The sequence below is a fragment of the Somniosus microcephalus genome, chromosome 4, assembly GCF_052327205.1.
Source record: "Somniosus microcephalus isolate GS21.2 chromosome 4, FLI_Smic_1.0, whole genome shotgun sequence".
NCBI lineage: Eukaryota > Metazoa > Chordata > Chondrichthyes > Squaliformes > Somniosidae > Somniosus > Somniosus microcephalus.
Genome location: NC_140990.1, coordinates 57124681 through 57183597, shown reverse-complemented (window position 1 = coordinate 57183597; position 58917 = coordinate 57124681). Strand labels below are relative to the sequence as shown.

The 58917-nt window shown below is 50.5% G+C and overlaps 1 protein-coding gene and 1 pseudogene across 1 annotated transcript; both read left to right on the top strand.

Moving 5' to 3' along the window:
• Positions 1-4817: 4817 nt before the first annotated feature.
• On the top strand, positions 4818-36985 carry LOC147118964 (uncharacterized; annotated as a pseudogene).
• A 2565-nt stretch (positions 36986-39550) lies between these two features.
• LOC147118963 (uncharacterized) lies at positions 39551-52212 on the top strand. The gene is made up of 4 exons (XM_085984728.1): positions 39551-39688; positions 41984-43633; positions 48925-49749; positions 51358-52212. The coding sequence occupies exons 2-4, from the start codon at positions 42489-42491 to the stop codon at positions 51953-51955; spliced, it is 2568 nt and encodes an 855-aa protein (XP_085840854.1). The 5' UTR covers positions 39551-39688; positions 41984-42488; the 3' UTR covers positions 51956-52212.
• Positions 52213-58917: the final 6705 nt, after the last annotated feature.

Here is a 58917-nt window from a genome sequence, read left to right as displayed (position 1 = left end):
GGAAGTGCTGGGAAATCCCCAGCGAATCAGGGAGCGTCTGTAAATGGAGGTGAAATGGTGACTGGTCAGGGAGCATCTATAAATGAAGGAGAAATGGAGACTGGTCAGGGAGCGTCTGTAAATGGAGGAGAAATGGAGACTGGTCAGGGAGCGTCTAAATGAAGGAGAATTGGTGACTGGTCAGGGAGCATCTGTAAATAGAGGAGAAATGTAGACTGATCAAGGAGTGTCTGTAAATGGAGGAGAACTGGTGAGTGGTCAGGGAGCGTCTGTAAATGAAGGAGAAATGGAGACTGGTCAGGGAGTGTCTGTAAATGAAGGAGAAATGGTGAGTGGTCAGGGAGCATCTGTAAATGAAGCCGAAATGTAGACTGGTCAGGGAGTGTCTGTAAATGAAGCCGAAATTATGACGCATTAGGAGCGTGTAAAGAAGTAGAAATAGTAAACAGTTAGGAGGACATAGATGGACTGGTGGAATGGGCAGACACATGGCTGATGTAATGCAGTGCAGCGAAGTGTAAAGTAATGCATTTTGGAAGGTCGAAAGAGGAGATGCAATATAAACTAAATGGTACAATTTTAAATCGGGTGCAGGAACAGAAAGACCTGGGATTGTATGTGCATGAAACATTGAAGATGGCAGGACAAGTTAATTGTTAAAATAGCAGACAGGATCCTTGGCTTTATTAACAGAAGCACAGAGTACAAAGCAAGGAAGTTATGCTGAACCTTTATAAATCTCTGGTTCGTGTATTGTGTCCAATTCTGGGCACCACACTTTAGACAAGACCTCAAGGCCTTGGAGAGGGTGCAGAGGAGATTTACTCAGATGGTGCCAGGGATGAGGGGGGTCAGTTATCTGGAGAGACTGGAGAAGCTGAGATTGTTCTCCTTCAGGCAGAGAAGGTTAAGGGGAGATTTAATAGGGGTGTTCAGAATTATGAGGGGTTTTCATAGAGTCGATAGGATAGTAGATGTTTCCACTGGCAGGAGGGTCGGTAATCAGAGGACACAGAATTAAAATAATTGGGCAAAAAGCCAGGGGGGAGGTGGGGAGAGACTTTTTTAAATCAGTGACTTGTTGTGATCTGGAATGCACTGCCTGAAAGGCTGGTGGAAGCAGATTCAATAGTAACTTTTTAAAGGGAATTGGATAAGTACTTCCCAAGGAATATTTTCCAGTCTATGGGAAAGAGCCGGGGAGTAGGACTAATTGAATGGCTCTTTCAGAGAGCAGCACAGGGGTGATGGATGAATTGCCTCCTCCTGTGCAGTATGATTCTGTGAAATGGTGATGGTCAGAGAGAGTCTGTAGAAGAAGGTGAAATGGAGAGTGTTCACGGACAGCCCAGCACCAAAACAGGGAGATATTACAGATGGATAGGGAGGGCCGGAGTGTTGGAAAGAGCGGGAGAGATCACAGACACCCAGCCAGTGACAGCACCTTCAGGGGAGGAGAGGGAGGGGAACCAGTGAATGTAGAACTGAACCCAGCCAGAGTCAGCAACTTCAGGGAAGGAGAGGGAGGGGAACCAGTGAGTGTAGAACTGAACCCAGCCAGAGTCAGCAACTGCAGGGAAGGAGAGGGAGGGGAACCAGTGAGTGTAGAACTGAACCCAGCCAGAGTCAGCACCTTCAGGGGAGGAGAGAGAGGGGAACCAGTGAATGTAGAACTGAACCCAGCCAGAGTCAGCACCTTCAGGGGAGGAGAGGGAGGGGAACCAGTGAATGTAGAACTGAACCCAGCCAGAGTCAGCATCTTCAGGGGTGGAGAGGGAGGGGAAGCAGCAAATGTAGAACTGAATCCAGCCAGAGTCAGCACCTTCAGGGGAGGAGAGAGAGGGGAACCAGTGAGTGTAGAACTGAACCCAGCCAGAGTCAGCACCTTCAGGGGAAGAGAGGGAGGGGAACCAATGAATGTAGAACTGAACCCAGCCAGAGTCACCACCTTCAGGGGAGGAGAGGGAGGAGAACCAGTGAGTGTAGAACTGAACCCAGCCAGAGTCAGCACCTTCAGGGGAGGAGAGGGAGGGGAACCAGTGAGTGTAGAACTGAACCCAGCCAGAGTCAGCACCTTCAGGGGAGGAGAGGGAGGGGAACCAGTGAGTGTAGAACTGAACCCAGCCAGAGTCAGTACCTTCAGGGGAGGAGAGGGAGGGGAACCAGTGAGTGTAGAACTGAACCCAGCCAGAGTCAGCAGCTTCAGGGGGGGGGAGGGAGGGGAACTAGTGAGTGTAGAACTGAACCCAGCCAGAGTCAGCACCTTCAGGAAAGGAGAGAGAGGGGGACCAGTGAGTGTAGAACTGAACCCAGCCAGAGTTAGTACCTTCAGGGGAGCAGAGGGAGGGGAACCAGTGAGTGTAGAACTGAACCCAGCCAGAGTCAGCACCTTCAGGGGAGGAGAGGGAGGGGAACCAGTGAGTGTAGAACTGAACCTAGCCAGAGTCACCATCTTCAGGGGAGGAGAGAGAGGGGGACCAGTGAGTGCAGAACTGAACCCAGCCAGAGTCAGTACCTTCAGGGGAGCAGAGGGAGGGGAACCAGTGAGTGTAGAACTGAACCCAGCCAGAGTCAGCACCTTCAGGGGAGGAGAGGGTGGGGAACCAGTGAGTGTAGAACTGAACCCAGCCAGAGTCAGCACATTCAGGGGAGGAGAGGGAGGGGAACCAGTGTGTGTAGAACTGAACCCAGCCAGAGACAGCACCTTCAGGGGAGGAGAGGGAGGGGAACCAGTGAGTGTAGAACTGAATCCAGCCAGAGTCAGCACCTTCAGGGGAGGAGAGAGAGGGGAACCAGTGAATGTAGAACTGAACCCAGCCAGAGTCAGCACCTTCAGGGGAGGAGAGGGTGGGGAACCAGTGAGTCTAGAACTGAACCCAGCCAGAGTCAGCACCTTCAGGGGAGGAGAGGGAGGGGAATCGGTGAGTGTAGAACTGAACCCAGCCAGAGTCAGCACCTTCAGGGGAGGAGAACCAGTGACTGTAGAACTGAACCCAGCCAGAGTCAGCACCTTCAGGGGAGAAGAGGGAGGGGAACCAGTGAGTGTAGAACTGAACCCAGCCAGATTCAGCACCTTCAGGGGAGGAGATGGAGGGGAACCAGTGAGTGTGGAACTGAACCCAGCCAGAGTCAGCACCTTCAGGGGAGGAGAGGGAGGAGAACCAGTGAGTGTAGAACTGAACCCAGCCAGAGTCAGTACCTTCAGGGGAGCAGAGGGTGGGGAACCAGTGAGTGTAGAACTGAACCCAGCCAGAGTCAGTACCTTCAGGGGAGCAGAGGGAGGGGAACCAGTGGGTGCAGAACTGACCCCAGCCAGAGTCGGCACCTTCAGGGGAGGAGAGGGAGGGGAACCAGTGAATGTAGAACTGAATCCAGCCAGAGTCAGTACCTTCAGGGGAGCAGAGGGAGGGGAACCAGTGAGTGTAGAACTGAACCCAGCCAGAGTCAGCACCTTCAGGGGAGGAGAGGGAGGGGAACCAGTGAATGTAGAACTGAATCCAGCCAGAGTCAGCACCTTCAGGGGAGGAGAGAGAGGGGAACCAGTGAGTGTAGAACTGACCCCAGCCAGAGTCGGCACCTTCAGGGGAGGAGAGGGAGGGGAACCAGTGAATGTAGAACTGAACCCAGCCAGAGTCAGCACCTTCAGGGGAGGAGAGGGAGGGGAACCAGTGAATGTAGAACTGAATCCAGCCAGAGTCAGCACCTTCAGGGGAGGAGAGAGAGGGGAACCAGTGAGTGTAGAACTGACCCCAGCCAGAGTCGGCACCTTCAGGGGAGGAGAGGGAGGGGAACCAGTGAGTGTAGAACTGAACCCAGCCAGAGTCAGCAGCTTCAGGGGAGGAGAGGGAGGGGAACCAGTGAATGTAGAACTGAACCCAGCCAGAGTCAGCACCTTCAGGGGAGGAGAGGGAGGGGAACCAGTGAATGTAGAACTGAACCCAGCCAGAGTCAGCACCTTCAGGGGAGGAGAGGGTGGGGAACCAGTGAGTCTAGAACTGAACCCTGCCAGAGTCAGCACCTTCAGGGGAGGAGAGGGAGGGGAACCAGTGAATGTAGAACTGAACCCAGCCAGAGTCAGCACCTTCAGGGGAGGAGAGGGTGGGGAACCAGTGAGTCTAGAACTGAACCCAGCCAGAGTCAGCACCTTCAGGGGAGGAGAGGGAGGGGAACCAGTGAGTGTAGAACTGAACCCAGCCAGAGTCAGCACCTTCAGGGGAGGAGAACCAGTGACTGTAGAACTGAACCCAGCCAGAGTCAGCACCTTCAGGGGAGGAGAGGGAGGGGAACCAGTGAGTGTAGAACTGAACCCAGCCAGAGTCAGCACCTTCAGGGGAGGAGAGGGAGAGGAACCAGTGAGTGTAGAACTGAACCGAGCCAGAGTCAGCACCTTCAGGGGAGGAGAGGGAGGGGAACCAGTCAGTGTAGAATTGAACCCAGCCGGAGTCAGCACCTAGAATTGTCTGTTCTGATTTTCTATCCTTGCTTTGCAGTGATGACTTTTTTAAACTCCTTTTACAGGCTGTAAGACCGCAAACTCAAACCAAACATCACATCAAGATCTGACAGAGTCACATCATTCATCAGGACCTGAATATCATCGGCCTTTGAATGTGGAAGGAGAAATGTTTGTTCTGTCTGTGGGAAAAGATGTGAAACATCAGTGTGACTGGAAAAGCACTGAGACACCCATTCCCGAGTGAGTGTTCCAGTGCACTGACTGTGGAAAGAGCTTTAACCAGTTACACAGCCTGAATAAACATCGCACCAGCGGGGAGAAACCGTACACATGTTCTATGTGTGGACGAGGCTTCAACTGACCATCCAACCTGGAGCGACACAAGGACACCTGCACCACGGAGAAACCCTGGAAATGTGGGGGCTGTGGGAAGGGATTTAATTACCCGTCCCAGCTGGAAACTCATCAACGCAGTCACACTGGGGAGAGACCGTTCAGTTGTTCTCACTGCCTGAAGACATTCAAAGAATCATCAAACGTGCTGAAACACCAGCAAATTCACACTGGGGAGAGGCCATTCACCTGCTCATTGTGTGGGAAGGGATTTTCTCAGTCCAACCACCGGCTGACACACCAGTGAGTTCACAGTGATGAGAGACTGTTCAGGTGCTCTCACTGTGCAAAGACATTTGCCCTCTCATCCAACCTACTGAAACACCAACGAGTTTACACCAGGGTGAGGTCGTTTACCTGCTCCGTATGTGGGAAAGAATTCACTCGTTCATCTAACATGCTGACACACCAGCGAGCTCACACCATCGAGAGGTTATTCTCCTGCTCCGTATGTGGGAAAGAATTTACTCATTCATCCAACATGCTGACACACAAGCGAGTTCACACTGGGGAGAGGTTGTTCACTTGCTCTGTGTGTGGGAAAGGATTTGCTCATTCTTCCCATCTGCAGACACACCAGCGAGTTCACACTGAGGAGAAGCCGTTCACCTGCTCTGTGTGTGGGATGAGATTCACTCAGTCATCCAACTTCCAGACACACCAACTTGTTCACACTAATAAGAAACCTTTTAAATGTTCTGAGTGTGAGAAGACCTTTAAAAGCACAAAGGATCTGCTGATACACCAGCGAATTCACACTGGAGAGAAGGCCGTTCACCTGCCCCGAGTGTGCAAAGGGATTCACTAATTTATCCAACCTGCGGACACACCAGCGAGTTCACACTGGAGAGAGGCCGTTCACCTTCTCCGTGTGTGGGAAGGGATTCACTCAGTCGTCCAACCTGCAGACACACCAGCGAATTCACAAGTGACTGCAGGGGTTGGATTCTGTTCTTATTGCTGCTGTTAATCACATCCAGGACTGAACCATGTTCATTCTGACAGTTGGGGTTTGTTTCAGCTGATGTTAGTAACCCCTATAACTGGGCTGGAGTTTAATCTGTATCAGTGTCAAATAAATGAGCTTTGTTTCACACACACGCAGTGTGTCGGGTCCTTGATATCTCGACAATAAGATGAGCTGATTGAGGACTTGTTACAAACTGAGTGGAATCGATCTGAGAACTGAGATTCCACAACTTGTTAAAAGATGGATCTACAAGATGTCCAAGTCTGACAGGACAGAAAATTCTATTATATCACAGGGTCCACTTCAACCATCCAGGGCAGTGAGCCCCTGTAACATTGGATTTTAACCTATGGGAAATATTCTGATAATCTGTTATTGTCACGGGGCAAAGCAGACTTGTTACTTTAACATCAGTTTAATCAAACTCAATAGACAATCCGATCTCCAAAGGGAAACGTCTCCTTAAAGCTGACGGTGTCGGCAGTTCTGCAGCTCATTTCTCACTGTGAGCGTGTCAGAATGAAAAGCTTTAACAACAGCCGATGTTTCACAAAGGGAGACCTCACCAGACCAAAGGCCATTGGTGGAGTTTAATGGGCTGTTTGTGTCACTGGGCTACAGGAGGCCATTTTTAACAGAAGGAAAATTGGTCACAGCAAACAGAGAGTTTAACAAACTGTCCCTGGTCCACTCGAACCCCCACCTTCTCTCTCTCTCACTATTTATGGGCACTGCTGCAGTAATTGCTCCTCTGACCTTTCCTCTCTTGACCCTCCTACACTCCTAATACATGGCCCGACACAATCTCCCTCCCCCGACATCCTCACTGTGCTGGAATCCACACCAGTCTCCCCATCTGCTCCTTGTTCTCTCCCTGGATCCTAAAACTACTGAACTCACTCTTCCCCTCCTGAAGTCTACAGGCTCTAAAACTGAAGCTTGGTGTCCCTCAGTCCCGACTCCTTGATTTACCTCCCCTTCTCTCCTCCTCTTTCCCCCTTGGTTGTGTTCCACACTCTGGGCTTTGGGCCTTCCCCGGGGATTCTCAGTATGAACAGGTGGGATGTGTTTGGAGACAGGGTGTCCCGGCTCTCCACCTTTAAAGGGACAAGGAGATGACCAGCTGGGCTGAATGGCCCTGCTTTATGATATCACTGCAGTGCCTAGCAACCAGCCTCCCTGGGCCCTGCTCATTATGGGCTGGGTTTAGCTCAGTGCTGTTACAGGAAGGGAAACAGGAACAGGATTCACCCCGTGTGGAGCCCAGGATTAATGGGGAGAGGTACAGGATCAATTTATACCTTATTGAGTGAGAAATGTCATTGTCCAGACACTCCCTGTCCCTCGGTATCTGTGTCGGGGAGCGGCTGATGGGTTTACTCTGTATCTGACCCGTGCTGTACCCGACTGGAGAGTGTTTGATGCTGACACTATGGGCTCAGCTCCACGAGCACAACATTTAACCCAAAGATGATCTGATAAACCCATCAGCTTCTCCCCTGGACACAGGTCCTGAGGGACAGGGAGTGTCTCTGATATTTTAGCCTGTGTTATTGATCAAGTTTAAACACCTCAGTCACATCTCCTCTCACCCTGCTTTGTTCTAATGAGAAGTGCCCCAGTTTCTCTCGTCTCTCCTCCTGGGAAAGAGAAGTTCGCCTCAGTTAGAAACTCAAACAGGGGCTTCACTGCAGACAGGTCATCATGAGGAAACATTTCTTTACCCAGCGAGTTACTATGATCTGAAATGCACTACCTGAAAGGGTGGAGGAAGCAGATTCAAGAGTAACTTTCAAAAGGGAATTGGATAAATATTTGAAGGGAAAACATTTACCGGGATATGGGGAAAGAGCAACGGAGTGGGACTAATTGGATAGCTCTCATAAGAGTTGGCACAAGCATGGTGGGCCAAATGGCCGCCTTTTGTGCTGTATCATTCTCTGATTCTCTGAGAAGTAAATCCGTGGTATAACCTCAGTGAATTTATTCTGCAGCCTCTCTGTGGTCCCGACATCCTTCCTAATGTAAGATGCCCAAAACTTATTCTAACTGCAGCCGAACCGATGGTTTTGTTTTCTACGCCGCATTTATAAAAAACCTCGGGTAACATTTTTAAACCACTTTATAAACTTGTCCTCCAACTTTTAAAGATTTGTGTATCTGATCTCCCTGTAGATTTTAGAGATATTAACATAACATGTTTAAAATATATTGACATCAAATGTCTGATATAATGTGTATTATGGGAAAGAGAAGTTTAGTCTGAGTTAGAAACTCAAACAGGCATTTCACTGCAGACAGGTCGCCATGGCAACACTGATAAGACATACCATTCACTGAATTGACTGGTTGGAATCTGTAATCAGATCAGGGGAAAGAACAGGTTTTGTCTGTTATTAACCACAATATAAGCTTAGAATCATAGAATGGTTACAGCACAGAAGGAGGCCATTTGGCTTGTCGAGCCCGTGCCAGCTCTCTCACGAACCCTTTCCCCGTAACCCTGCAAATTTCTTTACTTTAGGTACTTATCCAATTCCCTTTTGAAAGCCGTGATTCAATCTGCCTCCACCACCCTTTCAGGCAGTGCATTCCAGATCCTAAACACTCGCTGCGTAAAAAAGTTTTTCCTCATGTCGCTTTTGGTTCTTCCGCCAATCACCTTAAATCTGTGTCCTCTGATTCTCGACCCTTCCGCCAATGGGAACAGTTTCTTTCTATCTACTCTGTCCAGAACCCTCATGATTTTGAACAGCTCTATCAAATCTCCTCTCAACCTTCTCTGCTCTAGGGAGAACAACCCCAGCTTCTCCAGTCTATCCACGTAACTGAAAGCCCTCATCCCTGGAACCATTATTGTAAATATTTTCTGCACCCTCTCTAAGGCCTTTACATCCTTCCTAAAGTGCGGGGCCCAGAATTGGACACAATACTCCAGTTGAGGCTGAACCAGTGTTTTATGAAGGTTCATCATAACTTCCTTGCTTTTGGACTCTGTGCCTTCCATGCTTTTGTTGCCTCTTGTTGCTGGCTCCAGGCACTGGAGCGGTTCCTGTGTGTTCAGCTCTCAGCTGCAGTCAGTACCTGGGCCGGGCTCAGCACTTTACCCAGCACATCTCTGTCCACGTTGTCATACTTGACACGGAGGGGCTGCGCAGGCTTCTCATCCACCTCGGTCAGGGCGAGAGGTCCCGACCACTCATACAAGTCTACGGGCATGTTACGGCCGCACTGCGGACAGCCCAGGCTAAGGCTGTGTGAGCTGGAGCCACGTGAGCTACACTGGAGAAGGTTGAGATTCCAGAAATAGTGGGGAACCAAGGGGCTAATGAGAGTGAGCAACTTAAAGTAATTAATATCAGTCGAGAAAAAGTACTTGAGAAACAAATTGGACTAAAAGCCGACAAATCCCCTGGACCTGACGGCCTACATCCTAGGGTTCTAAAAGAGGTGGCTGCAGGGATAGTGGATGCATTGGTCGTGATCTTCCAAAATTCCCTAGGTTCTGGAATGGTCCTCGTGAAATGGAAGTTCGCAAATGTAACACCGATATTCAAGAAAGGAAGGAGAGAGAAAACAGGGATCAACAGGCCAGTTAGCCTGACATCAGTCCTCGGGGAAAATGCTGGAATCCATTATTAAGGAAGTGGAACAGGGCACTTAGTGTAGTGTATGTACCTTTAAGGGGAGAACTACTTTTTACAGCTCCTGTATACTGTAGTACCGGCAGTGACCACACCTGTATATAAACCCTGAGTAGGGATTTTTACTGTTAGTTTAAGAGTAACCCTCATCCAGTAAACACCTGTTGATTGTTCCTCTGCAGTCTCTGTCTATTTCTTGAAGGACACCATACATCAAGATTCACGGATTTAACATTGGCGACAAGTCGATTCGAACCTACCTGCAACTCTGCAGAGGAAGGCCGATTCCAGAGGCACGGGCGTCGACCATCTGGCGGAGACTCCAGCGAGGCGGGCTGGCAACAGGTACGGTGCAGACCCTTCCCGCACAGCGGCGGCTAGAGCCGACCGACAGCACAGGAAAAGGCCGAGCAGCGTCGACGGGAGCAGAGAGAGGGGGTAAAGCGCACAGGGCGCAGCCGGGGTTCAGGACCGAGCGGCGTCAACGAGAGAGGTGCACAGGAAAACGCACAGAGCGGGGTTCAAGGGCTGAGCAGCGTCCGCGGGGGAAGAAAGGAAAGTGCGGGAGACGCCATTTGAGCTGCAGCGGAGAAGAAGGGAGAGTGCGGGAGATGCCATTTTTGAGCCGCAGTGGAGAAGAAGGTAGAGTGCGGGAGATGCCATTTTGAGCCACAGCGGAGAAGAAGGGAGAGCGCGGGAGATGCCATTTTTAGCCAGTCTAACCACACCCAGGGATGCTGAAGAGTGGCAGTGTCACAGCGTTCGACAATGAAGTCGAAGATTGGGCGACATATGTAGAACGCATAGAAGTGTACAGCAAGGCGAATTAAGTGCCAGATGCCAGGAAAGCACTGGTATTGTTCAATTCCATGGGTGCAAAAACGTCTGGCTTACTGCAAAACCTAGTAATCCCAGAGAAGCCAGTGGAAAAGGATTTTGAAAGCATAGTGGCAATCCTACAGGACCGCTTAAACCCCACATGACTGCTGATAGCAGAAAGATTTAAGTTTCACAAAAGGAACCAGCATAAAGATGAAAGTAATGCTGAGTATTTAACGGAATTGTGCAAGCTATCGAAACACTGCCAGTTTGGAGCGGGACTAGCAGATACTTTAAGGGACAAGTTTGTGTGTGGGCTTCAAAGTGAAAGAAGCCGTTTCTGGGTTCCATCAGAAAAGGATCTTACGCTGGACAAGGCTTTCGGCATAGCAGCATCGCACGAAGCAGCCGCACGGGGCGCTGCAGAGATACAACGGAGACCGCAAGAATATGGCACAAATAAAATGTCATATGGAGCAGTGAAGTGTTATCCCTGCGGCAGAACAACACACGACCATAAGGATTGTTGGTTCAAGGACCAAGTGTGCAGACAGTGTGGAAAAGTAGGACACATAGCAAGAGTCTGCAGGTCGGGAAAGGAAACCAGCAGCAAGAAATCTCCACAGGAGAAGTACAAAAAGGTACATAAGGTGACGGAGAGTAGTTCAGACGAACAGAAAAGTGATACAGACTCCGGAAGCAAGGAGCTGGGTTGTCTGAAACTACATAATGTAATCAAAATGGAGGATCACCAAACTATCTGGGTCACGCTCAAGATAGACGGAGTCCAAGTGAAAATGGAATCGGACACAGGATCAGCCCCACCAGTCATAAACCGAAGGGACTACAAGTGGCTATTCTCACATATACCCTTGAGAGATACAGAGATTGTCTTGAAGACGTTCATGGGGCAAAAAGTCTACCCCAAAGGAAAAATAAGGGTGAAAGTTATATATAACGGCAAGGAAACACCAAAAATGGACCTATATGTATTGCCAGATGGAGGACCACCACTACTAGGACTTGAATGGACCCGGAAGATACAGCTAGATTGGCATTCCATACAAGCACTGACTGTAGATGCCAAAAAGGATGACGACGTCTCACCTGGACGACTGTCAAAAATGCTAACTGACACACAAGAAGTGCTCCAGGAGGGACTCGGAACACTAAAAGGCATAACAGCGATGATCAAAATAGAGGAAAATGCAAGCCCAAAGTTTTTTAAGGCCAGACCGGTGCCTTATGCGATCCACCCAGCCGTCGAAGCAGAGCTGGAAGGTTTGGAACATTCTGGAGTACTGTCCAAAGTGGACTGGAGCAAGTGGGCTACACCCATCGTTCCTGTAATGAAGAGGTCATTGAGTAATACGCCTGGGGAACCAAAGAAGGTTCACATCTGTGGGGACTTTAAGGTGACAGTGAACCCAGTCCTTCACACGGTACAATATCCGCTTCCAGCGGATTGAAGATAATTTCGCCTCGCTATCTGGAGGAAAACGCTTCACTAAGATTGACCTGGCCCAGGCGTACCTGCAAATGGAGGTAGAAGAAGCCTCGAAACAGTACCTCACGATCAACACTCATAAAGGTCTCTACCAATACAACTGGCTGGTGTTTGGGGTAGCATCAGTTCCGGCTATTTGGCAAAGGGCAATGGATCAAGTCCTGCAAGGGATTCCAGGGACCCAGTGTTATTTGGACGACATCCTGGTCACGGGCGAAAATGACAGTGATCACCTCGCCAACCTGGAGCAGGTGCTCACTAGATTGAAGGAATATGGGCTCCGAGCTAATCGCCACAAATGCGAGTTTTTCCAGAAGCAGATCTCGTATTGTGGCCACATTATTGATGAAGAGGGGTTACATAAGTCCCCTGAAAAGATTGAGGCAGTAGTCAAGGCTCCAGCACCAGAAAAAGTGTCACAACTGAGGTCGTTCCTCGGGCTGGTGAACTACTACCATAAGTTCTTGCCAAAATTGTCTACAGTACTACACCCACTGAACACCCTACTGCAAACGGGGGCACCATGGAAGTGGAATGACGAATGTAAACGAGCTTTCCAGAAGTGCAAAGAATTGATCACATCAAAAGAGGTGTTGGCTCATTTCAACCCAGCACTACCAATTCGGTTGGCGTGTGATGCATCACCCTATGGTATTGGAGCGGTGCTGTCGCACAAATTCCCGGACGGCTCGGAGAGGCCAGTAGCCTTTGCGTCTCGGTCACTAACCTCAGCCGAGCGTAACTATGCCCAGATTGACAGGGAGGCCCTCAGCCTAGTGTGGGGAGTGAAAAAGTTCAACCACTATCTGCACGGGCAGAAGTTCACCTTGCTGACTGACCACCAACCACTTGTCTCCATCTTTAATCCAAAGAAGGGCATTCCGGTGATGACTGTGCAACGGCTACAAAGATGGTCCCTTTTTCTAGGGGCAAAGCAATATGAAATAGAGTATAAGGGCACGAAACAGCATGGAAACGCTGATGGGCTATCACGCCTGCCACTGCCTATGGCGGAGGAAGCATCAGCAGTGGACCCTGTCGAAATATTTTATTCGACTATAATTGAACGCTTGCCAGTAACTAACGCGGATATAGAGAAGGAGACCCGAAATGACCCGACACTGTCCCAGGTATATGACTTGACGGTGAAGGGATGGCCAACACATGGCGACTCACTGTTGCCAGCATTCTCATCCAGAAGAGAACAGCTGTCAGTATGCCAGGGGACCTTGATGTGTGGATCCCGAGTGGTAATTCCACTCAAGTTAAGGGAGAGAGTGCTCAATGTGCTTCACGAAGGCCATCTGGAAGGGGTGAAAATGAAAAGCCTTGCTAGGGCTTATGTGTGGTGGCCGGGGATCGATCAGCAAATCGAGGACCTGACAAAGAGCTGCTCAGGATGCCAGAAGGTCCAAAATGCACCACCACATGCCCCTCTACACCCATGGGAGTGGCCCTCCTCTCCATGGCAATGGGTGCATATTGATTTTGTTGGTCCATTCATGGACTCAATGTTTTTAATAGCTGTGGATGCGCACTCAAAATGGCCTGAGGTGATCAAAATGTCCTCCACCACCACGGAGAAAACGATTGCAGTCCTACGGACCATATTTGCCAGGAATGGCTTGCCAGAGCAGATTTGCTCTGATAACGGACCACAGTTTGTGTCCGAAGAGTTTCGGGAATTTATGAAAAGGAATATGGTAAGGCATTACACATCCGCCCCGTAACATCCAGCCACAAATGGATTGGCTGAGCGGTTCGTACAAACCTTTAAAAAGGCAGTAAGGGCCATGTGCGATGACGACATTCCACTGCAGCATAAGGTGGACAATTTCCTGTTAGCCTACAAAAATGCGACACATGCAGTCACCAACCAGACCCCGGCCATGATGTTCTTTAACCGAAGGTTGAGATCTTGTCTGGATTTGCTCAGACCAAATGTACGAAGAGATGTTGAGAATAAGCAATTCCAGCACATCAATGAGAAGCCGACAAGGAGCTTCAATGTAGGGCAACCAGTCTTGGCCCGCGACTACCGAACAGAGAAATGGCAACCAGGAACGATATGCACACGGCAGGGGCCACTAATGTACGCAGTGGATGTTGGGGAGAACATTGTGAGATGCCATGTCGACCAGATCCTAGAGTCACAGGAACGAGTCAACCCCATGTTTCGCGTACCTGGTGATGAACCCGATATACAGGTCGCATCTACCCCAGAAACAGTAGCATCAGAAGCTGATGAACCAACCGACGACAGGGGGCCAGAATCGCCTCCGCACCAAGAGCAAGACACTCAGGAAAGACGCTATCCAGAAAGGATCAGGAAGCCGCCCCAACGACTGAATTTATAAATCGACTATTTTCAGTTAATGGCATGTTAGAAGTGTTAATTGTTAAATGAATGTTATGGTACTGTTAATATTAAAGGGGAGGAATTGTAGTGTATGTACCTTTAAGGGGAGAACTACTTTTTACAGCTCCTGTATACTGTAGTACCGGCAGTGACCACACCTGTATATAAACCCTGAATAGGGATCTGTACTGTTAGTATAAGAGTAACCCTCATCCAGTAAACACCTGTTGATTGTCCCTCTGCAGTCTCTGTCTATTTATTGAAGGACACAACATCAAGATTCACGGATTTAACACATGGAAAATGATAATATGATTAGGCAGAGTTAACATGGTTTTATGAAAGGAAAATTGTGTTTGACAAATTTATTGGAGTTTTTTGTGAATGTAACTAGCAGAGTAGATAAAGGGGAACCAGGGGATGGAGTTGGATTTCCAATAGGCATTCGGTAAGGTACTACATAAAAGGTTGTTACACATGGGGTTGGAGGTAATGTGTTATCATGGAGCGAGGAATGGTTAACGGACAGAAAACTGAGAGTAGGGAGAAATGGGTCATTTTCCTGTTGGCAGGCTGTAACTAGTGGGGTACCGCAAGGATCAGTGTTGGGGCCTCAGCTATTTACAATCTATATTAATGACCTAGATGAAGGGACCGAGTGTAATGTATCCAAGTTTGCTGCTGATACAAAGCTAGGTGGGACAGTGAGCTGTGAGGAGAACACAGAGTCTGCAAAGGGATATAGACAGACTAGTGAGTGGGCAGTAAGGTGGCAGATGGAGTATAATGTAGGGAAATGTGAGGTTATTCATTTTGGTAGGAAGAATAGGAAAACAGAATATTGTTAAGGTGAGAAACTATTAAATGTTGGACCTGAAACATTAACTCTGTTTCTCTCTCCACAGATGCTGCCTGGCCTGCTGAGTTTTTCCAGCGTTTTCTGTTGTTATTTCAGATTCCCAGCATCTGCAGTATTTTGCTATTGTATTAAATGTTGGTGTTTAGAGAGATTTAGGTGTCCTCGTACAAGAAACTCAGAGAGTGTAGCCAGTTACTGCAGCAAGAACACATTCAACTCAAATGATACCAACATTAAACTGTGGTTTCACCAGCTGGCCAAGCTGGTGACAGGTACTGCGCTAATCCTTCCTGAGCGTCAGGCTGGAGCTCCAGCGGCGGGCTCTACAGCTGAGACAGGCAGCGAAATCAGAGGCAAGAAATAACGGACTGGGAGGGTGCACTCGAGAGACGGCCGGCGCGGCAAGCAGGTCAGCGTCTAGACCTCCGTCGGGAACGAGTCTCCAACAGTGAATAAACAGCGTTGTTATCGGTAGCAGCGGCGGGAAAGCGCGGGAAGCGCCATATCTTTTCTGAAATGCCTAAATCTGGTAATATTGAGGCTTTTGATGGCGAAATAGAAGATTGGACCACATACGTGGAAAGAGTAGAGGTTTATTGCACTGCAAATGGAATAACAGATTGAAAAAAAAGCTTCAGTACTTCTGAACTTAATGGGCGTGAAGACATACGGGCTGTTACGAAATTTAATCACTCCAGCCAAACCAAAGGACAAGACTTTTAAAGAAATTGTTGATACCCTGCAGGAGCATTTAAACCCAACACCGCTGCTGATAGCGGAACGATTCAAGTTCTTCAAGAGAAATCAACACAAGAATGAAAGTAACACTGATTACCTAACCGAATTAAGAAAGCTATCAAAGTACTGCCAATTCGGAGCAGGACTATTGGATTATCTTCGAGGCAAATTTGTTTGCGGTCTCTTAAGTGAAGGAACACAAAAAAGACTGCTTTCTGAAAAAGATTTAACATTGGACAAAGCTTTCAGTATGGCTGTATCATACGAAGCAGCAGCAAAAGGAGCTGCAGAGATACAACAAGAGACACAGGACTTCGGCACCCATAAAATGACACAGGAGTTCGGAAGATGTTATCGCTGCGGCAGATCCACCCATAACCAGAGGGACTGCTGGTTCAAGGTCAAAGCATGCAGGCAATGTGGTAAGATTGGACACATTGCACGGGTGTGCCAATCTGGACAAAATAAATCCACTGACAGAAAACAAAGAATCAATAAAGAAAAGTACAGGAAGGTACAAATGATGGCGGACAGTAGCTCCGAAGACCAGAATAGCGATAGCGACTCCGGAAACGAGACTAAGCTGTCTCAAATTACATAATGTACTTGCCAAAGAGGATTACCAAACCATTTGGGTTACCCTCACAATAGCAGGGTCCCCAGTTAAAATGGAGCTAGATACAGGATCAGCTCTAACCGTAATAAATCGACGAGATTACGAGAGGCTATTTTCGCATATACCTCTAAAAGACACATCCATTATCTTAAAAACATATACGGGGCAGAAAGTCTACCCCAAAGGAAAAATAAGGGTGCCTGTGGTATACAATGGCAAAGAAATACAAAAGTTGTATTTATACATTCTACAAGATGGTGGTCCACCGTTGTTGGGATGTGAATGGATAAGGAAGATAAGTTTAGACTGGCACTCCATTCAGGCACTGACGGTGACCAGTAAGGAAAAAAACAATGATGACATCATACCTGAACGATTAAAAGACATCTTGGCCAACGCCAAAGAAGTGTTTCAAGAGAAACTAGGAACCTTGAAAGGCATCACCGCCTCAATAAAAGTGGAAGATACAGCAATTCCAAAAATTTTTAAGGCAAGACCGGTGCCATACGCAATACGTCCGGCAGTCGAGGCAGAGCTGAAGAATTTGGAAAAGGCAGGCGTATTATCCAAAATAGATTGGAGTGAATGGGCAACACCCATCGTTCCAGTCATGAAAAAAACATTGAAAAATAACTCTGAGGAACAGAAAAAAATTCGCATCTCTGGGGACTTTAAGGTGACTGTAAACCCGGTCCTTCACACGGTACAGTATCCTCTTCCAAGGATAGAAGATATTTTCGCCTCACTATCCGGAGGGAAACGTTTCACAAAAATTGACTTGGCACAGGCATATCTACAGATGGAGGTTGAGGAGACCTCTAAAAAGTATCTCACAATAAACACACACAAAGGCCTGTACCAGTACAATCGACTGGTTTTTGGAATAGCATCAGCTCCAGCTATCTGGCAAAGAGCTATGGAGCAAGTCCTGCAAGGGATTCCGGGGACTCAATGCTACCTAGACGACATCCTTATAACAGGAGAAAATGACAACGAACACCTTACCAATTTGGAGCAGGTGCTCACTAGGCTGAAAGAACGGGGCCTACGAGCAAATCGCCCCAAGTGCGAATTTTTCCAAAATCAGATATCATATTGTGGCCACATAATTAATAAGGAAGGGTTGCATAAGTCACCTGAAAAAATTGAAGCAGTTATAAAAGCCCCAGCACCTGAAAATGTTTCACAATTAAGGTCATTCCTGGGATTAATAAATTACTATCATAAATTTTTACCGAACTTATCAACTATTCTACACCCTCTTAATGATCTTCTACAGACAGGAGTGATTTGGAAATGGAACGAAGACTGTAAACGTGCCTTCCATAAATGTAAAGACTTAATCACATCCGAGAAAATTTTGGCTCATTACAACCCATCACTACCAATCAGACTGGCGTGCGATGCATCCCCTTACGGCATAGGAGCGGTATTGTCCCATAGATTCCCTGATGGCTCGGAACGGCCGATAGCTTTTGCGTCACGCTCATTGAACTCAGCTGAGCGTAACTATGCCCAGATAGACAGGGAAGCACTCAGCCTGGTATGGGGAGTGAAGAAATTCAACCATTACCTACACGGACAAAAATTTACCTTGCTGACTGACCATCAACCCCTCATCTCCATATTCAACCCTAAAAAAGGTGTCCCCATTATGACGGCACAAAGACTACAGAGGTGGTCCCTTTTTCTAGGGGCACACCAATACAACATTGAATACAAAGGGTCAAAACAGCATGGGAATGCTGACGGTTTATCACGCCTACTGTTGCCAACCATAGAAGAGGCACCTACAGTAGGCCCAGTAGAGATATTCCACTCTACCATAGTGGAATGTCTACCGGTGACAAATTCTGCCATTGAAAGGGAGACAAGAAATGACCCTACTCTCTCACGGGTCTACGATTTAACAGTGAAGGGATGGCCAGCACATGGCGAACCACTGTTGCCAGCATTCTCGCAAAGAAGAGAACAGCTGTCAGTGTGCCGAGGAACCTTGATGTGTGGATCCAGAGTGGTGATTCCACCCAAACTCCAGGATAAAGTGCTAAAGGAGCTTCACGAGGGGCATCTGGGTGGAGTGAAAATGAAGAACCTAGCTAGGGCGTTTGTATGGTGGCCAGGTATCGATGGAGACATCGAAGACATGACCAAGAGCTGCCTAGGATGCCAGAAGGTCCAAAATGCTCCGCCACAGGCCCCTCTACATCCATGGGAGTGGCCCTCATCTCCCTGGCAAAGGGTGCACATCGACTTTGCTGGTCCATTTATGGACTCAATGTTCTTAATCGCAGTTGATGCACACTCCAAGTGGCCGGAGGTAATAAAGATGTCCTCCACCACCACGGAAAAAACCATCACAGTATTAAGGACCATATTTGCCAGGAATGGGCTGCCGGAGCAGATATGTTCTGATAATGGACCGCAATTTGTGTCCGAAGAATTCAGAAAGTTCTTAAAGAACAATGGGGTAAAGCACTACACGTCCGCCCCATACCATCCCGCCACCAATGGATTGGCTGAAAGGTTTGTCCAGACCTTCAAGAAGGCCATCAAGGCCATGGGTAATGAAGACATAAAACTTCAGCACAAGGTGGATAACTTCTTATTTGCATATAGGAATGCAACGCATATGGTTACTAACCAAACTCCCGCCATGATGTTCTACAATAGAAACCTAAGATGCCGGCTGGATTTGGTCAAGCCCAACATCCGAAGGGACGTGGAGAACCGGCAGTTTCAGGGCATGAATGAAAGGCCAACTAGGGCCTTCCAGATAGGCCAACCGGTTTTGGCCCGGGACTACCGTACCGAGAAATGGCAGCCTGGAACTATCTGCACACGATTAGGACCACTGATGTATACCGTGGACATCGGAGACAGCATAATAAGGCGCCATGCTGACCAAATCATCAAGTCATCCAAAAAGGGACAACCTACACCACCACTCTATACATCTAACGATGAAGTAGAGATACCCATATCTACCTCCGATCCGGTGATACTGGAGCCCGATGAACCCGACACTGGCCTTCAAGCCGAATCAGCCTTGCCAGAAGAACCTACTACACCACCAGAAACTACTACACCCCCGAGGCGTTATCCGGACCGAGTCAGGAAGCCTCCTGAGAGACTAACTTATAATTAATTAATACAGCAATGTATATTATTTTGCATATAACATGTAATTAATAATTACTTAAAATATGATGTACTAGTTAGCTAGAAGGGGAGGAATTGTGGTGTATGTGCCTTTAAGAGCCCCAGGTGTGCGTAATGCCGGTAATTGCCACTTGGGCTATATAAGCCTGCGTATTGTGTATATCCTTTAGAAACCCCCCCCAGACTTGCTTAGTAAATACCTATGAACCAACTCCTGTCTTCAGTGTCTTTATCTACACACGGACACTACAGTAACGAGAAAGGATTAATTAGCAATCTTGCTGTACGAGGCCCCTTGCATCAGAACGATCATATGATGATTGAATTCTTCATTAAGATGGAGAATGAAGTAGTTGACTCAGAAACTAGGGTCCTCAATTTAAATAAAGGAAACTACGATGGTCTGAGGAGCGAGTTGGGTAGGATTGATTGGGGAATGGCACTCAAAGGGTTGACGGTGGATAGGCAATGGCAAACATTCAAAGACCGAATGGATGAACTACAGAAGTTGTTCATCTCAGTTTGGCATAAAAATAAAACAAAAAAGGTGACTCAACCGTGGCTAACAAGGGAAATTAGGGATAGCATAAGATCCAAGGAGAGGACATACAAATTGGCCAGAAAAAGCAATAATCCTGAGGATTGGGAGCAGTTTAGGATTCATCAAAGGAGGGCTAAGGGATTAATTAAGAAGGTAAAATAGAATATGAGCGTAAGCTTTCAGGGAACATAAAAACTGACTGTAAAAGCTTTTATAGATATGTAAAGAGAAAAAAATTGGTGAAGTCAAGCGTAGGTCCCTTGCAGTCAGAATCGGGGGAATTTATAATGGGGAGCAAAGAAATGGCAGACCAACTAAATACATATTTTGGTTCTGTCTTCACAAAGGAGGACACAAATAACCTCCCAGAAATACCGCAGAACATAGGGTCTGATGAAAGGGTGGAACTGAAAGAAATCAGTATTTGTAGGGAAATGGTGTTAGGAAAATTGATGGGACTGAAGGCCGATAAATCCCCACGGCCTGATAATCTACATCCCAGGGTACTTAAGGAAGTGGCCCTAGAAATAGTAGATGCATTGCTGGTCATCTTTCAGAACTCAATGGACTCTGGAACAGTACCCATGGATTGGAGGGTAGCTAATGTTACCCCACTATTCAAAAAAGGTGGCAGAGAAAAAGCGGGGAATTATAGACCGGTAAGCCTGACATCGGTAGTGGGGAAAATGCTAGAGTCCATTATAAAAGATGTAATAGCAGAGCACTTGGAAAGCAGTGACAGGATCAGACAAAGTCAACATGGATTTACAAAAGGTAAATCATGCTTGACTAATCTACTGGAATTTTTTGAGGATGTAACTGGTAAAATAGATAAGGGAGAACCAGTGGATGTGGTGTACTTGGACTTTCAGAAGGCTTTCGATAAGGTCCCGCATAAGGGGTTAGGGTGCAATAGGGGGCAAGGTATTGACTTGGATAGAGAACTGGTTGGCGGACAGAAAGCAAAGAGTTGGAATAAACGGGTCATTTTCCGAGTGGCAGCCAGTGACTAGTGGGGTACTGCAAGGATCGGTCCTAGGACCCCAGCTGTTCACAATATATATTAATGATCTGGATGAGGGAATTGGATGTAATATCTCCAAATTTGCAGGCGACACAAAGCTGGGTGGGAGGGTATGCTGTGAGGAGGATGTCATGAAACTCCAGTACGATTTGGACAGGTTGGGTGATTGGGCAGAAACATGGCAAATGCACTATAATATGGATAAATGTGAGGTTATCCACTTTGGTGGCAAAAACAGGAAGGCAGATTATTATTTGAATGGCAATAGATTGGGAGAAGGGGAAGTGCAAAGAGATCTGGGTGTTCTTGTGCACCAGTCGCTGAAGGTAAGCATGCAGGTGCAGCAGGCGGTTAAGGCGGCAAATGGTATGTTGGCCTTCGTAGCAAGAGGGTTCGAGTACAGGAACAAGGATGTCTTGCTACAGCTGTACAGGGCCTTGGTGAGACCGCATCTTGAGTATTGTGCGCAGTTTTGGTCACCTTACCTGAGGAAGGACGTTCTTGCCATGGAGGGAGTGCAGCGAGGATTCACCAGGCTGATACCTGGGATGGCAGGAATGACGTACGAGGAGAGATTGTGTCAATTGGGCTTATACTCACTGGAGTTATAGAGTCATAGAGTTATACAGCACAGAAGAGGCCCTTCGGCCCATCGTGTCTGCGCCGTCCATCAAGCCCTGTCCAATCTAATCCCATTTTCCAGCATTTGGTCATTAGCCTTGTATGCAATGGCATTTCAAGTGCTCATCCAAATGCTTCTTGAATGTTGTGAGGGTTCCTGCCTCTACCACCCTTTCAGGCAGTGAGTTCCAGACTCCAACCACCCTCTCGGTGAAAAAGTTCCTCCTCAAATCCCCTCTAAACCTCCTGCCCCTTACCTTGAATCTATGCCTGCTTGTTATTGACCCCCCTACTAAGGGGAAAAGTTCCTCTTTATCTACCCTATCTATGCCCCTCATCATTTAGTACACCTCAATCAGGTCCCCCCTCAGCCTTCTTTGCTCCAAGGAAAACAACCCCAGCCTGTTTAGTCTTTCTTCATAGCTGAGGCGCTCCATCCCAGGTAACATCCTGGTGAATCTTCTCTGCACCCTCTCCAAAGCAATCACATCCTTCCTAAAGTGAGGCGACCAGAACTGCACACAGTACTCCAGCTGTGGCCTTACCAGCGTTTTGTACATCTCCATCATAACCTCCCTGCTCTTATATTCTGTGCCTCGGCTAATGAAGGCAAGTATCCCATATGCCTTTTTAACCACCTTATCTACCTGATCCGCTGCCTTCAGGGATCTATGTACATGTACACCAAGGTCCCTCTGACCCTCTGTACTTCCTAGGGCCCTACCACTCATTGTGTATTCCCTTGCCTTATTTGTCCGTCCAAAATGCATCACCTCGCACTTTTCAGGGTTTAATTCCATTTGCCACTTTTCCGCCCATCTGACCAACCCATTTATATCGTCCTGTAGCCTGAGGTTTTCCTCCTCGCAATTTACCACCCCACCAATTTTCGTGTCATCTGCGAACTTACTGTTCATACCTTTTACATTCTCATCCAAATCATTTATGTAGATCACAAACAGCTTCCAGTCACAAAAGCAACCTTCGACCATCACCCTCTGCCTCCTGCCACTCAGCCAGTTTAGGATCCAACGTGCCAAGGCACCCTGGATCCCATGGGCTCTTACCTTCTTGACCAGTCTCCTATGCGGGACTTTGTCAAAAGCTTTACTGAAGTCCATGTAAACCACATCCACAGCATTTCCCTCATCCACACACCTAGTCACCCCCTCGAAAAATTCAATCAGATTGGTCAGACATGATTTACCCTTGACAAAGCCATGCTGACTATCCCCGATTAATCCTTGCCTCTCCAAGTGGAGACTAATTTTGTCCCTCAGAATTTTTTCCAATAATTTCCCTACCACAGATGTTAGGCTCACTGGCCTGTAATTCCCTGGTTTATCACTGCTATGCTTCTTGAATAATGGTACTATGTTAGCTGTTCTCCAGTCCTCTGGTACATCCCCTGTGGCCAGAGAGGTTCTGAAAATTTGTGTCAGAGCCCCTGCAATCTCCTCCTTTGCCTCACACAGCAGCCTGGGATACATCTCGTCTGGGCCTGGGGATTTATCCACTTTTTGGCCTGCTAAAACCGCTAGTACCTCCTCTCTCTCGATGCTAATATGTTCAAGGATATCACAGTCCCCTTGCCCGATTTCTATGTCTACATCGTCTTCCTCCATAGTGAACACAGATGCAATAAATTCATTTAAAACCCCGCCGACATCATCCGGCTCCACACACAGATTGCCACTTTGGTCCCGAATGGGCCCTACCCTTTCCCTGGTTATCCTCTTGCCCTTAATATACTTATAAAACATCTTAGGATTTTCCTTTATTTTGCTCGACAGTGTTATTTCATGGCCCCTCCTCGCTCTCCTAATTTCTTTTTTAAGTATGCCCCTGCACTTTTTATACTCCTCTAGGGCTTCCTCCATCTTTAGTCTTTTGTAACTGCCAAAAGCCCCCCTTTAGAAGATTGAATGGGGATCTCATCGAAGCCTATAAAATACTGTCAAGTCCGGACAGACTAGATGCAGAAAGGATGTTTCTGATGGCCGGGGAGTCCAGAACCAGGGGTCATAGTCTAAGGATAAGGGGTAAGCCATTTAGGACTGAAGTGAGGAGGAATTTCTTCACCCAGAGAGTGGTGAACCTGTGGAATTCTCTGCCACAGAGGGCGGTGGAGGCCAGTTCATTAAATATATTCAAGAAAGAGATGGATATATTACTTGAGGCTAAAGGGATCAAGGGATATGGGGAGAAGGCAGGGACAGGGTACTGAATTTAGATGATCAGCCATGATCTCATTGAATGGCGGAGCAGGCTCGAAGGGCCAAATGGCCTACTCCTGCTCCTATCTTCTATGTTTCTATGGAGAGTCTAGAACTAGGGGGCATAGTCTCAGGATAAGGGGTCGGCCATTTAAGACAGAGATGAGGAGGAATTTCTTCACTCAGAGGGTTGTGAATCGTTGGAATTCTCTGGCCCAGAGGGCTGTGGATGTTGAATCTTTGAGTATATTCAAGGCTGAGATAGATAGATTTTTGGACTCTAGGGAAAGCAAGGGATATGGGGATAGGGTGGGAAAGTGGAGTTGAGGGCGAAGGTCAGCCATGATCTTATTGAATGGCGGAGCAGATTTGAGGGGCCGAATGGCCCACTCCGGCTACAAATTCTTATGTTTATGTTAATGTTCTTATACTCCCTACATCTGATGGGCTCTGTGCTGCTCACACTCAATCCTTATTGGTTGCACTGAGCTTTTTTCTCACAGCTGCGCCCTCCAACTATAAATAAGGGCATCGCTGCCAGTCAGTAATAAGAGGTGCCGGGTGGAGGGCTGTGTCAGACCCATCTCCCTTATCCTGTAACAGACCAGGATTCCTGGGGACAGACCCCACAGACCCATCACCCTTATCCTGTAACAGACCAGGTTTCCTGGGGACAGACCCCACAGACCCATCTCCCTTATCCTGTAACAGACCAGGTTTCCTGGGGACAGACCCCACAGAACCATTTCCCTTATCCTGTAACAGACCAGGCTTCCTGGGAACAGACCCATCTCCCTTATCCTGTAACAGACCAGGGTTCCTGGGGACAGACCCCACAGACCCATCTCCCTTATCCTGTAACAGACCAGGGCTCCTGGGGACAGACCCCACAGACCCATCTCCCTTATCCTGTAACAGACCAGGGTTCCTGGGGACAGACCCCACAGACCCATCTCCCTTATCCTGCAAAAGACCAGGGTTCCTGGGGACAGACCCATCTCCCTTATCCTGTAACAGACCAGGGTTCCTGGGGACAGATCCCACAGACACATCTCCCTTATCCTGTAACAGTCCAGGGTTCCTGGGGACAGACCCCTACAGACCCATATCCCTTATCCTGCAACAGACATGGGTTCCTGGGGACAGACCCCACAGACCCATCTCCCTTATCCTGTAACAGACCACGGTTCCTGGGGACAGACCCCACAGACCCATCTCCCTTATCCGGTAACAGTCCAGGGTTCCTGGGGACAGACCCCACAGACACATCTCCCTTATCCTGTAACAGACCAGGGTTCCTGGGGACAACCCCTGCAGACCCATCTCCCTTATCCTGTAACAGACCAGGGTTCCTGGGGACAGATCCCACAGACACATCTCCCTTATCCTGTAACAGACCAGGGTTCCTGGGGACAGACCCATCTCCCTTATCCTGTAACAGACCAGGGTTCCTGGGGACAGACCCCACAGACCCATCTCCCTTATCCTGTAACAGACCAGGGTTCCTGGGGACAGACCCCACAGACCCATCTCCCTTATCCTGTAACAGACCAGGTTTCCTGGGGACAGACCCCACAGACCCATCTCCCTTATCCTGTAACAGACCAGGTTTCCTGGGGACAGACCCCACAGAACCATCTCCCTTATCCTGTAACAGACCAGGTTTCCTGGGGACAGACCCCACAGAACCATCTCCCTTATCCTGTAACAGACCAGGGTTCCTGGGGACAGACCCCACAGACCCATCTCCCTTATCCTGTAACAGACCAGGGCTCCTGGGGACAGACCCCACAGACCCATCTCCCTTATCCTGTAACAGACCAGGGTTCCTGGGGACAGACCCCACAGACCCATCTCCCTTATCCTGCAAAAGACCAGGGTTCCTGGGGACAGACCCATCTCCCTTATCCTGTAACAGACCAGGGTTCCTGGGGACAGATCCCACAGACACATCTCCCTTATCCTGTAACAGTCCAGGGTTCCTGGGGACAGACCCCTACAGACCCATATCCCTTATCCTGCAACAGACATGGGTTCCTGGGGACAGGCCCCACAGACTCATCTCCCTTATCCTGCAAAAGACCAGGGTTCCTGGGGACAGACCCATCTCCCTTATCCTGTAACAGACCAGGGTTCCTGGGGACAGACCCCACAGACCCATCTCCCTTATCCTGTAACAGTCCAGGGTTCCTGGGGACAGACCCATCTCCCTTATCCTGTAACAGACCACGGTTCCTGGGGACAGACCCCACAGACCCATCTCCCTTATCCGGTAACAGTCCAGGATTCCTGGGGACAACCCCTGCAGACCCATCTCCCTTATCCTGCAACAGACCAGGGTTCCTGGGGACAGACCCCACAGACCCATCTCCCTTATCCTGTAACAGACCAGGGTTCCTGGGGACAGACCCCTACAGACCCATCTCCCTTATCCTGTAACAGACCAGGGTTTCTGGGGACAACCCCTGCAGACCCATCTCCCTTATCCTGTAACAGTCCAGGGTTCCTGGGGACAGACCCATCTCCCTTCTCCTGCAACAGACATGGGTTCCTGGGGACAGACCGATCTCCCTTATCGTGTAACAGACCAGGGTTCCTGGGGACAGACCCATCTCCCTTATCCTGTAACAGACCAGGGTTCCTGTGGACAGACCCCTACAGACCCATCTCCCTTATCCTGTAACAGACCACGGTTCCTGGGGACAGACCCCACAGACCCATCTCCCATATCCTGTAACAGACCACGGTTCCTGGGGACAGACCCCTGCAGACCCTTCTCCCTTATCCTGTAACAGACCAGGGTTCCTGGGGACAGACCCATCTCCCTTATCCTGTATCAGACCAGGGTTCCTGGGGACAGACCCATCTCCCTTATCCTGTAACAGACCAGGGTTCCTGGGGACAGATCCCACAGACTCATCTCCCTTATCCTGTAACAGTCCAGGGTTCCTGGGGACAGACCCATCTCACTTATCCTGTAACAGACCACGGTTCCTGGGGACAGACCCCACAGACCCATCTCCCTTATCCGGTAACAGTCCAGGGTTCCTGGGGACAACCCCTGCAGACCCATCTCCCTTATCCTGCAACAGACCAGGGTTCCTGGGGACAGACCCATCGCCCTTATCCTGTAACAGACCAGGGTTCCTGGGGACAGGCCCATCTCCCTTATCCTGTAACAGACCAGGGTTCCTGGGGACAGACCCCTACAGACCCATCTCCCTTATCCTGTAACAGACCAGGGTTCCTAGGGACATACCCTGTAGACCCACCTCCCCACTCAATGGTGATTCAAAGATATTATGTAAACCTTCACTTGAATGGGTCTGATTCGCCGATCCCCACCTGATCAGACAGACTCTGTCTGAAGGAGACTCTCAGATAAAGTCTGTAATGTATATACCTTTAAGGGGAACTATCATTTACAGCTCATGTATACTGCTGTACCGGCAGTGACCACACCTGTATATAGCACTGAGTAGTAATCTGTACAGATCAATTCTACTGTGAGCCACGTTGAGTAAACACCTGTTGTACCGTTTCTCCTGCAGTCTGTGTCTTATTATACACGGACGCAGCATTGGCGATGAGGGAAGTTCGAACCTACCTGCAACTCTGCATCACCTCCCGGGGATTCGTTCCTGGAGATCAGTGGATTGGAGGTCAAGGCCAGAGACTCGGGCGTTGACCACGGGCAACCGCCCAGTCATCCAACAGAGACAGCAAGAATATGGCACAAACGAAATGTCATATGGAACAGAGAAGTGCTATCGCTGCGGCAGAACAACACATGACCAGAATGATTGCTGGTTCAAAGACAAAGTGTGCAGACAGTGTGGATAAGTAGGACGCATAGCACGAGTCTGCAGGTCGGGAAAGAAAACCAGCAATAAGAAACCTACCAAAGGAAAGTACAAGAAGGTACATAAGATGACGAAGAACAGTTCAGGCGAACAAAAGAGTGATAACGACTCCAAAAGCAGGGAACTGAGTTGTCTGAAACTACATAATGTGATCACAACGGAGGATCACCGAACCATTTGGGTCACTCTCAAGATAGCAGGAGTCCAGGTAAAGATGGAATTGGGCACAGGATCAGCCCTAACAGTCATAAACCGACGGGACTACGAGCGGCTATTCTCACACATACCCTTAAGAGACACAAAAATTATTTTGAAGACGTACACGGGGCAAAATGTCTACCCTAAAGGAAAAATAAGGGTGACCATTATATATAACGGTAAGGAAACACCAAAACTAGACCTGTATGTATTGCAAGATGAAGGACCACCATTACTGGGACGTGAATGGATCCGGAAAATACAACTGGATTGGCATTCCATACAGGCACTGACTGTGGCTGACAAAAAGGATGACGACGTCACACCTGGGCGACTGTCAAAGATCCAAACTGATGCGAAAGAAGTGTTCCAGCAAGGACTCGGAACAGTAAAAGGCATGACAGCGACAATTAAAATTGAAGAAAACGCAAGCCCAAAATTTTTTAAGGCCAGACCGGTACCTTATGCGATCTGCCCAGCCGTCGAAGCAGAGCTGGAGAGTCTGGAACGTTCAGGTGTACTGTCCAAGGTAGACTGGAACGAGTGGGCTACACCCATCGTTCCTGTGATGAAAAAGTCATTGAGCAGCACGCCTGGGGAACCAAGGAAGGTTCGCATCTGTGGGGACTTTAAGATAACAGTGAACCCGGTCCTTCACACCGTACAATATCCACTTCCGCAGATTGAAGATATTTTCGCCCCGCTATCTGGAGGGAAACGCTTCACTAAGATTGATCTGGCCCAGGCGTATCTGCAAATGGAGGTAGAAGAAGCATCAAAAAAATACCTCGCAATCAACACCCATAAAGGTCTCTACCAATACAACCGGATGGTATTCAGGGTAGCATCAGCTCCGGCTATTTGGCAGAGGGCAATGGAACAAGTCCTGCAAGGGATCCCAGGGACCCAGTGTTATTTAGACGACATCCTGGTCACGGGCAAAAATGACAGTGATCACCTTGTCAACCTGGAGCAAGTGCTCACTAGATTGCAGGAATATGGGCTCCGAGCTAACCGCCCCAAATGCGAGTTTTTTAGAAAACAGATCTCCTAATGTGGCCACGTTATCGATAAAGAGGGGTTACATAAGTCCCCAGAGAAGATTGAGGCAGTAGTCAAGGCTCCAGCACTGGAAAATGTGTCACAACTGAGGTCGTTCCTCGGGCTGGTAAACGACTACCATAAGTTCTTGCCAAATTTGTCTACAATACTACATCCACTGAACACCCTACTGCAAACTGGGGTGCCATGGAAGTGGAGTGATGAATGTAGACGAGCTTTCCAGAAGAGCAAAACACTAATCACATCGAAAGAGGTATTGGCCCATTACAACCCGGCATTACCAATTCGGCTGGCATGTGATGCGTTACCCTACGGCATTGGAGCGGTGCTGTCGCACAAATTCTCGGACGGCTCAGAGAGGCCAATAGCCTTTGCGTCACGATCACTAACCTCAGCCGAGCGTAACTACGCCCAGATTGACAGGGAGGCCCTCAGCCTAGTGTGGGGAGTGAAAAAGTTCAATCACTATCTGCACGGGCAGAAATTCACCTTGCTGACTGATCACCAGCCTCTTGTCTCCATTTTTAATCCGAAGAAGGGCGTTCTGGTGATGACTGCGCAACGACTACAAAGATGGTCACTTTTTCTAGGGGCGCACCACTATGAGATTGAATATAAGGGCACGAAACAGCATGGAAATGCTGATGGGCTATCACGCCTGCCACTGCCTACTGCGGAGAAAGCACCAGCAGTGGATCCTGTCGAAATATTCCATTCGACTATAGTTGAATACCTACCGGTAACTAACGCTTGTATCGAAAAGGAAACCCGAAATGACCCAACACTGTCTCGGGTATATGATTTGACGGTGAAGGGATGGTCAGCACATGGCAACTCACTGTTGCCAGCATTCTCGACAAGGAGAGAACAGCTGTCAGTGTGCCGGGGGACCTTGATGTGTGGATCCCGAGTGGTAATTCCACCCAAGTTAAGGGATAGAGTGCTCAATGAGCTTCATGAGGTTCATCTGGGAGGGGTAAAAATGAAAAGCCTAGCCAGGGCTTATGTGTGGTGGCCGGGAATCGATAAACAAATCAAGGACCTGACCAAGAGCTGCTCAGGATGCCAGAAAGTCCAAAATGCACCACCACAGGCCCCTCTACACCCATGGGAGTGGCCCTCATCTCCATGGCAACAGGTGCATATTGATTTTGCTGGTCCATTCATAGACTCAATGTTTTTAATAGCCGTGGATGCGCACTCGAAATGGCCTGAGGTCATCAAAATGTCCTCCACCACCACGGAGAAAACTATTGCAGTTCTATGGACCATTTTTGCCAGGAATGGCTTGCCAGAACAGATTTGCTCCGACAACGGACCACAGTTTGTGTCCGAAGAGTTCCAGAGGTTCTTGAAAATGAATGGGGTAAGGCATTACACATCCACCCCGTATCATCCAGCCACAAATGGATTGGCTGAGAGGTTCGTACAAACCTTTAAGGCAATAAAGGCTATGTACAATGACAACATTCCGCTGCAGCACAAGGTGGACAATTTCCTGTTCGCCTACCGGAATGCGACACATGCAGGCACCAACCAGGCCCCAGCCATGATGTTCTTTAACCAAAGGTTAAGGTCTCACCTGGATTTGCTCAGACCAAATGTACGAAGAGATGTTGAGAGTAAGCAATTCCAGCACATCCATGAGAAGCCAACAAGGAGCTTCAATGTAGGGCAACCAGTCTTGGCCCGCGACTACCGAACATAAAAATGGCAGCCAGGAACGATATGCACACGGCAGGGCCCAGTAATGTACACAGTGGACGTTGGGGAGAGCATCGTGAGACGCCATGCTGACCAGATCCTAGAGTCACAGGAACAAGTCAACCCCATGCCTCGCCCATACGTACCTGGTGATGAACCCGACGTACAGGTCGCATCTACCCCAGAAACAGTAGCATCGGAAGCTGGTGAACCAACCGACGACAGGGGGCCAGAATCATCTCCGCACCAAGAGCAAGACACTCGGGAAAGACGCTATCCAGAAAGGATCAGGAAGCCTCCCCAAAGACTGAATATATAAATAGACTATTTTCAGCTAATGTTGCATGTTAAAAGTGTTAATTGTAATTAGTTTGATATTTAATTGTTAAATGAGTGTTATGGTACTGTTAATCTAAAAGGGGAGGAATTGTAATGTATATACCTTTAAGGGGAACTTGAGGCGGATCGCCACCTAAACGGGCGCAATCCACTTTTCCGTCCGTGGACAATAAATCGGGCACCTTGCCTTTAAGAAGCATGCTGCCTTTAAGGCATGACAAAGGAGTGGGCGTCGCCCTGTGTGTACTCAAAAGCGCGGGCGTCGCCCTCCTGTTTTCGGGTTTAGCAGAGAGAGGAGCTGGGGCAGCCATCTCTCAAGAGAATGTAATAAAAGCCATGTGTTCCTCAGATCGGTTCGGCCTCCATTCGTGTTCCGCGGCAGCCTCAACATTGGTGACCCCGACGCTCAGAACGTATTCCGAGCACTGCAATGGCGGACACGAACGCAGTTTCCGTGAAACTGCCGGAGTTTTGGGAAAACCAGCCCGAAGCCTGGTTCCTCCAAGCTGAGTCCCGATTCCGGCTGCGACACATCACCACAGATGGAACGAAGTATGACTGCCTCGTCGCATCACTCGGTAGCTCCACAGTCACGAAGGTCTGGATAGCACTGCAGAACTCACCAGAGGAGGGCAAGTATGCACATCTTAAGGCCGCGCTCCTTAAAAAATTTACGACCTCGACATACCAGCGAAACTGCCGCCTCCTCGACCTTCCAGGCCTCGGTGACGCCTCACCATCAGACCTCCTCTCCCACATGCTCTCACTCACCGACGAGAGCCCACCCGGGTCCCTCTTCCGCAAGCTGTTCATCCGCCAGCTACCTCCCAGCATCCGCCCAGCGATCGTGGCGTCTGGCCTCACGGACCTAGAAGCCCTGGCCGACGAGGCCAACAAGCTGCTGTCCGCTCACTCCAGCCGCGACGTCGCTCCGGACCTGGCAGCCACAGCCTGGGCACGCCCCTCACCGGGCATGCCACGGGGCCCACAGGGCCTTCGCGCCCCACAAACCCGGGCTACTGTTACTAACACGCACAGTTCAGCGCCAGGGCACACCTCCCTGCTCCTTCAAGTCCGCCCCCGTACCAGCCCCCGCGATGGCCGTGGGCCACGCGGGCTCCCTGCTGTACGTCACGGATGACAAAACCGGCCGCCGGTTCCTGTGCGACACTGGAGCTCAGCACAGCATCATCCCGGCCTCCGCCCTCGACATCCAAAAGGGGGAACGAGGACAGGCGCTGGCTGCCTCTAACGGCTCGGACATCCGGACGTACGGCACCCGCACAGTCACCCTCGACCTTGCTGGTCGCCGCTACCGATGGGAGTTCATCACTGCCAAGGTACTCTCCCCTCTCATCGGCGCAGACTTCCTGTGCGCCCACGGCCTACTGGTAGACATCCCTCGACACCGCCTCGTGGACATGAACACCATGTTCCCCCATCCTGGGCGCCATGGCCCCCCGTCAACCCGCCGACATGGCGTCACAGTGCCACGCCCGGGCCACGGGTGACTACTCGGCACTCCTGGCCGAATTCCCGGCCCTCACCAACCCAACCTTCTCCGCGGAGGTCGCCAAACACGGGGTGGAACACTTCATCCCCACCACAGGCCCCCCAGTGTACGCCCACGCCCGTCGGCTGGACCCGGCCAAACTGGAGATCGCGCGGACCAAGTTTGCCACTATGGAACAGCTCGGCATCATCCGCCGCTCCAACAGTCCCTGGACCTCCCCACTCCACATCGCCCCCAAACCAGGCGGGGGTTGGCGCCCCTGCGGGGATTACCGCCGCCTCAGCGATGCCACCACCCCTGATCGGTACCGCGTGCCGCACATTCAGGACTTCTCGGCTAGACTGGCCGGCCGCTCAGTCTTTTCCAAAGTCGACCTGGTGCGCGGCTACCACCAAGTCCCCGTCCACCCCGCGGACGTCCCCAAGACGGCCGTAATCACCCCCTTTGGGCTTTTCGAGTTCCTGCGGATGCCCTTCGGCCTCAAAAATGCGGCCCAGGCATTCCAACGGCTCATGGACTCGGTCATTCGGGACCTGAAGTTCCTGTTCGTCTACTTGGACGACATCCTGGTAGCCAGTTCCTCCAAGCAGGAACACCTCGAACACCTTCGCATCCTTTTCGGGCGCCTCAGCGACCATGGGCTCCTCAGCCCAGCCAAGTGCCAGTTCGGCCTGGACAAGATCGACTTCCTCGGCCACCACATCACCCATGCTGGGGCCATTCCCCTGCCCACCAAGGTGCAGGCCGTCCAGCAATTTCCCCGCCCCACCACCATCAAAGGACTCCAGGAGTTCCTCGGGATGGTGAATTTCTACAACCGCTTCATCCCCAAAGCGGCGTCCCTCATGAGGTCCCTGTATGAAGCCCTCCGCGGCAGGAGCGGCAAGATGGCGGTCGAATGGATGGCAGACGTATCAGCCGCCTTCAGCTGCACCAAGACCGCGCTCGCTGACGCCACCCTGCTCGCGCACCCACGGCCCAATGCCAGAGTAGCGCTCACCACGGACGCCTCCGACCACGCGGTCGGCGTCGTGTATGAGCAGTGGGTCGACGGCGCCTGGCAACCACTTGCCTTCTTCAGCCGCCAACTACGCCCCCCGGAGGTCAAGTACAGCACCTTTGACCGCGAGCTCCTCGCGCTGTACCTGGCAGTCCGCCATTTTCGGTTTTTGCTGGAGGGCCACCCCTTCACTGCGTTTGTCGACCACAAACCCCTGACATTCGCAATGGCAAAGACAACCGACCCCTGGTCCGCCAGGCAGCAGCGCCAGCTCGCGGCAGTGTCCGAGTTCACCATGGACATCCAACACGTCTCCGGCCGAGACAACGTGGTAGCCGACTGCCTCTCCCGCCCCGCCATCCACGCCGCACACCTGGCAGTCGACTACGCTCAACTCGCAGACCAGCTCACGGACCCTGATCTGCTCTCCGCACCTACCAACCTACCAGGGCTATGCCTGGCCGACGTCGCCTGCGGCCCGACCGCAGTCACGGTCAAGTGCGACATATCCCTATCTCAACCTCGGCCCGTCGTCCCAGCGTCCTGGCGCCGCCGGGTATTCGAGATTCTCCACAACCTCTCCCACCCCGGCGCCCGCGCATCCATCAAATTGGTAGCCAACCGCTTTGTCTGGCACGGCCTTCGCAAGGATGTGCGTACTTGGGCCAACTCCTGCCTAGCCTGCCAACGGGCCAAGGTGCAGCAACACACGAAAGCACCCCTCGAGGAGTTCACCGTCCCTTCACGTAGATTCGACCACATCCACGTGGACATCGTTGGGCCCCTGCCGCCGTCGCAAGGCCACACGCACTTGCTGACGATCGTCGACCGCACCACGCGCTTGCCCGAGGCAATTCCACTGACCTCTACCACCACCGCCGACATCGCCAGAGCCTTCGTCAGACCTGGGTCGCACGGTTCGGCATCCCCTCCGACATGACGTCGGACAGAGGTCCGCAATTTACCTCTCAACTCTGGACCGCCATCGCATGCAATCTCGGGGTGACCATTCACCGCACCACAGCGTACCACCCCCAAGCCAACGGACTGTGTGAGCAGTTCCACAGATCCTTGAAGGCATCTCTTCAAGCCAGCCTCCAGGACGGCACCTGGACCGACCGACTCCAGTGGGTCCTCCTCGGCCTGCGCTCCGCGGTTAAAGAAGACCTCCACGCATCGGCAGCAGAGCTCGTGTACGGCCAGCTGCTGCGCGTACCCGGCGAGTTCCTGCCCACCGCCACGACACCCTGGTCAGCCGACCAGCAACGCCACGACTTTGCCTCACCGGCGCTACAGTTCGCCCCGGTGCCCATTGCCCGGCCCGGCGAATCCACCTCACACGTCCCGCTAAGCCTGCGCCAGGCACGGTTCGTTTTCGTCCGGCATGATGCCCACCGCGGACCCCTTCAACCCCCGTACGATGGGCCCTACAAAGTGCTACAGGCTGGGGACAAATTTTTTGACCTACAAGTGGGTGACAGGACTGAAAAGTGTCAGTTGACCGACTCAAGCCAGCACACTCGGAGCCCGGTGAGCAGGTCCCAGTAGCTCGTCCACCGCCACGCGGCCGACCTGCCCTCAAGCCAGTACACCCGGCTGCTCCACGCCCGGCCGTTCCACGTCCACCGGCGTCCTACAAGAGCCGCTCCGGCCGGCCCATCAGACCGCCGCACCGTCTCGTCCACACCTCCTAAGCGGAATCTGGGGGGAGCTGTGTGGCGGATCGCCACCTAAACGGGCGCAATCCACTTTTCCGTTCGTGGACAATAAATCGGGCACCTTGCCTTTAAGAAGCATGCTGCCTTTAAGGCATGACAAAGGAGCGGGCGTCGCCCTGTGTGTACTCAAAAGCGCGGGCGTCGCCCTCCTTCTGTTTTCGGGTTTAGCAGAGAGGGGAGCTGGGGCAGCCATCTCTCAAGAGAATGTAATAAAAGCCATGTGTTCCTCAGATCGGTTCGGCCTCCATTCGTGTTCCGCAGCAGCCTCAACAAACTACCTTTTACAGCTCAGGTATACTGCAGTACCGGCAGTGACCACACCTGTATATAGCACTGAGTAGTAATCTGTACAGATCAGTTCCACTGTAAGCCACGTTGAGTAAACACCTGTTGTACCGTTTCTCCAGCAGTCTGTGGCTTATTCTACACGGACGCAACAAAGTCCAATCTTTTTTTTTCGTATGATAGTGGGAAAGTAAATCAAATGTCAATATCTAAGTCAGATATCCAGGCCAAAGCTTCCTGTGTAACAGTGTGGGTATCTTGTCGGCTGCCTGTGAATTTCCTCTGAGGGCAGTGCTCAATGATGGGCTCCAGGGTCTGATCAGGAGCTCCACAGTCACATGATGGGGATGCTTTAATCTTCCATCTATGGAGAAGGTGGCAGCATCTACCATGACCGTTTCTGAGGTGGTTGATGGTTGTCCACTGTTTGCGAGGAAGGTTTGATCCGATGACTATTAAACGCTCCCCAGGCTGCAGGTTCTGTGGCTGATCCCAGCCCTCGCCCTCTCCATTCGTTCTCAGAAGACTTTGTCCCGAGTTGAGTCTCTCTGGAGATGGTGCTGGAGTCGATGGGGTTTGAAACATTCACTCAGTGGGTCTCCTCACTGTGCTCTCACCCTCCACCTTTAATGATCACCAATGGGATTGGGTTGGTCCCTTTTGAACCGTTTAGGGTTCTGGGCAGGGGGTCCATTGCCCCCCTAGTGTTTCCATTGACTGTTGAACCCTTAGCTGTGAGTCTGTGCACTTCCCCAGATACCTGAGGGATTCGAGTGGTGGGAGAGAACACAAGGAGTCTCTTTATACAGAGGGTCTCCTTATTTCACCCGATTGGTCTTCAAGGGGTGGAGGAGGTGACCCCGGGGCGGGGGGCTGATGCTGATCTGGACTTGTGTGGAGGGAGTGAGATATCAGGGCTGAAACTCCACTCCTGGTCCATCGCTGCCACTGGTACATTTCGCCCGGTGAATACGGCGGACTCCCCGGGTTTACACTCTCCCCTCATTTAAACATAGATGGTGCAGTGTGGGAGGTGAGGGAGGAGTCTGCTCATTCCCAGGGCAGATCAGACAAAGTGCTTTGAGTGATGCGTCCAGCAGTGAAACTGAAACCAAACCAAAGGGAACAAATAAAGATCCAATCCAAGGGAACAAGCAACGGGACAATGGGAAGAAACCACAACCGGCCCAAAAGTGGGATAATCTCCCCAAAAGGTCGGTCTGGACAGTTAGAAACTCCTCCTGGTGACTGTGTGCCTGCAGGACTCGGCTTCACTCCAGTGTTTAAAGGCACAGAGCGCTGGCCTCACACCCAGGGGACAATGTGTGGGAATTCCAGGGGCAGTGAGGACATGCCTGGAAATACCCCGGAGCAGTGAAAGCCCACTGGGCCCCAGGACACGCTTATCAGAAAACCCAGGCAAATTCAAAACGAAGTTTGCAGGCGTGATGCTCTATTCACACATCGAAGGTAAGAGATGCTGTGGGTCACACACTAAGCCCAGTAGCTGAAAGTAATTAACAGATTGAGTTCTGTGTTTAGTGATCCTGGGTGTGTTACCGATACCTTCCCTGGATACCAAGGTTAGGAGAGGCATTCTGGAATGTATGGGGAGCTGGGACTTGTCCATGAGAGTAACCAAAGGTATGAGAACTGAAATAATCTAGAGTTAGAAAGGAGAAAAGGCCCAAAAATGGAGCAGACAGTAACAGGACATCAATTAGTCTCTTCTTATCTTGGAGAAATCAAATATTCAACACACTGTGTATTTGAAGCAAAGCTGATTTATTCGACAAATATCCAGAATATTAATAACTCCAATAACTGGGCTGGAGTTTAAGATCAGCAGAAACCAACCTCAAATGTCAGAATGTACGTGGTTTAGTCCTGGATGTGATTAACAGCAGCAATAACAGCAGAATCCAACCCTTGCAGTCACTTGTGAACTCGCTGGTGTGTCAGCAGGTGGGATGAACGTTTGAATCTCTTCCCACACACGGAGCAGGTGAACGGCCTCTCCCCAGTGTGAACTCGCTGGTGTATCAGCAGGTTGGATGACCGAGTGAATCCCTTCCCACACACAGAGCAGGTGAACGGCCTCTCCCCAGTGTGACCTCGCTGGTGTCTCAGGAGATCAGCTGTGCTTTTAAAGCTCATCTCACAGTCAGAACATTTAAATGGTCTCTTATCAGTGTGAACAAGTTGATGTGTAGCGAGGTGGGGTGACTGAGTGAATCCCCTCCCACACACGGAGCAGCTGAACGGCCTCTCCCCAGTGTGACTGCGTCGATGAATTTCCAGCCGGGATGGGGAATTGAATCCCTTCCCACAGTCCCCACATTTCCACGGTTTCTTCGTGGTGTGGGTGTCCTTGAGTCTCTCCAGGTTGGACGATCTGTTGAAGCTTCGTCCAAACACAGAACACACGTACGGTTTCTCCCCGCTGTGAATGGTGCGATGTTTTTTCAAGGCTCTGTAACTGGTTTAAGCTCTTTCCACTCAGTGCACTGGAACACTCTCACTTGGGAGTGTGTGTCTCGGTGCTTTTCCAGTCACATTGATGTTTGAAATCTTTTCCCACAGACAGAACAAACGTTTCTCCTTCCAGATTCAAAGGCTGATGATATTCGGGTCCTGATGAATCGAGTGTATCTGTCAGCTCTTCACATGGTGTTTGGTTTGAGTTTCCGGTCTGTAAATCCTCCCCTTCTAATACCCTGTAAAAGGAGTTTACAAAAGTCATCACTGGAAGTACAGGATAGAAATTCAGAACAGACAATTCTAGTTTCTATGGAACATTCTTCCCTCTCTTGTTCCCCAAAAGCTGTAAATCTCCGTCCCTCACACTCTCCCTCATCCCTGTGATGAAATCCAAACCCATCACACTATCTCCAACATGTTTTCCTCTGCTCCCAGTTTTGCTCCTCCCCTGACGGTGCAGACTCGGGCTGGGTTCAGTTCTACACTCACTGGTTCCCCTCCCTCTCCTCCCCTGGAGATGCTGACTCTGGCTGGGTTCAGTTCTACACTCATTTGTTCCCCTCTCTCTCCTCCCCTGAAGGTGCTGACTCTGGCTGGGTTCAGTTCTACACTTACTGGTTCCCCTCCCTCTCCTCCCCTGAAGGTGCTGACTCTGGCTGGGTTCAGTTCCACACTCACTGGTTCCCCACCTTATGAAATGCTTTGGGCACTTTGTTAAACACACACACAGCAGACGCACATTAATCTGATGGGAGATCACTGACACACAAGCAGCCAGCGGTGTGGAGCCTCCTGAGAGTCCGGCACCTTTCCAGCCAGTATTTACAGGAGCTGGGGCACAGAAAAGAATCTAATTGAAATTAGTGATTATTTATTCACACAAACCAAGCCCCAAAATAATGAAAAATTTCTACTTTAATTACAGACACTTCCTGACCAATCTCTATTTCTCCTCTATTTACAGACACTCCCTGACCTGCCACTATTTCGCCTCCATTTACAGGCGCTCCCTGACCAGTTCCCATTTCTCCTCCATTTACAGACACGCCCTGACCAGTCACCGTTTCTCCTCCATTTACAGACACTCCCTGGGGATTTCCCAGCACTTCCTGGTTGTCCCGGAGTTTGTGTCTTATACTGGCGGGTAGTTGTGGGGAAGCGGATAATTTTGAGTGTTTTAATAATGGGGCCTGGGGCCGCACTCGGGGTGTGAGCGGCCCGCGTCCCCCCGGGGTTCATGAACCCGCTCCCTGAGCTCTCTCACCTGATGTGTCAGCGGCTGCTGCCAAGGTTCGCGTATGCTCAGCTCTCACTGCCCGGGTGATTGACGGGAGGTCCGGACCAATAGGAAGAGCGGGGCGGGTGGCGGGTACTGCAACCAATGGAGGTGCAGCAAGGGGGCAAGACCTGTGGAGCAGCTCACCTGTTCCGGTTTAAAGGTTAAGCCCGCCCCTCACACACTCCGATTGTTTGGAGGACCCGCCGCCGCTCTGTCCTCCAGCCCGCCCCACTCTTGTTATTGGTCCGGAGCTCCCGTCAATCACCCGAGCAGTGTGAGCTGAGCATGCGCGGACCTTGGCAGCAGCCGCTGACACATCAGGTGAGAGAACTCAGGGATAAAAACAGAAAACGCTGGAGGCACTCCGCAGGTCAGGCAGCATCTGTGGAGAGAGAAACAGAGTTACCGTTTCAGGTCGATGACCTTTCGTTCGAACTGGAAAAAAGCAGGAAATGGAACAGATTTTAAAGCAAGTTTAGGGGCTGGGAAATGGGGGAGGGGATGAAAGAACAAAAGGGAAGGTCTGTGAGGATAGAAGGCAGGAGAAGTAAAGAGACATGAAGAGATATTCAAGGCAAAAGGAGATGGGACAGGTTAAGAAACAAAGGATGGCTCTAGATGAAGTGTGAATTGTGCTGGCAGAATGAAAGACAGCTGCCATGTGGCAGAGAAGAACAAAAGGCACAGACAAAAAGTGTGGATAAAAAATATATATGACAGGGGCTGAGGTTATGATCTGAAATTGTTGAACTCTATGTTGAGTTCAGAGAGCTCAGGGAGCAGGTTCATGAGCCCCGGGGGGACGCGGGCCGCTCACACCCCGAGCTCAGGGAGCGGGTTCATGAACCCCGGGGGGACGCGGGCTGCTCACACCCCGAGTGCGGCCTCAGGCCCCATTATTAAAACACGCAACATTATCCACCCGCCGCTTCCCGGTTTCTCCCGATTCACTCAGCAAAGGGGCCCCGCGCCAAACTCCGGGACAGACAGGAAGTGAGGGAGCGTCTGTAAATGGAGGAGAAATGGTGACTGGTCAGGGAGTGTCTGTAAATGGCGGAGAAATGGTGACTGGTCAGGGAGCGTTTGTAAATGGAGGATAAGTGGACACTGTTCAGGGAGCGTCTGTAAATGGAAGTGAAATGGAAACTGGTCAGGGAGCGTCTGTAAATAGAGGAGAAGTGGACACTGGTCAGGGAGTGTCTTAATGGAAGTGAAATGGAAATGGTCAGGGAGCATCTGTAAATGAAGACGAAATGGTGACTGGTCAGGGAGCATCTGGAAATGAAATAGGAATGGAGACTGGTCAGGGAGCATCTGTAAATAAAGGAGAAATGGTGATTAGTCAGGGAGCATCTGTAAATGTAGGTGAAATGGAGACTGGTGAGGGATCGTCTGTAATTGAAGGAGAAATTGTGACAGGTCAAGGAGTGCCCCTCACCAAAATTGTGAGATATTACAGAAGAAAGCTTATAAGGAAGGACAGTGTATTGGAAAGAGGGTTAGAGTTAGAATCAGTACTTTCTGAAAAGGAAAACAAGGAGAACCAGTGAGTGTAGAACTGAACCCAGCCAGAGTCAGCACCTTCAGGGGAGGAGAGGGAGTGGAACCAGTGAGTGTAGAACTGAACCCAGCCAGGGTCAGCACCTTCAGGGGAGGAGAGGGAGTGGAACCAGTGAGTGTAGAACTGAACCCAGCCAGAGTCAGCACCTTCAGGGGAGGAGAGAGAGAGGAACCAGTGAGTGTAGAACTGAACCCAGCCAGAGTCAGCATCTTCAGTGGAGGAGAGAGAGAGGAACCAGTGAGTGTAGAACTGAACCCAGCCAGAGTCAGCAACTTCAGGGGAGGAGAGGGAGGGGAACCAGTGAGTGTAGAACTGAACCCAGCCAGAGTCAGCACCTTCAGGGGAGGAGAGGGAGAGGAACCAGTGAGTGTAGAACTGAACCCAGCCAGAGACAGCACCTTCAGGGGAGGAGAGGGAGAGGAACCAGTGAGTGTAGAACTGAACCCAGCCAGAGTCAGCATCTTCAGTGGAGGAGAGAGAGAGGAACCAGTGAGTGTAGAACTGAACCCAGCCAGAGTCAGCACCTTCAGGGGTGGAGAGGGAGGGGAACCAGTGAGTCTAGAACTGAACCCAGCCAGAGTCAGCACCTTCAGGGGAGGAGAGGGAGGGAAACCAGTGAGTGTAGAACTGAACCCAGCCAGAGTCAGCACCTTCAGGGGAGGAGAGGGAGGGGAACCAGTGAGTCTAGAACTGAACCCAGCCAGAGTCAGCACCTTCAGGGGAGGAGAGGGAGGGACACCAGTGAGTGTAGAACTGAACCCAGCCAGAGTCAGCACCTTCAGGGGAGGAGAGGGAGGGGAACCAGTGAGTCTAGAACTGAACCCAGCCAGAGTCAGCACCTTCAGGGGAGGAGGAAAACTGGGAGCAGAGGAAAAAATGTTGGAGATGGTACAATGGGTTTGGACTTCAGCACAGGGAGGAGGGAGAGTGTGTGGGATGGGGATTTACAGCTTTCGGGGAATGAGGGGGGAAAGAATGTTCCATAGAAACTAGAATTGTCTGTTCTGAATTTCTATCGTACTTACAATGATGACTTTTGTAAACTCCTTTTACAGGGTATTAGAATGGGAGGATTTGCAGACAGGAAACTCAAACCAGACATCACGTCAAGATCTGACGGAGTCGCTGAATTCATCAGGACCTGAATATCATCGGCCTTTGAATGTGGAAGGAGAAATGTTTGTCTGTTCTGTCTGTGGGAAAAGATTTCAAACATCAGAGTGACTGGAAAAGCACCGAGACACACACCCCCGAGTGAGAGTGTTCCAGTGCACTGACTGTGGAAAGAGCTTTAACCAGTTACACAGCCTGAAAAAACATCGCACCATTCACATTGGGGAGAAACCGTCCGCGTGTTCTGTGTGTGGACGAGGCTTCAACTGACTCTCCAACCTGGAGCAACACAAGGACACCCTCAGCACGGAGAAACCGTGGAAATGTGGGGACTGTGGGAAGGGATTCAATTACCCATCCCTGCTAGAAATTCATCAACGCACTCACACTGGGGAGAGGCCGTTCACCTGCTCCGTGTGTGGGAAGGGATTCAGTCTGTTATGCAACATGCTCAGACACCAAGGTGTTCACACTGTTGCCACACAGTTTAGTAGCTCCATGTGTGGGAATGTATTCACTCAATTGCCTAACCTGCTGAAACACCAGCGAGTTCACACTGACGAGAGTCTGTTTAAATGTTCTGACTGTGGGAACTGCTTTAAAAGCTCTGAGGAACTGATTAAACACGAGGGCATTTGCACTGGGGAGAGACCGTTCACCTGCTCCCTGTGTGGGAAGGGATTCAGTAACTCCTCCAGCCTCACTGCACACCAACTTGTTCACTCTAATAAGAGACCATTTAAATGTTCTGACTGTGAGCAGAGCTTTAAAAGCAGAAAGCATCTGATGCAACACCAACGCACTCACACCGGGGAGAGACCGTTCACCTGCTCCGTGTGTGGGAAGAGATTCACTCAGTCATCCCACCTCACTGCACACCAACTTGTTCACACTGATAAGAGACCATTTAAATGTTCTGACTGTGAGCAGAGCTTTAAAAGCAGAAAGCATCTGATGCAACACCAACGCACTCACACCGGGGAGAGACCGTTCACCTGCTCCGTGTGTGGGAAGGGATTCAGTAACTCCTCCAGCCTCACTGCACACGAACTTGTTCACTCTAATAAGAGACCATTTAAATGTTCTGACTGTGAGCAGAGCTTTAAAAGCAGAAAGCATCTGATGCAACACCAACGCACTCACACCGGGGAGAGACCGTTCATCTGCTCCGTGTGTGGGAACAGATTCACTAATTCATCCAGCCTGCGGACACACCAGTCTGTTCACACTGGGGAGAGGCCGTTTACCTGCTCTATGTGTGGGAAGAGATTCACTCAGTCATCCCACCTCGCTGCACATCAACTTGTTCACACTGATAAGAGACCATTTAAATGTTCTGATTGTGAGCAGAGCTTTAAAAGCACAGCTGATCTCCTGAGACACCAGCGAGGTCACACTGGGGAGAGGCCGTTCACTTGCTCTGAGTGTGGGAACAGATTCACTCGTTCAACTTACCTGCTGTCACACCAGCGACTTCACACTGGGGAGAGGCCATTTACCTGCTCTGAGTGTGGGAACAGATTCGCTCGTTCATCTTACCTGCTGTCACACCAGCGAGTTCACACTGGGGAGAGGCCATTTACCTGCTCTGAGTGTGGGAACAGATTCACTCGTTCATCCAGCCTGCTGAGACACCAGCGAGTTCACAAGTGACTGCAGGGGTTGGATTCTGCTGTTATTGCTGCTGTTAATCACAGCCAGGACTGAACTATGTTCATTCTGACACTTGGGTTTGTTTCTGCTGATCTTAATAACCCCAATAACTGGGTTTGAGTTTAATATTCTGATTATCTGTCGAATAAATCAGCTTTGTTTCAAATACACAATGTGTCGAGTATTTGATTTCTCCAAGATAAGGGGAGACTAATTGATGTCCTGTGACCGACTGCTCCATTTTTGGGCCTTTTCTCCTTTCTCACTAGATTATTTCAGTTCTCATACCTCCGGTTACTCTCATGGACAAGACCCAGCTCCCCAAACCTTCCAGAGTGCCTCTCCCAGCCTTGGTATCCAGGGAAGGTATCGGTAACATGCCCGGGATCACTAAACACAAAACCCAGCCTGTTAATCTCTGTCAGTTACTGGGCTTAGTGTGTGTCCCACATCATCTCTCTCATCTTCGATGTGTGAATAGAGCATCACGCCTGCAAACTTCATTTTGAATTTGCCCTTGCCCGGGTTTTCCGATGAGCCTGTCCTGGGGCCCAGTGGGCTTTCACTGCTCCGGGGTATTTCCGGGCATGTCCTCACTGCCCCTGGAATTCCCACACATTGCCCCCTGGGTGTGAGGCCAGCGCTCTGTGCCTTTAAACACTGGAGTGAAGCCGAGTCCTGCAGGCACACAGTCACCAGGAGGAGTTTCTAACTGTCCGCACCGACCTTTTGGGGAGATTATCCCACTTTTGGGCCGGTTGTGGTTTGTTCCCATTGTCCTGTTGCTTGTTCCCTTGGATTGGCTCATACGACAACCCTCTCATCCCAGGAATCAATCTAGTGAACCTTCGTTGCACCGCCTCTAAGGCAAGTATATCCGTCAGCATGATCCCGTTTGACTGTTGGTCGCAAACCTCCTAGCCCTGCCCGACTCTTCCTATTGGTCCAGAGCTCCCGTCAATCACCCGGGCAGTGTGAGCTGAGCATGCAGGGGCACCGGTGGCGACTGTGGGTGAGGCTGCAGGTGAGAGATGGGTGGAGGGAGCGGGTTAATAAACCCCGGGGGGAGGCAGGCTGCACACACCCTGAGTGCAGCCCCAGGCCCAGCCCGGTGAAAACACTCAACATTATCCGCCTCCTCACAACTACCCGCCAGTTTAAGATGCAAACTCCAGCATAACCAGGAAGTGCTGGGAAATCCCCAGCGGGTCAGGGAGCGTCTGTAAATGGAGGAGAAATGGAGACTGGTCAGGGAGTGTCTGTAAATGGAAGGCTAATGGGGACTGGTCAGGGAGCGTCTGTAAATGGAAGTGAAATGGTGATGGTCAGGGAGCGTCTGTAAATGAAGGAGAAATGGAGACTGGTCAGGGAGCATTTGTAAATGAAAGATAAATGGTGACAGATCAGGGAGTGTCTGTAAATGAAGGAGAAATGGTGACTGGTCTGGGCGTGTCTGTAAATGTTGGAGAAATGGTGATGGTCAGGGAGCATCTGTAAATGAAGGAGAAATGGAGACTGGTCAGGGAGCATTTGTAAATGAAAGATAAATGGTGACAGATCAGGGAGCGTCTGTAAATGAAGCATAAATGGTGACAGATCAGGGAGCGTCTGTAAATGAAGGAGAAATGGTGAAAGGTCTGGGCGTGTCTGTAAATGTTGGAGAAATGGTGATGGTCAGGGAGAACCCTTCACCAAAATTGCAGGATGTTACAGGGGGAATGCTTGTAGGGATGGTCAGAGTTTTGGAAAGAAGGGTAGAGCCAGAGTAAGCACCTTCTCGGAGGAGAGGGAGGGGAACCAGTGAGTGCAGAACTGAACCCAGCCAGAGTCAGCACCTTCAGGGGAGGAGACGGAGGGGAACCAATGAGTGTAGAACTGAACCCAGCCAGAGTCAGCGGCTTCAGGGGAGGAGAGGGAGGGGAACCAGTGAGTGTAGAACTGAACCCAGCCAGAGCCAGCACCTTCAGGGGAGGAGAGGGAGGGGAACCAGTGAGTGTAGAATTGAACCCAGCCAGAGTCAGCACCTTCAGGGGAGGAGAGGGAGGGGAACCAGTGAGTGTGGACTGAACCCAGCCAGAGTCAGCGCCTTCAGGGGAGGAGAGTGAGGGGAACGAGTGAGTGTAAAACTGAACCCAGCCAGAGTCAGCACCTTCAGGGAAGGAGAGAGAGGGGAACCAGTGAGTGTAGAACTGAATCCAGCCAGAGTCTCCAGTACCTCACCAAGTGGTAATTCTGAGCTGTGAGCCTGTACTGAAGGTGCTGTGTGATGGTGGGGTTCGGCCCCAGTCACTGTTTGCCCTCCAGTATCTCACCAAGTGGTAATTCTGAGCTGTGAGCCTGTACTGAAGGTGCTGTGTGATGGTGGGGTTCGGCTCCAGTCACTGTCTGCCCTCCAGTACCTCACCAAGTGGTAATTCTGAGCTGTGAGCCTATGCTGAAGGTGCTGTGTGATGGTGGGGTTCGGCCCCAGTCGCTCTCTGCCCTCCAGTACCTCACCAAGTGGTAATTCTGAGCTGTGAGCCTATACTGAAGGTGCTGTGTGATGGTGGGGTTCGGCCCCAGCCACTGTCTGTCCTCCAGTACCTCACCAAGTGGTAATTCTGAGCTGTGAGCCTATACTGAATGTGCTGTGTGATGGTGGGGTTCGGCCCCAGTCACTGTCTGCCCTCCAATACATTGCTAATTCTGAGCTTGTGAGCCGATACAGCGAGCTGCCAACATTTCGACCATGGGGAGCAGCACAGCCGCTGGCCCTGGCTGATTCTCTCTGGCAAAGCTGAAGCCAATGGTAGCAAAGCAACAACAACTTTCATTTACATAGCGCCTATAACGTAGTAAAACCTTCCAAGGAGCTTCACTCGAGCAGAATCAGTCAAAAACTGACACCGAGACAAAGGAGGAGACTTTAGACAATGTGGAAAATTGCCCAGGAATGTCCTCTCCCCAAAAAGCAGGACAAATCCAATCCGGCCAATTACTGCGCCATCACTCTACTCTCAATCATCAGCAAAGTCATGGAAGGTGTCATCGACAGTGCTATCAAGCGGCACTTACTCAGCAATAACCTGCTCACCGATGTTCAGTTTGGGTTCCACCACGACCACTCGGCTCCAGACCTCATTACAGCCTTGGTCAAAACATGGACAGAAGAGCTGAATTCGAGAGGTGAGGTGAGAGTGACTGCCCTTGACACAAGGCAGCATTTGACCGAGTGCAGCATCAAGGAGCCCGAGTATAACTGGAGCCAATGGGAATCAGGCGGAAAACTCTCCACTGGCTGGAGTCACACCTAGCACAAAGGAAGAGAGTTGTGGTTGTTGAAAGTCAATCATCTCAGCCCCAGGACATCGCTGCAGGAGTTCCTCAGGGCAGTGTCCTCGGCTTACCATCTTCAGCTGTTTCACCAATGTCCTTCCCTTACCATAAGGTCAGAAGTGGGGGTGTTTGCTGATGATTGCACAGTGATCAATTCCATTCACAACTCCTCAGATAATGAAGTAGTCCATGCCCACATGCAGCAAGACTTAGAAGACATTCAGGCTTGAGCTGATAAGTGGCAAGTAACATTCGCACCACACAAGAGCCAGGCATTGACTATCTCTAACAAGAGAGAGTCTAACCACTGACCCTTGACATTCAACGGCATTACCATCACTGAATCTCCCACCATCAACATTCTGGGGGTTACCATTGACCAGAAACTTAACTGGACCAGCCACATAAATACTGTGGCTACAAGAGCAGGTCAGAGGTTGGATATTCTGTGGTGAGTGTCTCATCTCCTGACTCCCCAAAGCCTTTCTACCATCTACAAGGCACAAGTCAGGAGTCTGATGGAAATACTCTCCACTTGCCTGGATCAGTGCAGCTTCAGCAACACTCAAGAGGCTCAACACCATTCAGGACAAAGCAGCCCGCTTGATGGGCTCCCCATCCACCACTTGCCAAGGGCCGCGAATGCTCAGCTCACCTTCTGTTGTTCTGGTTTAAAGGTCAAGCCCCGCCCCTCGCACACTCCGATTTATTGGAGGACCCGCCGCCTGCTCGGTCCTCCAGTCGCGCCCCGCTCTTCCTATTGGTCCGGAGCTCCCGTCAATCACCCGGGCAGTGTGAGCTGAGCACGCGCGGACCTTGGCAGCAGCCGCTGACACATCAGGTGAGAGGTCAGGGAGCGGGTACATGAACCCCGGGGGGACGCGGAACGCTCACACCCCGAGCTCAGGGAGCGGGTTCATGAACCCCGGGGGGACGCGGGCCGCACACACCCCGAGCTCAGGGAGCGGGTTCATGAACCCCGGGGGATGCGGGCTGCTCACACCCCGAGCTCAGGGAGCGGGTTCATGAACCCCGGGGGGACGCGGGCTGCTCACAGCCCGAGCTCATGGAGCGGGTTCATGAACCCCGGGGGGACGCGGGCTGCACACACCCCGAGCACAGGGAGCGGGTTCATGAACCCCGGTGTGACGCGGGCTGCTCACACCCCGAGTGCGGCCCCAGGCCCCATTATTAAAACACTCAACATTATCCGCTTCACAAACACCTGGGGTGGGCCTCAAGCCCCGAACAAGAGCCTCCGGGCTGGGCGTTTGCCCCGAGTGGGGCGGCAGCTGCGGGGCTTTCTCCCGGTGACAGGCCCGGGGTAATGGACGCCATCTTGAGAGGCTCAGGGGGCAGCAGGCGCATGCGCGGCCCCCTTGGCCAGGAATCAGGAGGAGAGAATCTTGTCAATTTCTATCCTGGACTCACAGTGATGGCTTTTGTAAACTCCCTTTACAGGCTGTGAGAAGGGCAGCATTTACACACCGCAAACTCAGACCAAACATCACATCAAGATCTGACAGAGTCACTCCATTCATCAGAACCTGAATATCATCGGCCTCTGAATGTGGAAGGAGGAATGTTTGTCTGTTCTGTCTGTGGGGAAAGATTTCAAACATCAGTGTGACTGGAAAAGCACCGAGACTCTCACACCCGAGTGAGAGTGTTCCAGTGCACTGACTGTGGAAAGAGCTTTAACCAGTTACACAGCCTGAAAAATCATCGCACCCTTCACAGTGAGGAGAAACCATACACGTTTTCTGTGTGTGGACGAGGCTTTAACCGATCGTCCAACCTGGAGAGACACAAGGACACTCACACCACAGGGAAACCGCGGAAATGTGGGGACTGTGGGAAGGGATTCAGCTCCCCGTCCTGACTGGAAACTCATCGGCGCATTCACACCAGGTAGAGGCCGTTCACCTGCTCTGTGTGGGAAGGGATTCAGTCAGTCATCACACCTTCTGACACACCAGCGAGTTCATACTGGGGAGAGACCGTTCAGTTGCTCTCATTGCGGGAAGAGATTCGGGCAGTTATCTAACCTCACTGGCCACCAGCGAATTCACACGGGAGAGAGTCCATTCAGTTGCTCTCAGTGCGGGAAGAGGTTCGGGCAGTCATCTAGTCTCACTGACCACCAGCGAGTTCACACTGGGGAGAGGCCGTTCACCTGCATTGTGTGTGGAAAGGGATTTGCTCGATTAGCCAACCTCTCTAAACACCAACTTATTTACACTGAAAAGAGACCTTTCAAATGTTCTGAGTGTGAGAAGAGCTTTAAAAGCACAAGAGATCCACTGACACACCAACACACTCACACTGGGGAGAGGCCGTTCACCTGCTCTGTTTGTGGGAAGGGATTTGCTAATTCATCCAACCTGCTGACACACCATCGAGTTCACACTGGGGAGAGGCCGTTCACCTGCTCCATTTGTGGGAAAAAATTCATTCAGTCATCCCACCTGCTGACACACCAGCGAGTTCACACTGGGGAGCGGGCGTTCACCTGCTCCGTGTGTGGGAAGGGATTCAGTGATTCATCCACCCTGCTGAGACATCAGCGAGTTCACACTGGGGAGAGGCCATTCACCTGCTCTGTGTGTGGGACGGGATTCATTCAGTCATCCCACCTGCTGAATCATCAGCGAGTTCACACTGGGGAGAGACCATTCACCTGCTCCGAGTGTGGGAAGGGATTCACTCGGTCATCCCACCTGTTGAAACACCAGCGACTTCACAAGTGACTGCAGGGGTTGGATTCTGCTGTTATTGCTGCTGTTAATCATATCCAGGACTGAACCTTGTTTATTCTGACAGTTGGGGTTTGTTTCTGCTGAACTTAATAACTTCTATAACTGGGCTGGAGTTTAATATTCTCGATAAACATCAAATAATTCAGTTTTGTTTCAAACACGCAGTGTGTCGAGTATTTGTTTCCTCCAAGATGAGAGGAGATGAACAGAACTGGAAAATGTTGGAAAAGTAACAGATTTTTAAGCAACTTTTTCCATTTCTGATGAAGGGTCATTGACCTGAAACATTAACTCTGTTTCTCTCCCCACGATGCTGCCTGACCTGCTGAGTGTTTCCAGCATTTTCTGTTGTTGTTTCAGATTTCCAGCAGTCACAGTATTTTGCTACAGAAAATCGTCTGGTGGATGCTGATTCGCTCAATTCCTTCAAGCGAGAGCTGGACCTGTTCCTGGCTGGGGTGGAGATCACCTCTTACAGAAGGTTGGTACTGCAGGGATTTCAGGGCCAGTGTGATCTCCTGGACTAGTTGCGATCACCTAGATGGGTCGGACAGGAATCGAGAAGATTTTTTTGGCCTGGGTTTTTACTTGTATTTTTGCCTCTCCCAGGAGCTCACGAGATTTCGGGAGGGGTGGAGTGTATATTGTGATACACAAGGTATCGCCAATGTGTGGGACTGGCTGGATGGACCAGAGGGTCTTTACCTGTCCCTCATTGTTCGGATCTTCCATTCACTAATCTGGTCTTTCAAAGGCGGGGCTTTTACCCAGCATTCCCCGTGGTGGGGAATGTGCCACACCCAGACTGCAGGAGCCCAATGCGCAGGCGCGGTACCGGACTATGTTTGGAGCATGCGCAGTATGTGTACCGGGGAAGGACAGAGGTTGGACATGGGGTCCTTGCAGCGCGGAATAGACGGCGAAGCGGAGTGGCGTAATGGACCGGCAAGTGGGCGGGGCGGGTTCATAAACAACTGGAGAAGGCCGCAAGTATCGGATAATAACCTGAGGATCCCGCGTTTGCAGCTACAGGACTTTCTCCGGGTGACTGGCCCAGGTTAACGATCGCCATCTTTGTGCAGCAAAGCGGAAAGATTCAGTGCGCCGCCATCATGATTCAAAACATATCAGAGCGACTGCACGGCCATCTTAGTATAAAAAGATAAAGGTTTCACGGTCTGTTCCCAACCGGGTCCCAGTGCCCGGGTGAGAGAATCATTGCTTCATTTATTTTACACTTATTCTCCACACACAGCGTCACGATTTGACAGAGTCAGTCGATTGATCAGGACCAGAATATCATCGACCTTCGAACGTGGATGAGAAATGTTTTAACCAGTTACACAGCCTGAAACAACATTGCATCATTCACAGCGGGGAGAAACCGTATACAGAAGAATTCATAAGAAGCAATGATAGGCCATACGGCCCTTCGAGCCTGTTACATGTTCTGTGTGTGGACAAGGTTTCAATTGATCATCCAACCTGGAGAGTCGCAAGTTTACCTGCACCACGGAGAAACCGTGGAAATGTGGGGACTGTGGGAAGGGATTCAATTACCCCTCTCAGCTGGAAAATCATCGATGCACTCACACGGGGGAAAGACTGTTCACCTGCTCCGAGTGTGGGAAGGGAGCCACTCGTTCATCCAACCTGCTGATGCACCAGCTCATTCACACCGGGGAGAGGCCGTTCACCTGCTCTGTGTGTGGGAAAGGATTTAATCGATCATCCAACCTTCTGATGCACCGGCGCATTCACACTGGAGAGAGACCGTTCACCTGTTCTGTGTGTGAGAAGGGATTCACTAAGTCATCCGACCTTCTGATACACAAGCGAGTTCACACTGGGGAGAGGACATTCACTTGTTCTGTGTGTGAGAAGGGATTCACTAATTCATCCGAGCTTCTGATACACCAGCGAGTTCACACTGGGGAGAGACTGTTCACCTGCTCCATGTGCGGGAAGCGATTCACTCAGTCATCCACCCTGCTGAGACACCAGCGAGTTCACACTGGGGAGAGGCCATTCACCTGCTCCGTGTGTGGACAGGGATTCATTCAGTCATCCAACCTGCTGAGACACCAGCGAGTTCACACTGGGGAGAGGCCGTTCACCTGCTCCTTGTGTGGGAAGGGATTCACTCGGTCATCCCACCTGCTTAGACACCAGCAAGTTCACAAGTGACTGCAGAGATTGGATTCTGCTGTTATTGCTGCTGTTAATTGCATCCACGACTGAACCGTGTTCATTCTGACAGTTCAGATTTGTTTCTGCTGATGTTAAACTCCAGCCCAGTTATAGGGGTTATTAATATTCTGGATATATGGCTGATTGACTTGTTGGGGTTGCAGTGTCCCTTTAAGAACCGCAGTCTGTGATCATTCCCCTTAATTCAGGGACTCCCATCAGAAATTTGTTTGCAATAAAATTATGAACTTTTACTTCAATGCTAAATTGAGCTTTCGTACAAAATCTACAATTCAATATCTGAAAGGTTTCACTGATTAACATCTCCAATTAGAAAGTGCTGATTAATCCTCGCTGACAGTTCTCACTGACTTGAAGATTACACACAGTGGCACCTCCATTATCCAGCAGAAAGAAGGGGAATGGGAATTGGTGGAGAATCGAGAGTCCCCAAATGTTGCCCCTCCTGTCTGATACAGCAATCCCCTCGGCACAGGAATGGAGACAGTACGCAGTACTCCAGGTGTGGTCTCACTAATACCCTGTACAGTTGTAGCAGTTTGAGAGTGATGTAGTCCAATCTAAAACTACGGTCTTCAATCTAAATAGAGGAAACTACAAGGGTATGAGGGATAAGTTGGCCATGGTAGATTGGGAGACTACACTAAAAGGTATGAAGGTGGACATACAATGGCTAACATTCAAGGAAATAAAGCATAATTTGCAACAAACATATATTCCTCTTGGGCATAAAAACCCAAAAGGAAATGTGATCCAACCATGGCTAACAAAAGAAATTAAAGCTAGTATTAAGTCAAAGGAGGAAGTTTATAAAGGTGCCAGAAAAAGCAGTCAGCCTGAGGATTGGGATCTTTTTAGAAATCAGCAAAGGGGGACCAAGAAATTGATAAAGAAAGGGAAAATGGAATATGAACACAAACTAGCAAAAAATATAAAAATGAATTGTGAAAGCTTCTATAGGTATGTGAAATGGAAAAGACTGGCGAAGGTAAATGTAGGTCTTTTACAGTCAGAGACGGGGGAATTTATAATGGGGAATGAGGAAATGGCAGGGAAATGAAATAAATACTTTGGGCTGGATTTTGCTACGGGGGCGGGTTGGGGTCGTGTTCCCCACATTTCGTGTTTCCCACACGAATCCTGAACGATGTGGGAAATTGATGCAATTTTGATTTTATAGCCCAATTGATTCCCCACGTGTGGGAACCCCTAGCCGGAGAGCTTTTCAGGTGGGAAGCTCGCCTCCGATGACATCATCACTGCTGTTTCATTTAAGGGCTTCCACAAGCCTTGCTCACTTCAGCAGACTGCCAAGTTTCTGGCCCTGGCAGCTGCTGCTACCATCATCAATCATGGCGACACATCGGAGTAAGGCATCCCCCAGATTTGACGAGGCAGCCCTCCAGGCATTGGTGGAGGGAGCGACAGAGAGCAGGGAGGTGCTCTTCCCCTCCTCGGGGAGGAAGAAGCCACCCCAGCAAACCAAGGCTGTGTGGCTGAGGGTGGCAGAGCAGGTGAACGCCAGCTCGAATACCAGCAGAACATGGATCCAGTGTCGGAAACGCTTCCATGACCTTCTGCGCACTGGAAACGTGAGTATGATGTTCCCATCACTCTTAATCTGATCCCCATTGCCTTTCCTCACCAGCTCTCAGCTTTACCAATCTCTTCCTCCACATCCCACTTGACACTGACATCCATGCGCCCTTTCCCACTCCCTCTCTCTCTATGGTCACATCCACCTAGCTAATGGACTATGCAGCCCTCACACTCCCTATCACTGTCATGCTATGAAAACAACTTACATCACATAGGGAGGGCCCTTGGTCTTGCCATCTCACTCCATCTTTCACTCCTTCTAAGCATCTATGCCATCGATTCTCTACACTCACTCCTTCATTCTCGCTCAAACTCCACTTGTCTCCCCCATTGCAGGAAAAGAGAGCTCACAACCGAAAAGAGCGAGCCAGGACAGGGGGAGGGGCAGCCTCCTGAGCCCAGCTGACCCCATGGGAGGAGGCAATCCTGGAGATCGTCGGCATCCAGGACGACACACAAGTGGGGGACGGAGAGACCGGTGCAGCAGAGCAAGCTGGTGACAGAAGAGTTTTCCAACTCTCTCAATTGCATTGCATGACTCGCTGATAATGACTTGGAAGCTCTAGCAGATGGACCTCTGATCACCTGCAATAAGCACTGTGCAGGTAACCCTGGCCCCTCATCTCTGACACTTTCCTTTACTCCCCCACAGGACCATCGCAAGCTCCCGTCTCCAGGACGCAGGAGGAGGTTCAGCCTCAGCATCCAGACTCCTCAGAGGAAGCTGCAACCTCTGAGGGCGCAGCGTCAGCAGAAGGCAACGCACCCAGCACCAGCGCAGACACTCACACCTCGGTGGGACCTTCGGGACATAGAGTAGTGTTGTCACCTGGTGTATCACAGCTCACAAGTGAGCCTCAGCAGATGGTGGAGACAGGGACAGCAGTGGAGAGTCCTAGTCGGAGGGCGCAGCACTCTCCCAGCTCGGCTCAGCTGCATGTCGACCCTTTGGGTCCATCCACAGTATCAGCGGTGATGGCACTCCAGGAAAATATGCAGGAGTCTCTGGCAGGTTTTGTCTCCAGGGTTGCTGCGAGTGTGGAGCGAATGGAGGAGTCCGTCGCTAACATGAGCAGAGCCTTTGTGGAGTCATTGGCGCATCAACGCATTACCACGGAAAGGATGGCAACCTCCGTGGAAAGGCTGGCTACGGCCATGGAGGAGATAAGTCGCGCAAGTGTTGAAAACATGGTGAGTGTTCAGACTAGACTGACATCTCTAGAGGAGTGATGGGCAGCTATTGAACAGAGAAACCAGACCTTCATGGCAGTCCCTCTGAGAAGGACTGCCAGTCCCAACACGGGTCCCCATGGCTCCCCTGATGTGCAGCAAGGTGCTCTCTCACCACTTGCAAGCGCTGAGGGGGACCTGACCCATGAGAGGGATGATGGTGGCAGAGAACAAGGAAGTGGGGGCTCCTCTCCAAGCGCTCAAACTTCCATGCCACTGACAAGTCCTCGGTCAGAGCCCCACCTGAGTCAGCACCTAAGTGAGATCGGCGTCTCAACCCCTGCACAGCCGCAGGAGCAGCAGACTGTTGCGCAGCCCTTACAGGCTCACAACCCCAGAGGACGCCCGCCAAAGGTGTCCAGACAGGAGCAGCAAGGAAGTGAGAAAGGGGCCTCCACATCTGCTGATGCCACTGGGGAACACTACATAGGAGCACGCGTCAGAGAAAGAAACTGCACAAATAGTCACAAGGGTAGTCACTTGGGTGGAATTTAATGTGTTATGGTTGAAAGCCATCAGAATAATGTTAATAAATCATCTGTTGGCTACTGCTGTAGTTGTGGCGTGTGTCATTTCGCGAATGGGACTTTTACTTTGAGGTCAGTATGGTGGTCTCATCGCTAGAAGTCAGCTGGTTCCTGGCTATTGTCAGTGCTCAGGTGAAAGGATGCGAGGCAATAGTCCCTCATGGGCGAGGCTCAGCAAATCTGCCCAATATGAACGCGTTCCTTGCATGCCGGCCACCAATGTTCTCGTGCACTGCTGCCGCTGGTTGATGAGCCTCTGCAAGATGTTCGTCTTCACTCTCCTCCTCCCCCTCCTCCTCCTCCTCATCTGAGGAGGATATGTCAGGAGCCACTTGGTCCTCGGCCATCTGCAAGCCACGACGCTGTGCCATGTTGTGAAGCACACAGCAAAGCACAACGATTCTGGAGACCCTGGCTGCTGAGTATTTCAGGGCTCCACCTGATCTATCCAGGCATCTGAAGCGCATCTTCAGCAGACCAATGGTCTGCTCGATCATGGCTCTGGTGGAAAGGTGGCTGGAGTTGTAGTTCTCCTCAGCTGCGTTGGATGGCCTCCTCAGCGGCGTCAATAGCCACGTCCTCAAGGGATAGCCCTTGTCTCCAAGTAGCCATCCGTTAAGTTGGTGTGATGGACTGAATAGCGGAGGCACAGTAGACTGGCGCAGTATGAAGGAGTCATGGCAACTGCCAGGGTACTTGACACAAACATGCAAAATTTCCTTCTTGTGGTCACACACCAGCTGAACGTTGAGGGAGTGGAAGCCCTTGCGGTTGAAAAAAATACCAGGATTGCGATGGGGAGCCTTAAGGGCCACATGTGTGCAATCAACGATGCCCTGCACCCTTGGAAAGCCTGCAAGATTAGCAAATCCAATCGCTCTCGCCATGACACTTGCTCGATCCTTGGTGAAATGGATGTGATTGTGCGCAATGGCAAAGAGGGCATCGGTTACCCGCTTGATGCAGGTGTGTGCGGCCGCCTGGGAGATGCCGCTGATGTCTGCCGCTGATCCCTGGAATGAGCCTGAGGCAAAAAAGTTGAGTGCGATGGTGACTTTGACGGCCACTGATAAGGGGTGTCCAGCTGCTCCTCTGGGCTCCAGGTCTTGCTGCAGCATTGCGCAGATGTCAGCCACTATCTCTCGCGAAAGTCGGAGCCGCCTTTGGCACTGCTGCTCAGACATGTTGAGGTAGCTGACCCTGCGTCTGTAGACCCTGTTTGGGGGGTATCTCCTGCGCCGACAGCCTTCCATGCGCTGGCCCCTTCTGGCCTGTGCATCCTCAGGTGGGGCAGCAGCAGCTTGGCGCAACTGTTGTTGCTGCTGCTGTTGGGCGGCCTCATGTAATATCCAGAAGGGCAGGACAAAAATGGCTCCCATGCTTCTGGTAGATGCCTCAGTTGAGGAAGCGCTCAGTGAAGGTGGCGAGAGGGGTTTCCCAGGAGGTCACACTGGAGATGGTTGTCAGGCTGCAAACTTCCAGAGCTATGGGTATGCCTTCTGAAAGATCCCCCAGACCTGAGAGAGCAAAGTTATGCCACCTGCAATTAAAGCCTGTTCAAATCTGCCATTTAATGGTTGAGCTGCAGCTGCTACTTCACAAGCCAGTTGTGCTCCCGCCAGGTTTCAGATGTGTGTTTCCCACCAGGCGTGTTTCACGTGGGAAAACGAGTAAACTTGCAAGTGGTTAGGAAAATGGGATTATAGAGCCAATTGAGGGCTTGTTAAGGGCCTTAAGGGCCTATCCCGCCTCCTGGAGGCGGGACGGAGTCGGGACCAACAGACACGAATTTAGGAAAATTGCGTAGAGGCGGGATGGAGGCGGGTTTGGGCCCGCACGCCAGTTTTGCAATTTTTATCCCCCACACGCCTCCAATCCCGCCTCCCCGGCCCTAGCAAAATCCAGCCCTTTTTTTCTGCCTTCACGGAGGAAGACACAAAAAACCTCCCAGAAATACGAGAAAACCAAGGCTGTGGCAAGAATGAGGAACTTAAAAAAATTATTATTAGTAAACAAACAGTACTAGCAAAATTAATGGGACGAAAAGTCGATAAATCCCAAGGACCGGATGATCTACATCCTAGGGTTTTGAAAGAGGTGGCCATTAGGATAGTGGACGCATTGGTTGTCATCTTCCAAAATTCTATAGATTATGGACCGGTTCCTGCAGATTAGAGGATAGCAAATGTAACCCCGCTATTTAAGAAAGGAGGGAGAGAGAAAACGGGGAACTTCAGACCTGTTAGCCTCACATGAGTAGTTGGGAAAATGCTGGAATCTATTATAAAGGATGCAATAACTGGGCACTTAGAAACTAATAGTAAGATTGGGCAGTGTCAAAGTGGATTTATGAAAGGGAAATCCTGTTTGACAAACCTATTGGAGTTCTTTGAGGTTGTAACTAGTGGCGTAGACAAAGGGGAACCAGTAGATGTGTATTTGGATTTTCAGAAGGCCTTTGATAAGGTCCCACACAAGAGGTTGGTGAACAAAATTGGGGGTAAGAAGGATTGAGAATTGGTTAACAGACAGAAAACAAAGAGTAGGGATAAACAGGTCTTTTTCAGGATGGCAGGCTGTGACTAGTGGGGTACCGCAAGGATCGGTATTTGGGCCCCAGCTATTCACAATCTATATGAATGATTTGGATGAGGGGACTAAATGTAACATTTCCAAATTTGCTGATGATACAAAGCTAGGTGGCAGTGTCAGTTGTGAAGAGGATGTGAAGAAGCTTCAAGGGGATCTCGACAGGCTCAGTGGCTGGGTGAGAACATGGCAGATGGAATATAATGTGGATAAATGTGAAGTTATCCACTTTGGTAGAAAAAACAGAAAGGCAGAGTATTTCCTAAATGGTGAAAGATTGGGGAATGCAGATGCTCAAAGGGACCTGGGTGTCCTTGTACATGAGTCACTGAAAGTGAATGTGCAGGTGCAGCAAGCCATTAGGAAGGCAAATGGTATGCTGGCCTTCATTACAAGAGGATTTGAGTGCAGGAGTAATGAAGTCTTACTGCAATTCTATAGGGCCTTGGTGAGACCACACCTGGAGTACTGTGTACAGTTCTGGTCTCCTTACCTAAGGAAGGATATACTTGCCACAGAGGGAGTGCAACGAAGGTTCATGAAATTAATTCCTGGGATGGCGGGACTGTCGTATGAGAAGAGATTGAGTAAACTGGACCTGTATTCTCTTGAATTCAGAAGAATGAGAGGGGATCTCATTGAAGCATACAAAATTACTACAGGACTTGATAGGGTGGATGCTGGGAGAATGTTTCCCTTGGCTGGGGAGTCTAGAACCAGGGGGTCACAGCCTCAGGATAAAGGGTCGGCCATTCAGGACTGAGATGATGAGAAATTTCTTCACACAGAGGGTGGTGAATCTTTGGAATTTTCTACCCCAGAGGGCTGTGGAGGCTCAGTCATTGGGTATATACAAAACAGAAGTGGATATATTTCTGACTAGTAAGGGCATCAAGGGATATGGCGATAGGGCCAGTGAATGGAATTGAGGCAGAAGATCAGCCATGATCTCATTGAATGGCGGAGCAGGCTTGAAAGACCGAATGGCCACTC

What these genes read in the sequence shown, in the direction of transcription:
- LOC147118963 (XM_085984728.1), top strand. Translation starts at nt 42,489, where the DNA reads ATGCTCAGACACCAAGGTGTTCACACTGTTGCCACACAGTTTAGTAGC. An exon ending in AGGCCATTTACCTGCTCTGA is followed by an intron (nt 43,634 to 48,924) that starts GTGTGGGAACAG and finishes CACACCAGGTAG; the next exon opens with AGGCCGTTCACCTGCTCTGT. An exon ending in CTGTTGAAACACCAGCGACT is followed by an intron (nt 49,750 to 51,357) that starts TCACAAGTGACT and finishes TCATCGATGCAC; the next exon opens with TCACACGGGGGAAAGACTGT.